Raw genomic sequence first — 57,291 nt, 5'->3', positions numbered from 1 at the left:
CATCATCGTGACTACAAAGGTCTACATTTGGAAACAATACGCCTAGTGATATCTCCCAATGTTGTTTTTGATAAGAATGATCTTGCCTTCAAGGATGCTTTGCGATGCTCCTCTGTTGATACCATTGATAACAATTCCTCACCATCACCAGTTGGGCCTCTTATAGTTATTTTTCCATGTTTTAATCAGCAACATACTGCCATATGTTTACATATAGATACACTGCCAATGTCACCCTCCATTGCTGCCTCATTCGACTTGTCTACAACACCTCCATCATCATTTAGTTCTCCAATGGACACGCTTCCTCCTATAGTTTTTGTACATCCCATTACAAACATGATCTCAGTCAGGTATTGCGAAACCCAATCCTAATTAATGAGTATTTTATTAGAACAAACCAAACCTTCTTCCTACACTAACTGCATGGGTATTTTAGAGATTTTTATGTCTCTGTCTAGAGGATTCTAACAGAAGGGGTCTATTTACAAGTTACGATTACATCAAAAAATTCAGGAGAGATCATTGCAATTACCAATTTTGATAGGTTTCAGCAACAATCATATACTTGAGGGGAAGTTTCAGCAATTTACCCTAATTAATTTGATCCATGGGCATTAATCTTGAAGGTTATGCTTGGTTTGAAGGAAAAGGTGAGGAAAATAAAGGAAAGGTAGAGAAACCCATACAACGTTTGTAAAGGTTATGTTTCCCTACCTTTCCTTTCCTTCCCCTACTTTTTCCTTCTAACCAAATACAGCCTACGAGTCAATAAAACGGGTAGTGTCTAGGTAACGCAGGACGTGGGACATGGGTTGAATTGTCTAATCCCTGCATCAGTATTTGGATAATTATCACTACATGGTTTGACTCTAAACACTATGACTATAGGTTTCAAATTAAATGATCAAATACTATTATATCGATGGGATTTAGATATCTAGAACTGTTCAGATATTATATATAATTAATAAAATAAGTTGAGAAATGACTGCTAATAGATTGTCTTTGACATAGCTCCTGCCATTGAGGAAAATGCTATAAGAAGACAGTTTCCTAGCTATTTCTTTGATTGAGACACACCACTTCTTTCATTGGCCAAGTTAGTGTTGGAAATGGGGTCATTATAATTTTGGAGGAGAAGTTCTAAGGTGCGTTTGAAGACACTGCCTTTAGAACGTTATTTGTCCCCACTCAGTTTCACTGAGTTTGCTGTTTGGTTACAGACAAATCCATTCCTAGGATACAACAGAGCCTTGGGCAAGAATCTACAACCAGCAAAGTTGAAGAATCTCCGAAGAAACTTTCTGTGAGACTGTAGTAGACTGGACTGGGAGAGAGAGAGAAAGTGAATTTCGAAATTGTGTATTTTTGGAGTCTGATTCATGCTCATTAAATAGTTTATGAAGAGGTATGAAGAAAAGGTAGGTACTGGTTCAGAGAAGGCACCTTGAACAGTGACTGTTAACTTTGAATTGTGCCTCTTGATCACACCCGATCGAATCGTGACTGTTGATCTCATCAACGATAATCAATGGTCAACATAGCACCAAAACCAAAGCCGCCCTTCGCGAGCCATGCTGGTATGCGCGAAGTGCGCCTCTAAAGCGCTTCATTGCGCCGCACACACGCGTGCGTGCGCGTTGCACGGTATCAAACCCCCATACTCTCCTCTACTATTCAGTTCCTATTAAAATACTGAAAACAAAACTTATAATTTTCCAATGTGTGACAAATTCAAAACTAGATTTTGTAAGAGAAAAACTAATTTTTCAATAAAGTGTTCAGGTGTTCTCATGTTGTTAAACAAAATTATGCTATTGATACAAGATCAGTTGCCATCAATAGTAGGTGGATTTTATTTGTCTTAATTTGAATCAAAGGCTCTCATTGTTTGAGTGTGAAATTTCATTTGCATGGGAGTGCAAACAGCTAGGCATGGACCAGATCGATGTGAAATCCACTGATGATACCCACATCAATATTGATGTTTCCTCCTAATATCAATTAATTACCGGACACCATCAATTTAAGTCTCAAGCTTTTAAGTGTGAAACACTGTGAATTCTTTTTCTATTAAATACACCTCTTGCATTACAAGGACGTATGATAAATCCTTATTCTTCCTGCGCTATTACCGTGGCAACAACAAGCTCAAGCTCAAGCTCAGCGATCCTTTGTCATCGCCAGCAACAAGGCCACCACCGTCGTCACTGCTGTATCCATAGGCAAGCTCTGATAACAAACTCACCATCCCAGACTGTGGCTCATCGCTCGTCAGCACCACCACAACCTCCTTCATTGTGAGCCTTCTATGGGGCTCTGGATGGCAACACGCCAACCCAAGCTTCAGCACAACTTCCATGTCCCCAACTTCATACTCTCCGGTCATTCTGGCATCAGCCGCTTCACAAAGCTTGCCTTCTAAGTGAAGCTTCCTCACCCAATCTACCAACAGAGGTTGCTCAACCGAATCCGACCATGTCTCGATCGGCTTCCTCCCGCACACCACCTCCAGCACCATCACCCCGAAGCTGTAGACATCGCTGGCCGTTGTCGCCCCAACTTTCACCAACTCCGGCGCCATGTACCCGACCGTGCCCACCAGCCGTGTCGTAATCGGCGCTCTCCCGTGCTGGTACAGCTTTGCAAGGCCAAAATCTCCGAGCCGACCTCGCATTTCAGAGTCCAGCAAAACGTTGCTTGGCTTGATGTCTCGGTGGAGCACCAATTGGTCCCATCCATGGTGCAAGTAACTCAAGCCCTCTGCTATGTCCACCAGCACTCTTCTTCGTCCCTCCCAGCCCAAGAGCGCCTTTGGTTGGTCGAAGATCCAGTGGTTGAGGCTGCCGTTTGGCATGTAATCGTAGACCAGCATCAGCTCTCTGTCTTTCCTGCACCACCCTCTCATGTGCACCAAGCTCTTGTGTTGCAGCCTGCCCATGCTTGAGATCTCTGCCATGAATTCTCTCATCCCCTGCTTCGAGTCATGGCTCACGCACTTCACTGCGATCTCCAATTTGTTGGAAAGAGTCCCTTTGTAAACTCTGCCGAACCCACCAGACCCCAGAAGCTCACCTTTGGAGAATCCATTTGTGGCTTTGTAGAGATCTTCGTACGAGTACCGGTGAGGCCAGTACTCGAACTCCCATTCCTCGTTCTCATCCTGTTCCTGATCATGTTCCACTCTCTTCATCCTGTGCCGAAACCAGAACAACCCACATGAACATAGGATTGCCGAGACAACTGCAGTAGCTGTAACCCCGACCCTAAATCTTAAGGTCATAGATGCCGGTGCCGGTGCCGATGCCGGCGGCGGTGAGAAACTGGTCGGGAGGTCCGTTATGTTTATATCCCTGGCCACCCCGGTGTCGCTCAGACTCCAAGCTAAAATCCTCTGAGCCTCTACCCAAGTGACCGTTGAAGAAGAGAACCCGGCAAGCATGTTGCTGGATAAGTAGTTAGCGATTTTTGGGTCACGGAAAGTGATCAAAGGTTTGGATGGTCGGGATATGCTCGCCGGTGCAATTGTGACGTTGATTTGAAACCCAGCTCCGTCGAATTCGACCCAAGCGCGTATGTTTTGGCCGCTACGCATATCGATGGGAACGAAGCCTCCGGCGGTGTCATAGTAGCCAGCAGTTTCAGTTTTGACAGACTCGATGTTATTGAAGTTGATACCGACGTGATTCCCATCTGGGTCATTGAATTCTGGGTTCTGGCCCGTATCGAACTCAATGACCAAGAGGGGGAAAGGAGATTGAACATTGGCATTCGAAAATAGTCCAAAGAATTGCCCCGGGAGAGCGCCGGCAGGGAAGGTAGAGTTGGAGAGAACAAAGGCAAGGCCAAAGCTTGGGGATGAATTGCTAGAAGGGAGGATATTGAAGACAAATGAGGTCGAAAAGGATGAGATGCTCGTAGTTCCGGTCACCATGGGAATATTGGTTCGGGGTAAAAGGCTCGCCCGAAGGAGAATTTAACGGAATCATCAGTAAATCGGATGACCCCGGATTCGGCTCGAGCATCGCCAGCGTATAAGAGATCATAGTTGGTGAAGGAATTGAAGAGGAAATCAATAGCTAAAGCAGAAGGGGAAGTGATGGTGACGATGATGATGATGAGGGAGAGAACGAGGACGATCGAGGACAACATTGGGTAACATGTGGCTGGTTCCCGTTCAGCTGAGGGTCTTCGGAAACAACCCAGAAACTAAAAATTGATTAAGAATGAACAAATTGACTGAAGAATAATAGCTCCGATTTTCCTTCTGCGTATAAGGTCAAGCTGAAAATTCAAAACAACTAGCAGTCAACTTTAACCAACTATAGAATAAAATATCGCATGGGGTTCGGATTTCCTGCTCACAACCACTTCACATTCACAGTTTGTGGAATTCAAATCAGATTTTAGAGCCATGGAAGATGTTATATATATTTATTAATAACAACATGAGGACTTTGACATTGAGGAAATGGTTTCTACTTTCTAGTCCTGGGCATGATCAGATGGGCAGTGGATTCTTCTCTTCTGGTGGAAAATATGAGAGATGATCCAATGAAGTATTTTGGTGCTTGCATTTGTTTCCTGTTTTAAAGGAATTTGGGTTAACCACGACGAGTTTTGCAAAAATCTTAATTGCTCTCCGGCCAGATTTCGATGCCAATGTTGAAATTCCAAATCGGAGATTTTCCTCTCTAAATAAATTTTTAATTATATATATTAAAAAGATTCATTTATTAAAACACCCCTATAATTTGCATAATTTGCAACTGATTTACTTAATCGACCTTTATTAAACCTTTATATTTATGTCTACATATGGCTGTTTTTAGAAAGTATATATACATATGCTGACCATAAAAACAGAGTGGAAAAATTCTATGCTTTTATATTCGAAATTACCCCCTAAAACAATATTATACCAAGCTTTTAGGAAGAAACACTGTTTGATTTTCAAATTTATGAAAAAAAAATGTCTGCCTTCATTACAATGACGAAGAGCGAACAATGGCATCCATCAACAGTGGTATGTATTCCTTATTCTAATAGACAATAAATTTTACCGAATAGAATTTCAACCATGTTTGTACCAAGGACAAGAATGATATTTTCATTTTTGTTTTTCGTAGATTAAATTTGTTAAGGGATGTTAAAGTCAAAACTGTTGTTTTCTACTTCCATCTAATGCAAGGTCGACTAAGTAAATTGATTACAAATAATAAGGGGTATTTCAGTAAAATGCAAGTTAAATGATAGATTTTAATAAATCCATGAAACTACAAAATGGTATTTAGTAAATGGCCCTATATAAAAATACATAAATACAGAACATATATATATATATATATATATAATAAATGCATATATTTTTACTATATAGTTGGACTCGGATGGATCAAATCCACATCTGATCCAATTACTATACAAAATACCCTTTATTTGTGTTTAAAGAGACACACAAAGGATAGTATTAGCATATTATAACTTAGGTGTCGTTTGGCAAGTCTTTTTAGAAAGATCTTCCTGTAGCAACCCAGATGGCCAAAAAGACATATTGAGCTTGGGGGGTCTTCTCTTTAAAGACAAAAAACCCTTTGGTAAGTGGATTGGTCTGCCGAGCTTTTAAAAATGTGTTTAGAGGCTATCTATCATGCAAAATACCAGAAAGTTTTATTTAAAGCTTCTTGAAATTCGGTGTTTTCAGGTATTTCTGTACATGTCTTCTCATCTTTCCTAAGTTTTGGTTACCAAATGGAAAATGACTGATTTTCAATCTTTCAATCTTTCAAGCTTATCGAAACCCAAAAGACCACATGAAAAGAATTGCAAAAAACTGCCTTAATTGCTAACTATAGGAGCCTTTTGCAGAATTTTCATAATTACATTATCTCCTTCATTCCCCGTGCAAGCAATAAAATTTCCTTCACTTGATTTGAATGTTGTGTTCTTACTAAAGAATCATTATTCAAGTTTATACAAGTTAGAAGTATGTTTTATTTATATGGTCCAATATAAGAGACATTTTCAATTCATTTTATTATAATATATAATACTTTGGTAATTTTTAGTTTAATATATCGGATTTGATTTTAATCCGATTTCAAAAAAAATCAAAATTAGGTTGTAGCCCTGAAAAATAGTTAAAAAAAAGTACCATTCATTGGAGTCTAGACTCAAATGTGGTCAATATCAATCTAACACACTCAATTGATTAAACCCTATTGAACTGTGAAGTGGGTTTACTTATTCCAATCCAATTAAGACTTTAACTGATTATCGATACAATTGAAAACACCAAGGGTCTAAATGCAAAAAAGATTCTAGAGGAGTCTTGCATTAATGAGACTGGTTTGTGTCACATTTAAAATAATTGAGTTATTCTATTATTAGGGGAGAACTAGTATGGCTTAGTTAAATTTAGTGTATATATTTGTGTAAGGAAAAACCGAAGAAAAGAACACAATAAATTGAGATTCAAAGCAAGAGAGGCAGTAAAAAAATACAACAAACCTAGAGTTCAAATAACATTTAGATAACAAGTATAAAATACAATAGCGAAGCAATTAGAACATTTGAACTGTTATAGTCAAGGCATAAGATTGAATATCAGTAATACTCGGAAAAGAAGCAATAATCTGGATATTCAGAAATGAATAGTCTAAGACAATCACGAGAAAAGGGAAAGGATTAACAAATGAAGACGAGAAATAAAATCTGTTCCTAATATGCACAATATTATAAGGCAGGATCAAGTTTGAAACCGTGCATATGAAGTGTAGCTAAGCCAAGAATAATTTTTTTTTTTTTTTATTCTTGATGTTATTGGCGTGTCCAAATCAGAAGCATCTTAGACAACGGGGCTGCAAATCAACAACAAAACAGCATTCTAAGACCGCCTAACTATCCGCATACAACCCAATTAAAATGATATTAACAATGGCAACAAGTGGTAGCACATTTAGAATAAATGAAACAAATGAATAAGTATTAAATAGAATAGTTTAGATCTTTCCTGATTATCAATGATGAGTTGTTGTTCATGCCAACGACAAGCTTCTTCTCTGGCATGCATTGCTAATGGATGCGAATGGTTGATGGTAGGCTACAGAAGCGTTGTTGTGAAGATGTTAATAGTGGTTGCTGCAGTTGCTTGCCCCAGTGAAACAAGAAAAAAAAGTGGATTGCTACTGCAAGGATGTTAATCACTTGGTGCCGATCTAAAATTGAAAATGATAATATGGGATCTAAAAGGAATTTTGTGTTGCTCTGTTGAATGAAATAGTATTGGAGACGTTCCAAACTTCTTTTTTTAGGGCTGATTTTAGGGCTGATTTTAAGAGGGTTGTCAAGAGACGTTAGGGAGAGGAAAGGGGAAGATGAGAGAGATTTTGGGAGCAAGAATGGTAAGCATGTGAAAAATTAAAATAAGAAAGAAAAAAAAAAAAAAACAAAGAAGATACGGTGATGAAGAGAGGGAGAGTGAAAGGGATGAAATAGGGGAGAGGAGAGGAGGGAGTGGAGTAGAGAAAGGGAAAGAAGAGGGAGGGGGGGGGGAAAGGAAAGGAAAGGAAAACATAAAAATAAATGAGGGATGGGGTCCATAGGAAAAAATAAAAAAGAATTAAAATGATTTTATATTTACAGTTGCCCCTCTTTGTCACTTGTTGTGTGCAATGAGTGGCAAAGAACTAGGTTGAATGAAATGAGGTTTCAGGTTTTGGTGAGTGAATGTAACCAGAGAGATTTCCCCGTGCAAAAGCACATGGCAGCCAAGAAGAGAGAGTGGTAGAGACAAGGAAGGTAGGGTATGTAAAGGATGAAGAAATGAAGAGAATTTAAGTTAGGTAAAGAAAGAGGAAGAGGAGCAATAACATACAACCATCCTTATATGCTTCACATTGATGTAGCAAGGAAATAGAGGAGAGTAGCTAGAAATCAATTTCACTCTAAAAACTTGCAAGTGGAAAACATGAAAAGTAAAGAAAAACAAAGGAAAGACAAGTAAAGGAAATATTTATTATTATTATTTGTTAAAATAGAAGTTAGAGAGTTGCAATCCAAAACAAAATGCAACAAATTTGAAGAAGAACAAAGAGTTGAATAGAGATGTTGAAGATTCATCAAAAGCACATCTGTTTTAGTATGTATAAGTGAATAAAAGAAAGTGGTTTTGAAGGTGCCAAGTTAAAAGCAGTAAATGTTAAAAGGAATAAATGGAAAAAAAGTGTAAATGAAAGGAGATGGGGTTCGAGGGAAAGAAGGTTAATGAGTTCAAAAAAGTGAGAGAATTAGGGGTAGTAGTAGTAGAATGTTGTATAATAAGTAAATGATATGAAGGATGAGGGGCCTGATCTAACCAACATTTCCTGCAAACAAGTAAGATTAAGCACAATGATAACACGAATCATGGATAAAATTTCTTCAAATATTTAATGTTAATTAGGGAAGGTAAGGGTGTACCATCAACATGAGCTAAGCGATAGACAGAGGTAGAGTATGTAGTAATTATAACAAATGGTCCTTCCCAATTAGGATGGAACTTACCATGGTAATGAAAACATTGTTTGAGTACCAAATCACCAACATTAAAGCTACGACTACACACATGCTTATTATAACAATGAGAAATGCATTTTTGATATGCATGCATGTGATCAATAGCATGCAACCGGTGTTCTTCTAAGGGATGTAAGTGGTGCAAGTGTGATTGACGAAGTGTATCATATGGGATTGTGTCATGCAAAGAAATGCATAAGGATTGTAATTCTAACTCCATGGATAAAATGGCTTCAGTGCCAAAGACAAGTGAATAAGGTGTGGCGCTTGTTGGTGTTCTAAAAGAGGTGCGGTATGCTAGGAGAGCTGGAAATAATTTAGTTGACCAATCCTTTCCTAATACAAAGACTACTTTTATTGTTTTATTTGATATTTCAGCTTGCCCATTGGATTGAGGATTATAGATTGTTGAAAAATGGTGCTTGATGTAGTAGGCATTGCATAGTTTATCTACATCTTGATTGTGAAATGGTTTTCCATTATCGGTGACAATGGATTCGGGTATGCCGTAACGACACAAGAGGTGTTGGTAAATGAAGCGGACTATGGATTTTGTGTCTTGAGATTTTAGAGGGGTGGATTTTACCCATTTAGTAAAGTAATCTGTAGCGATGGCGATGAATTTGTTACCATTAGAGGGTTCAAAAGGTCCGACAATATCAAGAGCCCAAGAACAAAATGGTCAAGGAATGGTGATGTAATGTAAAGATTCGGCTGGTGCATGGATGAGTGGAGAGTGATACTGACAAGGATGACAATGTTTTATATAATCATGACAGTCTTTGACCCTGGTGGGCCAGTAGAAACCCGCCCTAAGGATATTTTTAGCTAAAGTATGACTGTTAACGTGGCCACCACAAGGGCCATAATGGGCATCTTCTATGGCTTTAGTGGTTTTGGGTGGTAACAGAAAACGACAAAGGGTGTCATCAAAGGATCATCTATATAAGGTGTTGATGAGTATATAAGGTGTTGATGAGGGCAGATTTGGCCCTCCATGGAATTGTGACACATGGCACCTCATGCCAACTAAGCAGTTCGCCGTAGGCAGCTTGTCACAGGCAGCTCATCATAGGCAGCCCGCCACAGATAGCTCGCCATAGGCAGCCCGCCATAGGCAGCTTGCCACAGACAGCTTGCCATAGGCAGCTCGCCACAGGCAGCTTGCCACAGGCAGCTCGCCACAGGCAGTTCGCCATAGGCAGCTCGCCACAGGCAGCTCGCCATAAGTAGCTTGCCACAGGCAGCTCGCCACAGGCAGTTCGCCACAGGCAGCTCGTCACTTGTAGAGAAGCTCGGTATAGAAGTAGTTTGGCGTATCGCAGGAAGATCTCCTGCTTGACGACCTAGCCTAGACACCGACCCGCCGACTAACATCGGCGCTGACCTGACGACCTGGCCCAAACACTAACCCACCGACTAACACAGGCGCCGACCTGACAACCTGGCCCAGACACTGACCCGCCGACTGATGCAGGCGCCGCCCTAACAACTTGGCCCAGGCGCCGAGCTAGTAGCCTGACACAAGCGCCAGCCTGACGAACTCGAGGAGTTCATCACCGTACCCCAGTTCTGACGGGATGTGACGAGTCTTACCGTTTGGAGGCTTTTCACCCACCTAACTCGCGAGGACTCCGGTATATAAAGACCTCACCCCCCAAAGGGGAAGGGGAGGGGAAAAAAGGTGGAGGTAATCCCTGCTCTCTAGCTCTCTCGTTTCTCCAATATTATCTTCAAAGCTCTCTACAATCAGAGTGCTAACTTAAGCGTCGGAGAGCCCCCGCCGGGAAAATACCCCCAGGTCCTCTGATTCAGTTCTCGCAGGTCCCTCAACTTCCACCGCCTATAGAGAGGAGGAAAAGATTAAGTTCCCGCAGGTCCCTCAGCTCCCACTGCCTACAAAGGAAAGAAGACCACCTCATGCAGAGGGCAATCGGGTTGCCCTACACCAGGGAGCCCCACCATTCTCTAAATCACAGGCTGCCTAGTAGGGAGTTTGCCACCAAGTGGCTCTCCGCTAGGGAGCTCGCCACCAGGCAGTTCGCCACCAAGGAGCTCACCACCCGGCAGTTCGCCACCAGGCAATTTGCCCTAGGCAGTTCTCCACCAGGCAGTTCTCCACCAGGCAGTTCGCCACCAAGTAGCTCATCACCAAGGCACGTCACCACCGGGTCAAATAACGAGGTACTTAGCCAAAAAAAAATTACATCACAAAACATTGGTACGTGGCCATAAATGGTTACATCAATTGGCGCCATCTGTGGGAACACGCTACAAAAAGCTAAGTTCTCATCTTACCAAAGCTAAGTCCTCATTTTTTAGAAATTGAAGCTATCGCTTTATAATTTACATTTTTTATGAACTTAAAGACTATGCATGGAGCTAACGGACTAAGTAGCTCTACCAACCTTACTTTCAATTCAAATAATGCCTCATCAGTCCTCTCCGCAAGGTCCCCCCTACAAAGATGAGCTCTTCGTGGCTTCCGTCGGAGTTGGCGGCCAACAGACTACATAGGCGCTCTTATCAGTCAAGCCTTCCAAGGCTCCCGTGTGAGCTGGCAACCTAAAGTTAGTAGTGCTACCCTCGAAGGTCGAGCTCCTAGTAGCTTCTTGTAGGAGTGGGTGACCGGCATTACGAAGCTGATGCAGCATAATCATAGCTCAACACCTCACAGGAAAAGCCTACAGGCCACATTACTACTTAAGACCCGGTCGCCTCTCCGGCACGGGAAAAGTCAAAAAAGAGTAGACTACGAGTCACTCCAAAAGCATACGGGTCACATTACTACTTAAGACCCGGTCGCCTCTCCAGCACGAGCAAAGTAAAAAAACAGTAGACTGCGAGTCACTCCCAAAGCCTACGGGCCACATTACTACTTAAGACCTGGTCGCCTCTCTGGCATGGGCAAAGTAAAAAAAGAGTAGACTACGAGTCACTCCCAAAGCCTACGGGCCACATTACTACTTAAGACCCGGTCGCCTCTCCGGCACAGGCAAAGTCAAAAAAGAGTTGACTACGAGTCACTCCCAAAGCCTACGGGCCACATTACTACTTAAGACCCGGTCGCCTCTCCAGCATGGGCAAAGTCAAAAAAGAGTAGACTATGAGTCACTCCCAAAGCCTACGGGCCACATTACTACTTAAGACCCGGTCGCCTCTCCGGCACGCGCAAAGTCAAAAAAGAGTAGACTACAAGTCACTCCCAAAGCCTATGAGCCACATTACTATTTAAGACTCGGTCGCCTCTCCGGCACAGGCAAAGTCAAAAAATAGTAGACTTCGAGTCACTCCCAAAGCCTACGGGCCACATTACCGCTTAAGACCCAATCGCCTCTCCAGCACGGGCAAAAGTCAAAGAAGAGTAGACTACGAGTCACTTCCAAAGCCTACGGGCCACACTAGGAATTGGATCAGCACTTACTAGCTCGTCGACTTACGAGCCAAAAGAAATTTACTCCCTTCGCTGAGTTACTCTCAGCTCGGAAGTGGGGGGCAATTGATGAGGGTAGATTTGGCCCGCCAGTAGAATTGTGACACATGGCACCTCATGCAAACTAAGCAGTTCGCCACAGGCAGCTCGCCATAGGTAGCTCACCACAGATAGCTCGCCATAGGCAGCCCGCCGCCTATAGAAAGGAGGAAAAGATGGAGCTCCCACAGGTCCCTTAGCTCCCGCCGCCTACAAAAAGGAGGAAAAGATAGAGTTCTCGTAGGTCCCTCAGCTCCCACTGCCTACAAAGGAAAGAAGACCACCTCATGCAAAGGGCAGTCGGGTTGCGCTGCACCAGGGAGCCCCACCATTCTCTAAATCACAGGCCGCCTAGTAGGGAGTTCGCCACCAGGTAACTCTCCGCCAGGGAGCTCGCCACCAGGCAGTTCACCACCAAGTAGCTCGCCACCCGGCAGTTCGCCACTAGGCAGTTTGCCCCCAGGCAGTTCTCCACCAGGCAGTTCTCCACCAGGCAGTTCGCCCCCGGGCAGTTCTCCACCAGGCAGTTCGCCACCAAGTAGCTCATCACCAAGGCACATCACCACTGGGTCAAATAACGAGGTACTTAGCCAAAAAAATTTTACATCACAAAACATTGGTACGTGGCCAGAAACGGTTACATCAGGTGCCACCTAATATGGCACAGTGTTGGGCACGTCGTCTAGTTAAGGATTTGGCAACAAAGGTGTTAGGTAGGGTACCATGTCGAAGGTATTGATAAATATCATAAAACCAAGGGTGAGAGTCCTTGTTAGGTGTATGGGAATATGGAAAAGGGTTGTTGTCAACTAATAAAACTTCTAATGGGGAGTGGTCAAGGGATCAAAGTTGTTCGGTAATAAAATTAAAGTGGAAAAATCAAGGAAAAATAAGAAAATCGAGTCCAAAGTTCCGCTTTGAGACAGAGGTAAACATACATGCAATCAAAGAAAGAGACAAAGCAGATCATCTTGTAAGAAGTTTAAAAAAAAAAGTATTGCATAAGAAAACCCAAAGAAAAAACAAAAGGGAAGAATTAAAATGGAGATAAACACTAGACCGTTTTGGAGAATCTTAAAGAAGAAGACCAACCACAAAAAAAAAAAAAAAAAAAAAGCAGAAAATGAAAAAAAAAAGGAACATACTGCACACGCTCGAATAAAGCCCACATTAGAAGAAACCTTTGAATAGCGAAAACCCAAAAGAATAAAAACCATGGTTTTCAAACCACCTTTGATCGAGACAGACAGACATTTCCGGGAACCATCCAGGCAACTGGTTCCGTTTTACCCCCAATCCTGGTTCCTGGCCAATCGTTGAATCGATCAACAACCCATCAACCCATTCAATGGTTTTTGGCCGTTTTTTATTTATTTTTTAATTGGGAACTATCTAGGCAACCGATTCCGTTTTATCCCAATCCTAGTCCCTGGCCAAAAACTGTTGAATCGGTCAACGACCCATTGACCCGGGTAGTCAAACCATTGACTCATTGCAACGTTCAATGGTTTTTGGCCATTTTTTTATTTTTTTGTCAGAACGAGTTGTTCGTTCAAACCACACGATCGAACTGTCGACCCGAAAACCGGTGACCAGAATGGTTCCAATTTTTTGTCGTATTAGTTACACGCTCGAATGACATAACACGCATGATACTGCTTAATGAACCTCACACACTCAATTTTTTGCCTATAATTTTTGTTGTCAGAACAAGCTGTCCGTTCGAACCAGACAGTTGAACCACCATTTTTTTTTAATTGGGAACCGTCCAAGTAACAGTTCCATTTTACCCCAATCCCAGTCCCTAGCCAAAAACCATTAAATCAGTCAACGACCCATTGACCTAAGCAATCGAACCGTCGACCCGTTCAATGGTTTTGGCCTTTTTTTTTATTTTTGTTGTCAAAACGGGCCATCCGTTCGAACTGCATGATTGAACCATCGACCCAGAATGGTTCCGTTTTTGGGTTGAATGAGTAACTCTTGAATGACAAATAACACGTATGATACTACTTAATGGACCTCACACACTCAATTTTTTGCCTGTAATTTTTGTTGTTAGAACGGGCCATCCGTTTGAACTGGATGATCAAACCATCAACCCGAAAACCGATGGCCATAACGGTTTCGTAAATTTTTGCTTGTAATTTTTTTGTTAGAACATGCCATCCATTCAAACCAAACAGTCGAACCATCATTGACATGTTCCATGTTTTTTTTCCGTTTTTATTTTTTTAAAAATTTTATTGTCAGAACAGGTAGTTCGTTCAAACCGGACGGTCGAACCGTTGACCCAAAAACCAGTGGCCAAAATGGTTCCATTTTCGAGTCGTATGAGTCACACACTCGGATGACATAACACGTATGATACTGCTTAATGGACCTTACACACTCAATTTTTTGCCTGTAATTTTTGTTGTTAGAACGGGCCGTCCATTCAAACTAGACGGTCAAACTGTCGTTGACATGTTCCTTGGTTTTTGATCTTTTTTTTTAATTTTTGTTGTTAGAACGCACCATTAGTTCGAACCGAACGGTCAAACCATCGACCTGAAAACCGGTGGCCAAAATGGTTTCGTTTTCGAGTCGTATGAGTCACACACTCGAATGACATAACACATATGATATTGCTTAATGGACCTTACACACTCAATTTTTTGCTTGTAATTTTTGTTGTTAGAACTGGCCATCCGTTCAAACCGGATAGTCAAACATCGACCCAAAAATCAATGGCCAAAATGGCTCCATATTTTTTTGCTTGTAATTTTTGTTTTCAGAATGGATTTTCCATTCGAATCAAACAGTCAAACCAAAAACCAGGTGGAAAATACGATATATAAAATTTCTTATATTTATTTATTATAATTTGAGAATTTTCAATAAAGAATCTTATATATAGAGAGAGATCCCCCTTCCCTTTAATAGTATATAAGATGGTATTCCATATCCTAAGTCCGACATGTATTTCACGGATCCTGCGAGTTCGAATCTCCTACCCACAAGAACCCTACCCATGCCTCACTATAATTGTACAACATTGAGAACACCACCCGTATGTGCATATCACCGTTCACGGGGAGATGTACCCAGCTGTAGTGTAAGTGTGGGTAGAGATCTGAATTGCTTTTCTGCAACTTTGGTTACCCTTTCCTATCTATCGAATTAGCAGTCATTTTTTTTCATTAATTTCTGTTATTACTTATTTATTGAATTTAAAAAATAAAATATGAAAAATTAAAGGAACCATGTTTACCGTTTCATAATTCCCGTGCGTGGAAATTGAGATACATATTGGATGCTGACGTGCAGCACTGTCAATGAAGTGCATCCCAGCCTACACCGAAGTGAGTACAGGAAATCCGACCTCAGTTCATGAATCGTGAATAGAAAGAAAGTGCAAGCAGAGTAGGAAGAGTGAATACCTAGTGAAAAAATTATCTGGTCGTCTACAACCAAAGGCAGAAGGAAATTTAAAGGCAAAAGAGGGTCTAAAGGGGCCCAAGGATTAGAGAAAACGTCTGGCCATACGCTTCAGAGTGACAATCATCCACCCAGATAGGGTTGGGGGGAACTTGGCTCCCTTTTTATTGGACTGATGGAGTGCCTAAAGCTTGCTCAAAGATGGGGGCTTTCAGCTTGTGGAAATTGATAGCTCACTGCTTCCCTCAGTGTTCAGTATAATCATGTAAACCGCACACTTTGGCAAAGCAAGCATTCTGTATTTCTGAGTCTTGTAGCTCCCTTTTTATGTTACTAAATCAGGACATTTGATTCTATCAAAAGTAAATAAATAAATAAATCAGGACATTTGTTCCATGCAAGATGAATGAATTTAACTTTTAGGCAAATTTGGGAGTGGTTGTTATTTGAAAAATAAGTATTTATTGAGTAAGTGCTAAGTGTTATGAAAAAGTACTTGTTTCAAATAGTGGCAGTATAGGTATTTTCAAATTGACACTAGGGTTCAAAAAATCGTTACATAATATGCCCGTATCAGCCAATTTCAGAGGTAGTCGGGACATAAACCAGTCCCGCTGAACCAATATTTTATCTGTGTGATCTCAGCCCAAAATAAGTGCTTATTCAAATGAGCACTTATTTTTAATCACTCATGCTTGTTAGTGCCTTGTCTCTCGAGGCTCAACCTCTTTTTAGTGTTACAAATTAAAAATACAAAAATGCAAGATTTAACATAACCTGGTCAATTGAACCATAAAGGATAATTCAGTGTACAGGCTTGCAACCACAGAACCATGATCATGATGTGCCACTCACTAATAATGAAGAAATAAAAGAAAATAAAAACTAATAATTGAACCTTTTGGCAACAGTAGGTAGGTTAGGTGGTTACAATCTTGACTAGTCAACCTGGGCCAACTTTAGGAATATCATAGTGCTCACTCATATTTGCCAGATACTGGTTGAAGTCCTGAATCCGATCGCGATGTGATTTGTTAGCATTCTTCGCCAGCCTTCGGACATCTATTCTCTCCCTCTGATCAATGTACCGCCTTTCAGCAGGCGTGAGAAGGTCGTCATGAGTACCAGCATTTCCTTCCCCACCCAATTTGTCGGTCTCATTTATATCCTCCTCGGTTTGATCAGTTGACACTCCTGTGCTTCCACCTTAAATCCACAAAGAAAGATCAAAGAAAATCAGAGAAGGCAGACTGAAAGTGTTGCCCAGAAAGGAAGCTATACTCAATGCATCTCATTGACAACGTATTATCCAATGGTGGTCCATTTGCAAATTAAGACTGTAGCACCTTTACAACAAATTAAGAAAGACAGCTACTATGGCCTTGATCACGCAGGAAACCAGATTGAGTTGAAACCAATGACGCAAATCAAACTTACTATTTTTCACCAAAAATAAATAAACTAAATTTCCTATTTTCACAGTCAATGTGAAGCAGGATGAATTGATTTTCACAGTGATGATGAAAAGGACATTTTCTCTTCTCTATAAAGAAAAATAGTTTCACAATTCTGATTAGGGCATAACAAAAAAACCTGTTGAAAGCTCGTTTCCAGCAAGTTGAGATATTTGATCATAATGCTTCTTATGTTTCTTTTTCTTCTTAGTCCCACCAGCCTTCACATCCAAAGCTTTCCCCTTCAGCTTCAGCTTCCCACCAACAACATTCTCATACGCTGACATATTCTGCCAAACCATCAAATAAAATACCATGTGTTAGACAAACAGTACACAATCGCCCAAATCATTTATCACAACAGACAGAATGTTTGATGAAGAGTTGTATGGAAAGAGGAAAGAACAGAAAAAGATTAATTAAGTGTTCCATTGATGTAAAAGACCATGGATTCAGACACTTGTTTTTTTTTTATCACAAAATGTTACTCTTTTCATTGAAGATCCTCACATTCTTTTCTTCCCATGTGACTACCAATGCCGCTCTGACTGCCTTCCACATTATTGTTCCTCTTTTCTTTGGCCGTCTCAAGAGACTTGTTGTATATGTATGTGGATAGATCTATGACAAGGTGTGATACTGGAAGAACTTTGACCAATCAAAACTCTCCCATGAATTTTCATGGATACCACATGATTGGTTACCACTTTTATGATAGTGGTTGGTTCTTTGATTGGTCATAAGTTTTTTCAATTATCATGCCTTTCCAGTATAATAATTGAATCCATGCATACGAAGATGGAAACAGATGGCAGGAGTGTTCTGGATTTAACATATACAGGGGAGTATATAAACAAGATGTTTAATTGTACTACTGAAGAGCAGATGGCAGGAGTGTTCTGGATCTAACATGTATATACAGGGGAGTATATAAACAAGATGTTTAATTGTACCACTGAAGAGATTTATCAAAAATAAATAACATTGAAGAGCATTTTACAAAGCATGAACTGTTCAAAAAGCTTAGGAAAATATGATGGGGAAGAATACAGAAGTATAACTCCAAAATACATAAAGTGGCAAGTATGGACACGAGCAGTGCAGAAGGGTTTACAGCTCTTCCCTTGCTAACCCATCGGTATCAGTACTTTATACCATAAGCTTCTGCAACAAACCCTCAATGAAAAGAAATTGTACAAAGCAATAGGCTTCAAATTAGCATGCAAGAGAACACGTTGAGATCTCCAATAAAAAGGGCATGCTGAGTCTCGAACTACCATTGAATTGTACTTTGAAATCGGGGTTTATGACCTTAAAGTAAAGGTTAACGACAAAGATTAGGCATGCATTACCATTGGGGAAGAATGATGAACTGGCTTACATACAAAATTATATTGGAATTTTGAATGGGGAGAGACAAGGAAGGGACAAACACGTCATGGAGTTCAAAGAAGCAAAATCAGCAACCTCAATTAGCTCGAGGAGCAGCCTTAGATATTTTTGGGAGTAGGGGTTTTAATAGTATAATACAAAGAAAAAAAATAATGATCAGGCCTAGGGAGTACAGTCATTCAAATGTTCATAAGGGGCAGATCAAAGAAAGAAAATAAAACTTTCAGATGATAAGGATAAGAGAATAGTCTCCTTCAAGCAAACAAAGAAGAGGCCACTTTAAGGACTGAGGGGGAGGCCAGTCAAAGCATATCGGATTGGGTTGAGTGGCTTCATGTGTCAACAATTCAGATGTGGATGATCACTTAATACCCCCATGCTCTAGAGATAGGAAAGGCCAGCAAGCACCATTAAGAAGCAAAGTTAGATAAGGAAAACAGTGCATTTGGAACATTGGAAACATTCAGAAGAGACCAAACACAACTTGTCTACAACCTCAAGGTCTTAACCTAATGAGCCACTCGAGGGGTTATGGCCTCAATAAATGCTTCCTTAGTTCTTTCCTTTTCCCTGAAAATTCTAGAGTTTCTTTCCTCCCAAACTGTCCAAACAATTGCTGACCTTGTGCATTTCCACCATAGTTGTCTAATCAACACATTTCTTCTTCTTCTTTCCTTTCTTCTTTTTCTTCTCATAAATATGTTGATTTTCTAGACTTAAACATGAAGTTTATAATTTTCTTATGAAAACTATGGATGGTTATTAAAGGAAGCTGGTTATGGACCCTAGGGAACTACCCTAGGATATGTGATTTTTACTTAAAAAATTCTATCGCCTAGGCAATGCCTAGGCAACAAGGCGACAAGCCCCCCCCCCTCGTCGCCTAGCCTCGCACCTTGAAAACTTTGATTTCCACATCAGTCTACCTCTTTTAGTAGCACACCTGCAAACAGCCCTTCCAAGCTAACAGGAGAGAGCCACCTGCAACCAAAAAGTGAGGCAAACTCTACACCCAGATAAAACAAATAAAAGGATGGAGATTAAAAGATGAAAAGCAATCTCACCATTAACCTTGCACAAGCTGCACCAGTTGGGGGACAAATACCAGTTTGGCCTTTTTCTTTGAAGCTTATCATAAGTATTAAGGCAACCATGAAACACTACCCAACAAAAGGCATTCACTCTAGGGGGGAATGGGAGGACACCAAATTTCTTTCACAGGGTAAACAGGGAAGGGGAGGGAGAAAAAGCAACAAGGAAATTGAAAAAGGATTTACAAGTGAAAGCCCCAGTCAAGTTAAGAGTCCAGACCCTACTATCCACACCACCATCCCCAAGAACCATAGAGTTCAACAAGGAGAGAATATCAGAAACAAGAGGACCTTCAGACTCTCTAAGATTCCTAATAAAACCCAAATTCCAGTTTAGATCAGGTGATGGGGACGAACAAAGGAAGTCAGCCACCAGCCTGACTTTAAAAATGGAAATAACATAAAGAGAAGGAAAGACCCTCCTATAAAGGGGTTTCCCCAACCCAGATATCCTCCCAGAACCTAATCTTTTGACCCAAGACCAAATCATACCTAATGTGATTGAGGAAGGCGGGAAGACAGTCATGGATGGCTTTCCAAGGAGAAGCCAAGGAAGCTCTATGAAGACAACCAGCATCCCATCCATTGTTTGTTTGACAGCCCATGAATGCTTGCTATCACTTTGACAGCCCACTAAGATACAATTATACAACCAACCTTCCACAATAGAGCCCTAGATTTTTTTTTTCTTTTCAAAGAATAATGGTAGAGAGCTCTCTTTTAATGTTTTCTTCCTTTTATGGTTCTCTCTCCAACTCAGTCAACCCGAATAAATGATTTACTTCCTATAATCACTTCAGTGAAAAAAGCTTTTCCTTGTTTGATTTGTTCAACAATACAACATTCTATAAATGTCATCTTTTGATCATATGAGCATCTGCTTTTAGAATTTGCAACTTCTTCACCATGGAAAACTACCCCATATGCATTCAACAAGGCAGGTCAGGTCCAGGTTAGGGTTAGACTCCTATAATCACTTCAGTGAAAAAATCTTTTCCTTGTTTGATTTGTTCAACAATACAACAGTCTATAAATGCCATCTTTTGATCATATGAGCATCTGCTTTTAGAATTTGCAACTTCTTCACCATGGAAAACTACCCCATATGCATTCAACAAGGCAGGTCAGGTCCAGGTTAGGGTTAGACTCCTATAATCACTTCAGTGAAAAAAGTTTTTCCTTGTTTGATTTGTTCAACAATACAACGGTCTATAAATTCCATCTTTTGATCATATGAGCATCTGCTTTTAGAATTTGCAACTTCTTCACAATGGAAAACTCCCCCTTATGCATTCAACAAGGCAGGTCAGGTCCAGGTTTGGGTAAGACTCAAATCTTCCAAAATTTGGATGAGTTGCCCATTAGACCATATAAATTTTGGTTCATTCTGCAATGCATCAATGAGGCTCTTTTTCTTGAAATAAATTCCCTAAACCTTCTCTTAGCCCCAAAAGTTCTATTTTCAATTTCACAAAACAATAGAAATCTCTATAGAAATCCAAAAATACTAATTAAAGAACAAAGACAAATTAAAAGATAGGCTTAATTATGGATACCAAAAAAGAAAAACTGCAGCCACTTGTTAAATTTTTTAGTCTCCCTTCTAGATCGATCACATAAGGTGATAGTCTGAGCAATGCTATTCTAGTAGCCCACCTTGTTTTAGAGGAAATACTATAACATGAAGGAATAAGTGCATAATCTTCACAAGAAAAGGTAGGTCAATGACAGATGTATGTTCCCACAATGCACCAAGCATTAGCTCCTATTGAAGCTTCTATTTTTCCACTTGACAGGTTTTTGCATAATACCCTCAAGACATCCAAAAATATCCATAGCACCCAAAACTCCTTCATTTTGAAATTATCCACATCATATTAATAATCCAATCCCAAATAGTTTGATTAAGGTTTGAGTGAGTTTATCCGAGTCTAGTGAAATACAAACTCTAATAGGAACATCAGCTAGGTGCATTCTGGGAGCATACCTCTGTTATTGATCCAAATCTAATAGAAGATTATGCCCTTCCTCAAAAGGAAGCATGCGTTCCTAAATCAAGATAATAGGTCTACTTGAACAACAACAACAGCTCATTCAAACTCAATTTTTGTAATCAATCCAATCATGGCAACTAATGAAAAATTAACAAGAGTTTACAATCTCCTCAATCTATGGTTTTTCCAATTAATAACTACCTTCTGACCAACTATTTCTTGTGAAAGACACTTTCAAAGATTCTAGTTGTTAGAAAGCAAATATATCTAGATAATGAAAAGAAACATGTATTAGTCATTGCACATCTTCCCCCACGAAGTGACCTAAACCTGAAGCTAGCACATGTAATTGACAAAAATAAAAATAAAAAACTCCAGCTGTTCTTTTCTGGTAAGGAACAAAAAATTAAAAAATTTATTAAACCAAAAGTGATCCATACAACACCAGTTGGTGAAAAAATCGCGCCAAGTACAAACAAAAATACAAAAAAAAAATATGAAAAAAAAATACGAAACTAAACTACGAAGAAAACAATTAACACCCAACAAAATATTAGAACATCCACTAAAAAACAACTCAACCAATTCTCCAAAACCTTCTTGAAAGTTCTTCCACATCATCACCAACCTAAGATTTCTTTTTGCACCCATTCCAAAAAACCAAAAACTCCAATCTTCACTCCAGCCAGATAAATTTCCTAAACCTTCTCTTAGCCCCAAAATTTCTATTTTCAATTTTACAAAAATGAAACTACGATAGAAATCTCTACAGAAATCCAAAAATACTAATTAAAGAACTAAGACAAATTAAAAGATAGGCTTAATTATGGATACCAAAAAAGAAAGATTGCAGCAACTTGTTAATTTTTTTAGTCTCCCTTCTAGATCAATCACAAAAGGTGATAGTCTGAGCAATGCCATTCCAGTAGCCCACCTTGTTTTAGAGGAAATACTATAACATGAAGAAATAAGTACATAATCTTCACAAGAAAAGGTAGGTCAATGACAGACGTATGTTCCCACAATGCACCAAGCATTAGCTTCCTATTGAAGCTTCTAATTTTCCACTTGACATGTTTTTCCATAATACCCTCAAGACATCCAAAGATATCCATAGCACCCAAAGCTACTTCATTTTGAAATTATCCATGCCATATTAATAATCCAACCCCAAATAGTTTGATTAAGGTTTGAGTGAGTTTATCCGAGTCTAGTGAAATATAAAGAATACCTTTCAAAACCACGAACATCACTAGAAGACTTGTAGGTACCAAGCAAGAAATACATCGGGTGGAAAATAACAAACTCTAATAGGAACATCGGCTAGGTGCATTCTGGGAGCATACCTCTGTTATTGATACAAATCTAATAGAAGATTATGATGCCCTTCCTCAAAAGGAAGCATAATAGATCTGCTTGAACAACAACAGCTCACTCGAACTCAACTTTTGTAACCAATCCAATCATGGCAACTAATAAAAAATTAACAAGAATTTACAATCTCCTCAATCTATGGTTTTTCCGATTAATGCCTACCTTTTGACCAACTCTTTTTTGTGAAAGACACTTTTAAAGATTCTAGTTGGTATAGAAAGCAAATAATATCTAGATAATGAAAAGAAACACGTATTAGTTGTTGTGCATCTTCCCCCACAAAGTGACCTAAACCTGAAGCTAGCACATGTAAATGGCAAAACAACCCTACCTATTCTTTTTTGGTAAGGAACAAAAAACATAAAAATTTTATTAAACCAAAAGTCTTCCATACAACACCAGTTGATGAAAAAATCGCCCCAAATACAAACAAAAATACAAAAAAAAATACAAAACTAAACTACGAAGAAAACAATTAACACCCAACAAAATATTAGAACATCCACTAAAAAACAACAAAACCAATTCTCCAAAACCTTCTTGAAAGTTCTTCCACAACATCACCAACCTAAGATTTCTTTTTGCACCCATTCCAAAAAACCGAAAACTCCAATCTTCATTCCAGCCAGATAAATTTCCTAAACCTTCCCTTAGCCCCAAAATTTCTATTTTCAATTTCACAAAATGAAACTACGATAGAAATCTCTATAGAAATCCAAAAATACTAATTAAAGAACAAAGACAAATTAAAAGATAGGATTAATTATGGAAACCAAAAAATAAAGATTGCAGCCACTTGTTAATTTTTTGTCTCCCTTCTAGATCGATCATATAAGGTGATAGTCTGAGCAATGTTGTTCTAGTAGCCCACCTTGTTTTAGAAGAATTACTATAACATGAAGGAATAAGTACATAATCTTCATAAGAAAAGGAAGGTCAATGACAGACATATGTTCCCAAAATGCACCAAGCATTAAGCTCCTATTGAAGCTTCTATTTTTCCACTTGACATGTTTTTGCATGACACCCTCAAGACATCCAAAGATATCCATAGCACCCAAAGCTCCTTCATTTTGAAATTATCCATGCCATATTAATAATCCAACGCCAAATAGTTTGATTAAGGTTTGAGTGAGTTTATCCTAGTCTAGTGAAATATAAAGAATACCTTTCAAAACCACGAACATCACTAGAAGACTTGTAGGTACCAAGCAAGAAAAACATCAAGTGGAAAATAACAAACTCTAATAGGAACATCAGCTAGGTGAATTCTGGGAGCATACCTCTGTTATTGATCCAAATCTAATAGAAGATTATGCCCTTCCTCAAAAGGAAGCATGCTTTCCTAAAACAAGATAATAGGTCTTCTTGAACAACAACTCATTCAAACTCAACTTTTGTAACCAATCCAATCATGGAAACTAATGAAAAATTAACAAGAGTTTTACAATCACCTCAACCTATAGTTTTTCCAATTAATGCCTAGCTTTTGACTAAGGGCCTGTTTGCCGTGTCTTTTTTGGAAGATCTTTTGGTAGCTTTGACAAGCAAAAGACGCATTGAGCTTTTGCATAAAGATCTGAGCAGCCCGAAGCACGTTTGGCAAACGCGAGTCTTTCCGTGCGTCTTCCCAGGTCTTTCTGCGCGAGAATAAAATGCGAAAGACGCGAGAAACTTCATTTGGAGCTTCCTGAAATCAACCCAAAATGGGTTTTTCGCGTCTTTTCGGTGTTCCGTCTGTTGGAGGCTAGATCTTCTGCGCGCCAAACAAACATAGACCAAAAATCGATCTTCCCGGCTTATAAACAACCGAAAGACAGCGTGGAAAGACGCGCCAAACAGGCCCAACTCTTTCTTGTGAAAGACACTTTTAAAGATTCTAGTTGCTAGAAAGCAAATATATCTACATAATGAAAAGAAACATGTATTAGTTGTTGTGCATCTTCCCCCACAAAGTGACCTAAACCTAAAGCTAGCACATGTAATTGGCAAAAAAAACCCTAGCTATTCTTTTTTGGCAAGGAACAAAAAAATAAAAAATTTATTAAACCAAAAGTGCTCCATACAACACCAGGATGAAAAAACCCAAATACAAACAAAAAATACAAAAAAAAATACAAAACTAAACTACGAAGAAAACAATTAACACCCAACAAAATATTAGAACATCCACGAAAAAACAACTCAACCAATTCTCCAAAACCTTCTTGAAAGTTCTTCCACATCATCACCAACCTAAGATTTCTTTTTGCACCCAGTCCAAAAAACCGAAAACTCCAATCTTCATTCCAGCCAGATAAATTTCCTAAACCTTGTCTTAGCCCCAAAATTTCTATTTTCAATTTCACAAAATGAAACTACAATAGAAATCTCTATAGAAATCCAAAAATACTAATTAAAGAACAAAGACAAATTAAAAGATAGGCTTAATTATGGAAACCAATAAAGAAAGATTGCAACCACTTGTTAACTTTTTTAGTCTCCCTTCTAGATCGATCATATAAGGTGATAGTCTGAGCAATGTTGTTCTAGTAGCCCACCTTGTTTTAGAAGAATTACTATAACATGAAGGAATAAGTACATAATCTTCATAAGAAAAGGTAGGTCAATGACAGACATATGTTCCCAAAATGCACCAAGCATTAGCTCCTATTGAAGCTTCTATTTTTCCACTTGACATGTTTTTGCATGACACCCTCAAGACATCCAAAGATATCCATAGCACCCAAAGCTCCTTCAGTTTGAAATTATCCATGCCATATTAAAAATCCAACGCCAAATAGTTTGATTAAGGTTTGAGTGAGTTTATCCTAGTCTAGTGAAATATAAAGAATACCTTTCAAAACCACGAACATCACTAGAAGACTTGTAGGTACCAAGCAAGAAAAACATCAAGTGGAAAATAACAAACTCTAATAGGAACATCAGCTAGGTGAATTCTGGGAGCATACCTCTGTTATTGATCCAAATCTAATAGAAGATTATGCCCTTCCTCAAAAGGAAGCATGCTTTCCTAAAACAAGATAATAGGTCTGCTTGAACAACAACTCATTCAAACTCAACTTTTGTAACCAATCCAATCATGGAAACTAATGAAAAAATAACAAGAGTTTTACAATCACCTCAATCTATAGTTTTTCCAATTAATGCCTAGCTTTTGACTAAGGGTCCGTTTGCCGTGTCTTTTTTGGAAGATCTTCTGGTAGCTTTGACAAGCAAAAGACACATTGAGCTTTTGCATAAAGATCTGAGCAGACCAAAGCACGTTTGGCAGACGCGAGTCTTTCCGTGCGTCTTCCCAGGTCTTTCTGCGCGAGAATAAAATGCGAAAGACGCGAGAAACTTCATTTGGAGCTTCCTGAAATCAGCCCAAAATGGGTTTTTCATGTCTTTTCGGTGTTCCGTCTTTTGGAGGCAAAATCTTCCACGTGCCAAACAAAAATAGACCAAAAATCGATCTTCCCGACTTATAAACAACCGAAAGATAGCACAGAAAGACGCGCCAAACGGGCCCAACTCTTTCTTGTGAAAGACACTTTTAAAGATTCTTGTTGCTACAAAAAGCAAATATATCTAGATAATGAAAAAAAACATGTATTAGTTGGGGTGCATCTTCCGCCACAAAGTGACCTAAACATGAAGCTAGCACATGTAATTGGCAAAAAAACCCTAGCTATACTTTTTTGGCAAGGAACAAAAACATAAAAATTTTATTAAACCAAAAGTGCTCCATACAACACCAGTTGATGAAAAAATCGCCCCAAATACAAACAAAAATACAAAAAAAAAAATACAAAACTAAACTACGAAGAAAACAATTAACACCCAACAAAATATTAGAACATCCACTAAAAAAACAACTCAACCAATTCTCCAAAACCTTCTTGAAAGTTCTTCCACATCATCACCACCTAAGATTTCTTTTTGCACCCATTCCAAAAAACCGAAAACTCCAATCTTCATTCCAGCCAGATAAATTTCCTAAACCTTCTCTTAGCCCCAAAATTTCTATTTTCAATTTCACAAAATGAAACTACGATAGAAATCTCTATAGAAATCCAAAAATACTAATTAAAGAACAAAGACAAATTAAAAGATAGGCTTAATTATGGAAACCAATAAAGAAAGATTGCAACCACTTGTTAATTTTTTTAGTCTCCCTTCTAGATCGATCATATAAGGTGATAGTCTGAGCAATGTTGTTCTAGTAGCCCACCTTGTTTTAGAAGAATTACTATAACATGAAGGAATAAGTACATAATCTTCATAAGAAAAGGTAGGTCAATAACAGACATATGTTCCCAAAATGCACCAAGCATTAGCTCCTATTGAAGCTTCTATTTTTCCACTTGACATGTTTTTGCATGACACCCTCAAGACATCCAAAGATATCCATAGCACCCAAAGCTCCTTCATTTTGAAATTATCCATGCCATATTAATAATCCAACGCCAAATAGTTTGATTAAGGTTTGAGTGAGTTTATCCTAGTCTAGTGAAATATAAAGAATACCTTTCAAAACCACGAACATCACTAGAAGACTTGTAGGTACCAAGCAAGAAAAACATCAAGTGGAAAATAACAAACTCTAATAGGAACATCAGCTAGGTGAATTCTGGGAGCATACCTCTGTTATTGATCCAAATCTAATAGAAGATTATGCCCTTCCTACACTAGAAGACTTGTAGGTACCAAGCAAGAAAAACATCAAGTGGAAAATAACAAACTCTAATAGGAACATCAGCTAGGTGAATTCTGGGAGCATACCTCTGTTATTGATCCAAATCTAATAGAAGATTATGCCCTTCCTCAAAAGGAAGCATGCTTTCCTAAAACAAGATAATAGGTCTGCTTGAACAACAACTCATTCAAACTCAACTTTTGTAACCAATCCAATCATGGAAACTAATGAAAAATTAACAAGAGTTTTACAATCACCTCAATCTATAGTTTTTCCAATTAATGCCTAGCTTTTGACTAAGGGCCCGTTTGCCGTGTCTTTTTTGGAAGATCTTCTGGTAGCTTTGACAAGCAAAAGACGCATTGAGCTTTTGCATAAAGATCTGAGCAGCCCGAAGCACGTTTGGCAGACGCGAGTCTTTCCGTGCATCTTCCCAGGTCTTTCTGCGCGAGAATAAAATGTGAAAGACGCGAGAAACTTCATTTGGAGCTTCCTGAAATCAGCCCAAAATGGGTTTTTCATGTCTTTTCGGTGTTCCATCTTTTGGAGGCTAAATCTTCCACGTGCCAAACAAAAATAGACCAAAAATCGATCTTCCCGGCTTATAAACATCCGAAAGATAGCACGGAAAGACGCGCCAAATGGGCCCAACTCTTTCTTGTGAAAGACACTTTTAAAGATTCTTGTTGCTACAAAAAGAAAATATATCTAGATAATGAAAAGAAACATGTATTAGTTGGTGTGCATCTTCCCCCACAAAGTGACCTAAACCTGAAGCTAGCACATGTAATAGGCAAAAAAACCCTAGCTATACTTTTTTGGCAAGGAACAAAAACATAAAAATTTTATTAAACCAAAAGTGCTCCATACAACACCAGTTGGTGAAAAAATCGCCCCAAATACAAACAAAAATACAAAAAAAATACAAAACTAAACTACGAAGAAAACAATTAACACCCAACAAAATATTAGAACATCGACGAAAAAACAACTCAACCAATTCTCCAAAACCTTCTTGAAAGTTCTTCCACATCATCACCACCTAAGATTTCTTTTTGCACCCATTCCAAAAAACCGAAAACTCCAATCTTCATTCGAGCCAGATAAATTTCCTAAACCTTCTCTTAGCCCCAAAATTTCTATTTTCAATTTCACAAAATGAAACTACGATAGAAATCTCTATAGAAATCCAAAAATACTATATAAAGAACAAAGACAAATTAAAAGATAGGCTTAATTATGGAAACCAAAAAATAAAGATTGAAGCCACTTGTTACTTGTTGCTAGAAAGCAAATATATCTACATAATGAAAAGATACATGTATTAGTTGTTGTGCATCTTCCCCCCACGAAGTGACCTAAACTTGAAGCTAGCACATGTAATTAGCAAAAAAAAATCCTAGCTATTCTTTTTTTGGTAAGGAACAAAAAAATAAAAATTTTATTAAACCAAAAGTGCTCCATACAACACCAGATGATGAAAAAATTGCCCCAAATACAAACAAAAAAATACGAAACTAAACCACAAAGAAAACAATTAACACCTAACAAAATATTAGAACATCCACTGAAAAAACTCAACCAATTCTCCAAAGCCTTCTTGAAAGTTCTTCCACATCATCACCAACCTAAGATTTCTTTTTGCACCCATTCCCAGAAACCGAAAACTTCAATCTTCATTCCAACCAGAACACCCCTATTCCCCTTTTTAGAATCACCTTTCCTTTCTCCTGCATAATCTCAAAATTCATTGTCTTGTCACACTTACTCTTCTCCAACTGCAAAACTGTTTTCCTTGCAAACTCTTCCCCACACAAGAAAAAATAATATTTTACCAACTCGAACCTCTTCCTCTACCACTTCTTCCACATCAATTTTCTTTTCACCAGATCTCACTTGATCAATAATCTATTCATCTTCATTATCCCGTGTCTCTGATCCTTCATCCTCTAGATATGACTTTTTCCTTCCTATTCTAGAATTGCAACCTCAAATTACATTTCACCAGAATAACTATCCCTTGTCTCCAACAAATCTTTTTCCTTCATCCTCATTATCCCGTGTCTCTGATCCATCATCCTCTAGATATGACTTTTTCCTTCCTATCCTAGAATTGCAACCTCAAATTACATTTCACTAGAATAACTATCCCCCGTCTCCAACAAATCTTGTTCCTCCTTAGAATCGAACTCTTCCACCCGTCCTTTACTTACATTCACCTTCTTCCTCCCATATATTCTCTTAAACATACTACAAGGCCCTGCACCACATAGCCCAACCCAATGATTTAAATGGCGCACCTAGGCGCACAGGCGAGGCAAATTTCGGGGTATGCATCCCACCTAGGTCCTAGGCGCAGCCCTTTCAAAAGGCGCACGCCTGGTGATGCGCCTTGCGCCTCAGCACAGGAGTGCGCCTTGTAAAATTTTTCGCTTTTTTGCTTTTTCTAAACATAGCGACATATTTTCAACCTAAGATTTGGTAATGTTGTTCATTCATTCATCCTAATAAAATGTCTCTTAAAAAGCCATTAAAACTATAAAAACATTATTTTGTGTGAAAGCTAAGAATTTAAGACCTAACATGGACTTGTTTGGGCTTGCCTTGAGGGGCATGGCACAAAGGCGACTCGTAGAATCAAGAATGTAATATGTTTTATATTACATTAGCTACTTGAAGTAATGCAATTGAGTGAAAAAAGAGATTAGAGGTTTTACATGCTTGAAAATGTTTTATATGTTTGATTTTATTTTTTAATTCTCATTTGAATATGCTTTACATCTTATGTTTATGTATTATAATTTTAGATAATAGGTTTTTTAAAACATTTATTTTAAAATTTAAGTTTATATTTATTTTTATTAATATTATGTTTAATATTTTTTTAATTTTCTGACTTTTTATTTTTTAGATTTTTTTGTATTTTTGCGCCTTGCTTCAAAAAGGCGTGCGCCTGTTTTATATGTTTGATTTTATTTTTTAATTCTCATTTGAATATGCTTTACATCTTATGTTTATGTATTATAATTTTAGATAATAGGTTTTTTAAAACATTTATTTTAAAATTTAAGTTTATATTTTTTTATTAATATTATGTTTAATATTTTTTTTTCTGGCTTTTTTTTAATTTTCTGACTTTTTATTTTTTAGATTTTTTTGTATTTTTGCGCCTTGCTTCAAAAAGGCGTGCGCCTTGCCTTGCGTCTGAGGCGCAAATTGACCCCTACGCCTTTTTTGTGCCTTGCACTTTTAAAACACTAGCCCAACCAAGAAAAAACTATGGTAACATGAACCAATCAACCTGAATTTCCTCCTTCTGGTTTTTTTCGTATTCTAAAGAACTCTACATTTACCATCATCCTCTTTTATCCTTGCGCCTCAGGCGCAAACTCTTTTATCCTTGCGCCTCAGGCGCAAATTGACCCCTAAGCTTTTTTTGCGCCTTGCACTTTTAAAACACTAGCCCAACCAAGAAAAAACTATGGTAACATGAACCAATCAACCTGAATTTCCTCCTTTTGGTTTTTTTCGTATTCTAAAGAACTCTACATTTACCATCATCCTCTTTTATCCTTGCGCCTCAGGCGCAAACTCTTTTATCCTTGCGCCTCAGGCGCAAATTGACCCCTATGCTTTTTTTGCGCCTTGCACTTTTAAAACACTAGCCCAACCAAGAAAAAACTATGGTAACATGAACCAATCAACCTGAATTTCCTCCTTTTGGTTTTTTTCGTATTCTAAAGAACTCTACATTTACCATCATCCTCTTTTATCCTTGCGCCTCAGGCGCAAACTCTTTTATCCTTGCGCCTCAGGCGCAAATTGACCCCTATGCTTTTTTTGCGCCTTGCACTTTTAAAACACTAGCCCAACCAAGAAAAAACTATGGTAACATGAACCAATCAACCTGAATTTCCTCCTTTTGGTTTTTTTCGTATTCTAAAGAACTCTACATTCACCATCATCCTCTTTTATCCTTCCCTCGTCACTTCCTTTAGGCCCTATCCACAAATCCCTACCCAATCTCACTTCTAAGACTTCAAAAACTTTAAACGTTCCACTATTATTTCTTGAAATAAAAACACCCCTAGCCCCAATCCAGATTTTTGTTCTTACCATCTCTCCTTATACATATCCTTCTCAAAAAGATCACTAGCCCTTTCCATTGAAGCCATTTCTAAATCTTCAATTGCATCAACTCTTCTTTCCTCATGATCATCAGTATCTCTATGCGCTATATTGAAACACTCAACTTCTTCGTTTTCAGTTTGGACCTAGAGGATTGAAATTCAAGAAGATAAGGGGCCATAGTAGCATGTTAAAGATATTAAGAAGGGGAATGATGTTTGTCATCTCATAGTTCATGCCCTTCAAAGGGTTGCATTCAAAATATACTAAAGGTAAGCCCAGTGCACAAGGCTCCTGCCAATGCAGGGTGTAGGGAGGGACAGATGTATGCAGCCTTACCCCAGCACATACAGGGAGGCTGTTTCCAAGATTTGAACCATTGGTCACTCAGGTCACGATGCAACCCAACTGTTGCGCCAAGGCCCACTGAGGTGGCAAGGTCAAAATATACTACAAAGAAAAAATAACTAAGCCTCAGAAACCATCAAAGAACATTAAAAACTACCATAGAAATCTTTATAGAACTCTGAATTACTGAAAAACTAAAACAATTCAAAGTCAAATGCAATGGAAAAAGCTGCTACACCATAAAGCTATAGCCACACACCCCACCCCAATGTATTTGGTTTACCTACCTATGCCATCACCCCCCCACACACACACACAATGTGAGGTAGGCTTTACACTTTTACAGTGCAGAAGCTATACCATAAGATTCCAATTAAAAACAAAGGTATAGAATTAGAAACACAAACGGAAGAAAGAGATTGCATTCATTGATTAATTTTGCAATCACCCTACTAGAACAACCATATAAGGTGAGAACTTGAGCAATGAATTCTTCTTGTTATTTTAATGGCCCACCATATTGCCTTTTTAAAGGACATGCTTTATTATGAAGGAAAAGTATAAAATCTTCATGAGAAAAGTGGATTGGTAATAGACATATGTTCCCAAAACGCACCAAGCATTAATTCCTATTAAAGCTTCTCTATTTTCACTTGACATGTTTCTTGCTTAATACTTTCTTAAGCCATATAAAGATATTCATAGCTACAGAAATCTCCTTAGTTCTTCCACTAAGTTTGGAAAAATCTCTTTTTACCAAATAGTCTATAAAAAAGGATTCATTGGATAGGCTTAGATGCATTCAACAAACTAGTTTCCCATTCACAAACATAATCACCTCAGACTCATGGTCATATACTCTCAACTTTTAGTACATCAAAAGATTGTCCCATTATAGGTATGAATTCAAAAGGCCTACCCCAAAAATCAAAGCTTCTTTAATGGACCATAAATCACAGCACTTTCCCTATCCAAAAGAAATATTTGAATGAACCATTTCATTTTAAAAAGCCTCCAACAACCATGTATAGAAACTTCCTTCAGCACTTCTTTGGCCAAAGATAAAAAAATAGGTACCTAAACTTAGAAGTCCATAGCCCTTTTTTTTTTTTTTGTGACAAGTTCCATAAAGAATATTTTTCAAAAATGATATCAACATAAGGCTTAAATTTACTAAGGAAGAAATACATCAAGTGGAAAATAACAAGCTTTAACAGGAACAACAGCTAGATGCATTCTGGGAGCATCATCAAGTGGAAAATAACAAGCTTTAACAGGAACAACAGCTAGATGCATTCTGGGAGCATAGCTCTGTTACCAATCCAAATCTAATAGAAGATTACAAGCTTTTCCATCAAAAAAATAAATAACACATATTCACCTAAAATAAGACAATAGATCTAGCCAAACAAGCTATTTCCCTCAACTAGCAACATACACTTGAGGCTATTACATTTAGGCCCCATTCATTTGGAGCTACCTGGGAAAGTGCTACCCAAGTAAGTACATTTACCTATGTTCTTTTGTAGAGAAATGTTAGTTGGGTAAGCTGGGGCATTTTAGTCCCACATAATTTGGCCACTTTCCCCCCTCCATGGGTAAAACTTTCCTGTGTAAGTTGCCAAAAAACTTACCTGAGGGAAAGATGGCTTACCTAGGACCCACCAAAAAGCAAACACGGGAAAGTTGGTCAACTTTCCCCTCCAAACTTACCACCAAACTAATGGGGCCTTGGAATGTAACTGGCTCAATGATCTCTAATTATACTCCTATACTTGGTAGTATTCTAAATAAAATGATGGTTAATGGTCCATGGAGATTTTTCTCCAACCCTCAAATTTTTTTATTGATATTGCAACGCAATTTCAATAAAGATAAAGAAATAAGAATATACAACAGGAAGAAAAACTATACAACACATTACATGGATCACACTATCCCCCATCCAATTTTACAATGTAGCCCAAAAAAGAGGAGATCTTTCTAATCCTTGCTTTTCTAGGTTATCCTCTAAATTGTTAGCCAACCTTTGAACCCAATTAATCTTCAGCTGCATTTCTTTTGTGCACCACTTAAATTTTTTTCTCATTTTTGTAAGTCTATAGAGCTTCTTCATGCTTCACATACTACAGCCATTAACTCTGGCCAAAAGGAGTCCCCTAAAGGTGCGCCTAAGCATGCCCTTTAAATCACTGCCTGTTTGGCATCCTTTACCAATTGAATAGCAGAATGGGTACAACAATGTGAAGAAAGGTGGTTAAAACCCAAACCTAAAACTGATTGGGCCAATTCTGACCAATGCATCTTAGCTAAGACCATGAAATGGATAGTAAGAACTTTAAGAAAAATAGAAAAAATAAGGATACAGACTCAAAATGTTTTAACACGCGGATTACGCCACTAAAAGGAGTTGTTAGTTTGGCCAAAGCTGGACAGAGAACTTGAATAGAGATGAAGAATTGGCAACTTGACAGAAAGAAGAACAATTAAACATTATCAGGTAAAAAATGGATACATCAAGAATACGTGAAACCATTGATCCAAGTAGAAAATCCTATCAAAAGAGCATAACTTACTTGAACTCAAATGGTAGAAGTATGACAACCAATATTTTAAATCCATAAACCAGCCAAAATGGAAAAAAATATGAGAGTTGTCTCAATGTGAAGTGCTCCTAAAATATCTCAAAGCTTAGAGACAGGAACGTGCAAGAAACATGCAACGTGTATGGCTGGCGATTGTCAACTCCAACGACTGCTAACACCAGTGTCAAGTCTAAGAAACATGTGATGGTTAGTAGCAATAGGATCAAAAACCTTTGAATTTGATTCAACACTCCACAAACACGATGGTGTTCTGGCCTTGACCGCGAAAGGTAGAGGTGCTTTGTCAAAAATCTCATTGTCAGTAGAAGAGGCGAAGTGGTCAGTAGATTTCCTTCAAGAGCCGATCAAAGATCAAAAGATTGTGGCAAAGGAACGAAAACACGCCCACAAAGGAAAGGTGCTTCTCATTCAAATAAATAAAAACAGATGGGGTAGGTTCATCCGCTTAAGCTGTTGGAAGCTTGCTAAGAAGCTTAGAATCATTTGCATCCCCGAAGAAGCAAGGAAATTAGGTTGGAAATCTTTCATTGATGTATTAAACTCATTTCTCCCGAGTCCTAGTTTGCCAACCTCTAAAGTTCCCCTACAAGGGGATTTCCCATCCTTATCGGCTACGAGCAGAGTCGTTAAGGCTAGCGGCTCTACCCACATCTCCATAGTGAATAAACCAAGACCCTTCGGCAAATGAAAAAAGGCCTTTGTGTGCTCCAAAACTGACGACCTAACTTGGAACGAAGTGGAGCTAGGAATTTCAACAAATCTTCATTCCCCATAACTCTTACGTCTCCACCCCTTCTCCCGAAACAGAGTTGTGGGTTTTGCCTCGTCTAAAGGTGAAAGACCGAGGAGTTCACTCCATCCCCCGTTCGATACCAATCCTTGATAGAAATGCCTGGTTCTTTGCCATGATCGAAGTAGAGAAGAAAATAGGATCATCTTCTCCATCCACCTAGTCAACTCGGAGTACCAATTCACGAACTTGAGATTCCTTTGTAGCTGCAGTTGAGCCTGTGACCAATGCAAGAAACTTTCGTGTTAAGGATGAAAAAAAGGTGGCGACTGTTGCAAAGGCATGTAAAGCAAGGAAGAAGAAAAATCATTCCTTGCCAGGAAAATATAAAGGAAGAGGAGAGTAACTTTTTTCCAAGAGCCTTAAAAGGAAAAACTTTCAAAAATTGAATAAATCCGTGGCTCTTGTCTCAAAGCTCGTGCCAGAGCTTATTGTTTTGGACCCAAATGCTGCGAAGTCCCAATGGATACCCAAACCCGACCAGGTCAGGAAACCCGTCAAACCTTCGGGCTGTCACTCACCCCCATACCAAGGAGAAGGCCACTCCAAGCTAAGCCCCCCATTGACACCAACTTTCAGCAAAGAAAACATCCTTGCAACTCCCCCAAGTCCAAATGATTGCAAAAAGGGAATCCGCCGACTCCCAACTCCATCGCAGATCTCAACCCCAAGCTCCTCCAGAGAAGAATCTGAGTCGGATGAAGACCTAAGCACTTATAGGACAGAATCAGAAATGGATACTCAGGAGATAGCTCTCAACAGATCCAAAGTTCTCTTTGCAGAAAGAGAAGCGTGGGGAAGTGTAGAAATGCTGGAAGACGTCCATTTGGTAGATCCAGATTATGGAATTCTTTCCGCCAACAAAAGCTTTGAGGCTAGACGACGGAGAAACTTACCACAAAACCAGTTCGCAAATCTCTTGAACTCAACTCCCATTTCAAATCCAGAACTTTCTTTTTGTTTTTATCATTATCATGATTCACCTTCTCATTGCCACCCCTATTGTCCTAGTGTTCCAGGTTCAGGTGGCCAACTGTCCCAAGCAATGGCTTTCCCAAACAAAGGTGATTTCGTGGAGGTTTCAAGTTCAACCTCTATGTCCAAGGAACTGGTTAGCCAACCTAGGAGGGAACAGAATATTGATGTAGTCACAGAGATGGCCAAAAAATTAGGCCTCTAACAATGTGAATCCGGCAAGATTTCTAGTAAAGAATGGAACAGCACAAGAGGTAAGGGAGTTGACCACGAGACATCATGAACAAAGAAAATTTTGAAAAAGGGACCGAGAAGGGAATTAAAGAGGCTACAATGGGATATGGCTGATCAAAATTTGGAATATGCAAGAGAAGGGAGCAAAAGAACAAGTAAGGGTAACACCAATAGAGTTTAAGATGAAGATCCTGAGCTGGGATGTAAGGGGGTGAAATAAAGAGAAGCTTAGTAAAAGATACTTTCCGAAGAGAGAATCCTTACATTATTCTAATACAAGAAACCAAAAAAGAAGAGGTGGACAGGAAGTTAATCAGAGCAGTCTGGGGTTTAAAAGGCAAAAAATGGGCTGCACTCCCAGCCATAGGCACTTCAGGAGGAATCCTTATCATGTGGAGAGAAGACGTGGTTTCAGGAGTGGAAGTTGATAGAGGTGAATTCTCTCTTTCAGAGCTTTTCACAAACAAGCCAAATGCTTTCACCTGGATTCTAACAACAGTTTATGGCCCTAACGATAGAGTAGGTTTTGGGAAGGGCTGGATTCATTGCATGAACATGATGAGATTAAATGGGTTGTGGGAGGAGACTTCAAGGCTACAAGATTCAGTCAGGAACGTTCGAATGGGAAGAGGGTAAATAGAAGCATGAGGGAGTTCTCCAACTTTATATCCAGACACAAGCTGCATGAGCTCCCCCTAAGGAATGGTAACTTTACCTAGTCGAACATGTAGGAGAATGCCTTAAGTTGTAGGCTTGACAGATTCTTAATTACTTCAGATTGGGAAGCCCATTACCCCCTGACCTTTCAGGAGATCCAGCTCCCGATGTACTTCGAATCACTGGCCTATCACCTCGAGTACAGATTTGATGATTAGAGGAAAAACCCCTTTTAGGCTGGAAAAATTCTGCACGGAACACTGAATTCTGCAAACAGGTTGCCTCATGGTGGGAGGAATGCAAGACAAAAGGTTGGCCAGGGTACAGATTTTTGGAAAAATTAAAATTTGTAAAAAGGAAGCTAAAAGAATGGGCCAAAGAGGAATTTAAAGCCTTCAAGGAAGAGAAATCAGCAATCTTATCTGAATTGGATGATTTATACCAAAAGGAGCAGATTGGTCATCTAGATGAGAATGAAAGAAGGAGAAGATTTGAGCTAAGAAAATAATGGGAAAAGGTAGTAAGGAGAGAAGAAGTTTACTAGAGACAAAGATCTAGGGTCAGATGGTTAAAGGAGGGGGACAATAACTCTAGGTTCTTCCACATATATGCATCTGGGAGGCTGAAAAGAAATCTTATAACAAAATTAAAAATCAGGCAACGGGAAGTGGAGGACCCTGAGGAAATTTTTGAAGCTTTCTTATACTTCTTTAAAGATCTTTACTCAAAGAAGGAAAACTCTCCTTAAGCCTTTGGGAAGGGCTCAAACTATCGAAGGAGAACAGTTTGTGGTTAAAAAAAGAGTTTCAAGAACAAGAAGTGAAGGATGTTGTCTTTAGCATGGATGGAGATGGAGCCCCGGGCCCTGATGGTTTCCCAATTTTTTTTATCAGATTTGTTGGAACATAATCAGTTCAGATTTGATACAGGTGTTTAATGATTTTTATCATTCAGCCATTGTCAACAAAGGAAATAACTCTAATTTCATATGCTTGATTCCCAAGAGAAAGGTTACTTTAGAAGCAAAAGACTTTAGACCTATCATCTTGATTGGGAGTGTATACAAAATTTTAGCAAAGGTTCTCGCTGAAGGATTAAAGAAAGTTTTAGGTGAAATCATTTCCCCAAATAAATTTGCATTCGTCAAAGGGTGACAAATCATTGACAACATCCTAATAGCAAATGAATGCGTTGAAGAGAGAAAGTCGAATGGCAAACCAGGTGTGATTGTGAAACTCGACTTGGAAAAAGCATACAACAAAGTAGGCTGGGAGTGTCTCATGGAAATAATGAGATTAATGGGATTTGGAAACAAGTGGATTCAATGGGTCAAGGGATGTATAAGCTCCACCTGGTTCTCAGTTCTAACTAATGGGCAACCAAAAGGATATTTTAACCCTAGTAGACAAGGCTGCCCCCTCTCCCCATTGCTTTTTACTTTAGTCAGATAAATCTTTAGCCAACTGGTGAATAAGGCTATCTCTCTAGGACTATTGAGAGGTTTTGAAGTCGAACGGGAAGCCAACCCAGATATCTCATCTCCAGTTTGCCGACGATACTATCTTTTTTCTAGAGGCTAATGAAGAATTTGTATCAAATCTGAAAAGGGTCATCACCTGTTTTGAATGGATTTTTGGACTGCAAGTAAACTTCTCAAAGAACAGTATTGTTGGCCTAAATCTAGCTGGTGCTCACTCCTTGAACACTTTCACAGAGATCTTGGGATGTAAAGCAGAAAACCTCCCCTTCTTCTACCTGGGGATGCCTCTTGAAGAAAATCCGAGAAATCAAAGTTTTTGGGAACCAATTCTAGAAAAATGTGAGAAGCTAGCCACATGGAAAAGGAACTACCTGTCCAAAGGGGGGAGGGCTCACTCTAGTTAGAGCATCATTGGCAAACCTTCCCACCTACTACCACTCTATCTTCCGCATGCCCAACAAGATAGCAATTCAGGTAGAAAAACTTCAAAGAAACTTCATTTGGGAAGGAGGTGGGGAAAGGGGCTCTCACCTTGTGAAGTGGTCTCAGGCTAGCAAACCAAAGGAGGGTGGTGGATTGGGAGTAGGCCACTTGAAAGAAAGAAACACAGCTCTTCTCAGTAAATGGTTGTGGCGATTCCCTCTAGAACCAAGTGCACTTTAGACTGCTATAATTACTAGCAAATACGGGAAGCACGCCAACGGTTGGGATAGCAAGCTCCACTTGAATCAGGTCAAAGACACCCACCCTTGGAAAGGTATAATCTCAAACTACATTTTTTTCATCTCCTTCATCAGATATAAGGTGGGAAAGGGCGATACAATTAAGTTTTGGACTGACCTATGGTGGGTTAATTCTACCTTACCCAACTCCTTACCTCACCTATTCAGCCTTACCTTAAACCAAGAAGCTTCCATATCCCAAGTTTTACCACCCTCCCCCCCTTACTTCAATTGTAATCTAAATCTTAGGAGACCTCCAAGGGACCTGGAACCTAGTGAAATCACTAGCTTCTTGCACACCCTGAGAGAGGTATACCTCTCCCAAAATTCCCCTGATCTTTGTGTTTGGACCCTTCACCCATCAGGTAAGTTTTCAACCAAATCTTGCTTCAAGGCTTTAGTTAGGGAAGAACAAACTACTGATCAGTACCCCTACAAGAGGATTTGGTGTGCTAATATCCCTTCCAGGGTAATTTTTTTTGTATGGGAAGCCAGCTTAAAGAAAATCAACACTTACAACCTCCTTCAGAAAAAGAACCATGAAATATCTATCCCCCCATGTTTGTTGTTTCTGCCTTAAAGTTGGGGAATCTACCAATCACATCCAGCTTCACTGTGAGGAATCTAGAAAATTTTGTAACTTTTTTCTATCACTATTTGAATATAACTGGGTGTTCCCAAAAATTGTGGTTGAATGCTTAGGGCAATGGTCTAGAAGAGGATTAGGCAAAAGAGGGAAAACTTTATGGCAATCTGCTGCACATGCTATTTTCTGGAGCATTTGAGAAGAGAGAAACAACCGGGTGTTTACCAACAAAACAAAAAACTTTGAGGAGCTGATTTCTCTAATTTATTACAGATGCTTCTTGTGGACTTCCAACTCAATTTACTTCAGAGGAGTTATATTTGATGACCTTCAAAGAAACGCCATAAATTTTCTTCACTCTAATCATATACAGCTCATCAATTGTCGTAGTTTCAGATCTGAAGTGGAAGGGGAGACGACCTTGTATTTTGATGGGAGTGCTTTTGGAAACCCAGGTGCAGCGGGTATTGGAGGGGTAATTCAAAATAGAAATGGCATTATCAGCTGGGCTTTTAGTGGGCCGATTGGGATAGCCTCCTCAACAAAGGCCGAAGTCATGGCAGCTCTAACCGGCATCAGGATTGCAAAAGACATGGGCTTACTAAACCTTACCATTAAAGGAGATTCAGCCAACGCCACTAATTGGCTTTCTAATCCTGACAGTGGGCCTTGGGCCTTAGCTCACTACCTGGCTGAAGCGAGAGACATCCTCTCTTTTTTAAATGCTCATGTAGTCTGGATTCCGAGGGAGCTAAATTCTGAAGCTCACAGTCTAGCTAAATCTGGCGCCCACAGGGATTACCTTTTTAGTGATAGCCTTCTGCCTATGTAACTTTCTGAGTGCTTAATTGTTGTGTACACTCATGTACCTCTTCTTTATTTCGAATAAAGTTAACCATTTTATCAAAAATAAATAAACCAGCCAACCATAGCACCTGGGCCTTGGGCCTTAGCTCACTACCTGGCTGAAGCGAGAGACATCCTCTCTTTTTGCCTTGGGCCTTAGCTCACTACCTGGCTGAAGCGAGAGACATCCTCTCTTTTTTAAATGCTCATGTAGTCTAGATTCCGAGGGAGCTAAATTCTGAAGCTCACAGTCTAGCTAAATCTGGCACCCACAGGGATTACCTTTTTAGTGATAGCCTTCTGCCTATGTAACTTTCTGAGTGCTTAATTGTTGTGTACACTCATGTACCTCTTCTTTATTTCGAATAAAGTTAACCATTTTATCAAAAATAAATAAACCAGCCAACCATAGCACCTGGGTAACAAGTTTTGCCCCTTCACCCCCATTCTGCCACATTCCTCACTTTTATCAGTAACAACAACCAAAGAGAGATTTATTAATGTAGAATGAAACCAGTATAACAGTATAACCCCTATGGCCAAAGAAAGAGAAAGGGACCACAGTTCAAAGCTCAACCCATAAAAAACAAAAAATAGAGCATAAATAAAGTGGTTACCAGCCTAACCAAGGTGCAAAAATTGATGGTTTGATGAATTGTTGTTATCTAGATATCTTGCTCTTCTCTACAAAGTTACAGTCATGATAGGACCCATGAAATCAGTACCCATTTTATCAAATCCCAATATGGCTCAGACACATTCAAAAACACAGCACAAAAGTTTAGTAACAGAGATTGAAAAATTAGAAGAGATTGAAAAATAAATAAATTATCTATCCTACATCAAGAAATTATAAACAAAATCCAACCCCTTTCATCTCACAAGTAAACATTACAACATAGCAAACGGTTAAGTAGAGAAAATGACTAAGAACGAAGAACAAAAAAATGTGAGGGGCGAGAGAGAACAAAGAAAAAAAATAAACATACACATACCCAAGAGATCGACCACTGGCTAAGGAGGCATTCTGGTAAGGTTTTTTAGGAAGATCTTACAAAAGCCCAAGACTTCAAAAGACTGATGAGCTTTTGCAGGTAGATCTTCAAAGACCAAAGATTGTTTTGTTGCAATTTTTTTAAATATCTTCTCAAAAGCTAGAAACACCAGAAGAATGTTTAGCAAGCACGCTTGTGGGTCCCTCTTACATACATGTGAAATGTCATGTGTAGAACCCCTACTAACACATTCAAACATACAAATAATATCTCCCTAGGGAGGAAGGGGGAGAAGGATTAAGGTGATTAATTTGGCCCTGCTTTGTAAATGGATCTGGAGATTTGCCAATGAAAGGGGAGCCTGGTGGAGAAGCCTGATAGCTTCTAAATTCGGGGTTGAATGGGGAAACTGGAGAACAAGAGCCCCCCTCCTAACTGGGGCTACTCTTTATGCAAAAGCATCATGAAGTTCTTCCCCTTGTTTGATGGGGGAATCAGTCTCAAAGTTGGTAAAGGGGATAGAGTTAAATTCTGGAAAGATCATTGGTGTCTAGACCATACCTTGGCTGAAGAGTTTCCACTCATCTATCAATGTGCCACCAACTAGAATGCTTCGGTGGCTGATTTATACACAGTTTTGGGCAATGAGGTGACTTGGGTTCCCCAGTTCAGAAGAGGTCTTTTTGATTGAGAAGTTCAAGAAGCTACGGAGGTTGTTGGAAACTTTACAGGTTCAAAACATTGACTATAATCAGGATGATCAATGGAATTGGGTCTGATCCAAAGAGGGTAATTTCTCAGTAAAATCTATGGTCAATAGACTCAGTAGTAAAGTGGCAGTGGGGGACTTTCCTGCTGAGAAGGTTTGGACAATGGCCTTAAATAAATGTCTGTCCGGAACTAATCTTGAAAGAAATGTCTATCCAGAACTAACCTTGAAAGAAGAGACTTGTGGATCCCAAATAAGCCTTGTGCCCTTTGTGATGATCATCATGAGTCTATGGATCATCTATGCATTCATTGCCTGTTTGCCGCCCAGGTATGGTACCACTTCTTGAAGGCTGTGGGGATATGTTGGGTCATGCCAAAATCTACTAAGGATTTGCTCTGTAGCTGGAAGATCAGTAATTTGAAGAAAAGAGGGAAACTGGTCTGGACCTCCATCCCAGCAGCAGTGATTTGGGCTATTTCGTCTGAGAGAAACAACAGAAATTTTAAACAAAGAGTGAGGACCTAAGGAAATTTGTCAGATGGCTGTTGGTGAACTGATATCCTTGATTTCAGTCACCCCAGAGAATTCAAACATATAAATGTAGCTCAATTACTGAGAAATCAGTCAATTTGGTGCCTGTAATGGGTGGTTCTCAGGCTTGCCTTGTTGTTGGCAGGTTCTGTTTTGTACTCTTAAAAGTTTAATCTAATAAATTTACCTTACCTTTTCAAAAAAAAAGTATTTGTGGTTCCCACTTACACATTTACACCTACACAAAATATTAAAGTGGGCCCCACCCATGCATTTCCCTATCTACACATTGACATATGTGATTATCACCTATCAGCCCCACTCATGCATTCACCTATACAAAAAAACAATGTAAGCCCTGCATAGTTCATCACATAACAAGTCATACTTCATTCTACACTTCTAATACTCCAACACATCATTTAAATAATAATTAAGGATGGAAGGCCCATTAACATTAAGCCATCTTGCAACACCAATGATCTATGCAACACCATATTACATTCCCTGAGAATAATCTCTAATCCAACATGGAAGGCCCATTAACATTAAGCCATCTTGCAACACCAATGATCTATGCAACACCATGTTACATTCCCTGAGAATAATCTCTAATCCAACTTATATTTGGAGCTTGAAGAAACTGTACAGTAGAACATTCGGAAACTTCAGCCTTCTGGAAGCCTTTTTTTATCAACAACAAAGGAAATATCTCATTAATTAGATAAAAAAAACAGATTACAACAAGAAGTTGTGAAAATAAAAACCAGCTTTAGAAGCTGACCCAAACCAAGATTACATTTGAGCCCAAAACATGTGTTTTATGAACCCCTTGTTTGGCAAAGCTATCTGCCAAACTGTTGGTAGTTATCCTTTGACAGCCATTTAAATCTCCTGAATTAATTCCTCAAATGTCATGTCACCCCCTTCCCCATATGCAGCCATTTTACCACAGTTTTTGAGTCTCCCTCAATATCAGTCTACTAATACGCCATTCTTTTGCCTTCTCAACCCCATCACCTTGCTCCACAGGACTGGATCTGGAAGCCTTGTATCCAAATTGCAATAGTTCTCTAATCCTATTAATGGAGTTATTTTACCACAGTTTTTGAGTCTCCCTCAATATCAGTCTACTACTACCCCTTTCTTTTGCCTTCTCAACCCCATCACCTTGCTCCACAGGACTGGATCTGGAAGCCTTGTATCCAAATTGCAAAATTTCTCTAATACTATTGATGGAGTTCACCTTAATTGCAGTTGAATATTTATTTCTATTGCAACAAGCCTTGCACTTTGTTTAATTAGGAGTCCTTGTCTTCGCTTCAGCATGGATGGATACGTCCTAATATTTACTATTTAGCTTTATATTGCCTCTATGCATCTAATCACTTTATCTCCTGTTATGGTCCAGTTTAAATATATTAGGTGAGGTAATGGCATACTTCCACAAGTCTATATCTTGCCCTTGGGGCTATGAAGGAATTTCCCCTTACCTCTGGTTGTATTAAAACCCTTCCTACATGGATCAGGTATTGCATTCTGGATGCAAACAGGAGAGACAGATGGCTTGTTTGAGATTGAAAATCTTTAATCTGTCTTGAGACAAGATATGAAATTATTTGATACAGAAGACAGGGATTCAAACATCAAATTTCGTATCTCAACTGATGCTATACTCGTGCAGGATGCCATAGGTGATAAGGTACACAACTGAATGTGTTATAGGACAACTGGTGCCTGGTGGAAGACCAAATTATCTGGAGTCTGAATAAGACCACTGAAATTGTGTTTCCTTTTTCCTTTTAATCTAAATGCAGACAGGCCATGCTTTGCAGTACCTTGCTCAGTTCTGTGTTGGCATTATTATAGGATTTACAACAGTATGGCAACTTTCACTTGTCATCTTCACTGTTGTTCCATTGATGGTTATTTCTGGTGGAGAGTATGGCCGGTATGCAATAATCATGTCAACCTGGTCAAGAAAAGGTGAGGCAGCTTATGCTGAAGATGGGAAGGTTGCAGAAGAGGTAAACTCATTACCTTTGTCTCAGCTCAAGTTTACATTCCCTAATGTGGTATTGTATAGATATTGCCTTCAAAGTTTAAAAGCTTGATTGCATGGTGACACTACCTTCACTCAAGTATTGAGTTGACCTAGCCTGGTGAACAGAACTCTTCGGTATATAAACCATTTCTAGGATATTGCCTAATTCCCTTTTAGTCTATATTGGAGGGTTATTATAAGAATACAAATCCTGTTGCATATGGTTGAGAAGATTATTTTAGCATATATGAAAGCCAAATAGCATCAACTAAGTTCCAATTAGTGGCCCATGAAGTTGACTAAACTTTTTAATCTTCCAATCTTGTTTCACATGCATTGAACTGATATAGGTTTTTTTATCAATAACTCTGAAAATTTCCATTAATTAAGAAGCTTTAATATACAACAAGAAATTACAAAGAAATCAGCATAGAAGCTGACCCAAGACAACTGATATAGTTTTCCTTTCCATGGATCAGATTATTTCACAGGTTCGTGCAGTGTATTCTTTTGTGGGGGAAGAAAAGCAACTGAAGAATATTCCAAGTCACTCACAAGAGCTGTCAATTTAGGGAAAAGGAGTGGAATTGTGAAAGAAGTGGGTATTGGATCCATACATGGCCTCTCGTTTTATTCTTGGGCAGTATTTCTCTGGTATGCTGGCATCCTTGTCAGGCATAGGGATACTGATGGTGGCAAACCTTCAGAGGACCACTCTTGATACCTAAGACATTGAAACTTCTAGGTTTTTCAGTTTAGCAAACCTTCTATTTCTCTGAGAATCACTCTTGCATGACCAAATCAGAGGACCACAGTTAATTATTTGATATCCCACCGTTCACCTAAACTGGATTTACCAGGCTACAAAAACCAGGAAGCAAATTATTCTCTGCCTCTATTGTTCTCCATTGAAGTGCATAAATCAGAGATTCAAGATTATAATTGAAGACTGAGCAACCCGTCTATAGACAAAGGGGAAATGTGCATTCCATTTAAATGAAAAATAAATAATTAGGGATCTATGCATAGAATAATTGATTATGATTTAAAAAATCATAATGGTAATGCTTACTTGATGAAAACTACACAAGTAGTCAATTTTCTCATATTTCAGAATGGTTGAGCATTCCCAAACCATTAAACACCAAATTTAACCATTGCTGTAATGGAACTACCTTTCATAATGTTAATGCTTACTTGATAAAAACTACACAAGTAGTCAATTTTCTCATATTTCAGCATGGTTGAGCATTCCCAAACCAAACACCAGATTTAACCATTGCTGTAATGGAACTACCTTTCATTATTGGTTTCACCTGCATTATTTGCTTATATCTATTATTGATCCCATTCTCAATCCACCTCCGAATTTCATCAGAAAATCCAGCATCACCTGCTGAACTCAGTGTATCACAAACTAATCTATATGTATATTCTCTAGGAATTGACCCACCTTCAACTAGCTCAACAAGAAAATCCCGTGCCTCCAAAACTCTTCCCGCTTCACATAATGCATGTATGATAGGGGTGTAAGAGCTTGTAGTGGGTATCCCATGGTTCATCAATTTCATCCTGTTTAAAATCTCAATGGCCTTGTCAATCTCATTTGTTTTGCCATAATACCTAATAAATGAATTGTAGGTAACCCAGTTAGGGATACATCCTCTCTGAATCATATCATCAAAAAGTTCTAATGCCCTGTCAATCCTATAGGTCTTGCAACAGCAATCAATTAAACAATTATAAGTAACAACATCAGGAACAAAACCTTTAAGCAACATTATCCGAAACAAGTGGTTTGCCTCCCACAACCTCCTCCTAGTGGCCTTGCGGCACCCAGTCAGCATGCTATGCTTACAATAAGAGCTAATCAAAATAGTGTATGTAAATATATCAGGAGGGCATCTAAAACCAGGCAATTCCATTTGTTCCAATAAAAATTTTGCCTGCTTAAAATTCCCAACTTTACAAAGAGCACATATGACTGTATTATAGGCATAAACATCAGGTTTACAATGCAGCTGCTTCATCCGATAAAATGCTGCCAATGCTTCATTGGCTAAGCCCTCCTCTCCAAGAACTTTTATCAAACAGGTGATAGTAGCAGTTGTCACAAGTTGTCCATTACCTTTTCCAGCCATTTCTTTAAGAAAATTCCACAGCATTTTCAGCCTATTCCCTTTTGCCAATACACAGGCCATCTCCCTACAAGTACTCTCATTATGGATAAATTCAAATTGGGATTCAACCCAATAATAGAATTGTAACGCCTTTTCTAATCCTAAGTTGACCTTCTCAGGATCTCTGTATGCAGCAGGGCCAAAAAAACGCAAACCATCCCGAAGATTATCAGATTCTAATCGTAGATTTCTCTGTCTAAGAGGTGTCCGGTGCCTAAAACCTTTTTGGCGTCCAACTGATCTAGCAGATTGGAAAAAGAATCTGGGAATGGATCTCAAAACCTCACAGACAGTCTCAAAAGTCCATGGATTGAAATTGAGCCTAGTAATTGAGGCGACAGTTTGAGCATCAAAAGGCCTGTCTTGAAGCATAACAACCATCACCTGACTCACAAGGGAAGTACGAGGAAGATTGAGAGATTTTAACCACGGAATTGAAGGGGAAGAAGCATAACGACGTCTTTGAATAGGGAATATGAGAGGTTGTCGCCGTGGGAGGAGTAACAGTAGTAGATAATCAACAGTTCTTGATATTCTCAGAAAGGAGGAAGGCACCAGCATTTCACTGTCACAGATTTTGGTTAGTCCCCACTGTGAAAAAGAAAGAGAGTTTTTGGAAGGGTAAGCAAATACAGTTGAGATCAAGTTACAGCGAACTATTTGGGCGGATTCGGAAATTGATGCATTGGTCGTGGAGAAATTTGTGAAACATTAACAAATGTTAAACCCTAACCCTAAGGAACTATTTGGGCGTGGAAATATACATTTAAAAGCCTAATGCATCAATGGAGTCTGAAAAACAAAATGAGAAATGGGGGTTGATTATACCTGAACACGGTAAAGAACGGCGTGTATCGATGAAAAAGGAGAACACGGTGAAAAGCCTGAACTGAGCGGCGAGTCTCGATCAGTACTTGTGAAAAGAAGAATAAGAAGTAAAGACGAGTTAAGGAAGAAATATACTCAAGCTTTTTGTGCCGTTGAACAGAGGGAGATTACGTGTACCGTTGAGCAGAGAGAGAGAGAACGAAGATCGACGAAAGAATGAGAGGGGCGATGTTCATGGGAGACATCTCATGCCTATATAGTATATAGTATTATGTAAGGGAGATGTTCCAAATTCACGGAGGTAGTGTGCAGGTGGACGTGGACAGAGTTCTCATAGACAGGAAATACAGAATCTTGTTATATATTTGTGGCCTTGTGGGATAAACTATCACTCTACCCCTTTATCTCGCGTGTGATTTGATCACGCGGGTTCGTTTTATTAAGAAGATTTGCTCTTCACACATGGGGCCTCACACGCACATCCTATCATGCATTGAAAGCATCTCCCATATTTATTGATTATTAACTTATTATTCACATGGTCCAATGCATGGTGGATGTGCCTGTGAGGGGCAGATGCCGTTACTTTTATGAAGGCTCCGTTTGGTAAGAGTACAAGTACAAATATTTATTGGTCATTATTCACGGGAAATGTTTCAATGCATGGTGGATGTGCCTACGAGGCATCCATTTGTGAGGAGCAGATCCCGTCACTTTTATTAAGGCTCCATTTGATAAGAGTACACGTACAAATATTTATTAGTCAGAGAGGACCCGTGGGATGCACGGACTTGATTATGATTAGGATGGAGTTTTATGACATTTCCAATTAAGTAGTGTATATCTCAGTTCAATTCAAGTATTACTTTTTGGGTTATGTCTAATTTATCTAATCACAAATTAAGTTGCCCTTAGTGAGAGTGGTCATTTTCCTATTCTCTGGATTTTTGTATTATTTTTTTATCTTAATGCTAATTTTAATTACTTTTTTGAGAAATAATTTTTATTGGTTTATTGTTATCTATTGTGTTATTTTTAGTTAGAATTATAAAAAGCATATAAATAATAATTTTATAAACTACTTTTGCATTTTGACCTTAACAATGGCCTCTCCTATAGTTTTGAAAAAAAAAAAAGAAGTGTGAATACCTCCTTTCACTTGGCATTTCAATAACAAAGACACTTAAGTTACCAAAATACCATTTATCATTGTTGATGAATTATCATACATAATTTAAAATTTAAACTTTACCCTTCACCAATTTATTTTGCCAAACAACTTCCAAAGAAGGTATTTGCACCTTCCTTCAAAAACAATGGGGGAGGATTTTGTTAAGGTCAAAACATTGGGGAGTTTCATAGGATTGTTAGAAAATCCAACTAGGTTTTTATAATTTTTCTTATTTTTAAATGGAATTTAATTGATTTCAAAATAATTAAACTATATTTAAGATTAATATTTTATATTAATTTTTGAAATTATTAAAATTAAATTTATTTAAGTATATTAATTTTTATTTTTTAATAGTACTTAAGTTGATTTTAAATTAGTAAAAATTAATTATAAAACTGATAATTGTTAGATAATATTATATTAGTTTCAGATTAATTTTAAATTGATATTAGTTTTTAATTTGTCTTATTATTTTTATTATATTAATTAAAAATAAGTAATAATTATTTTATTTTCTTAAGTAACTTACTAAATTATTTTTATTATGAATAATTAACTTCTATTGTTTTTAAATGGAATATAAATAGATTATAACTTTAAATGGAAATAGATTGTTTAGTGTAATAATATATCATTGAATATCTTAATTTCAATATAACTAATCTTTACTAATAATTACAATTTAATGTATATATATCTAATATATATAAAAAATTCTAGTTAAATTGAAATGAATTATGTGAAATTTAATAGAGTAATAGAGGTGAAAGAGAGTTAGTGAGATTAGTTATTGAATGAGAGAGATAATGGCATAATTAATGAGGAGGTTGATGGTGCGCAATCCGGCCGGTCCTAGCTGTCAACGATCTTGTCTCTGACTGGAGCAACGGGTAGCCTGAAACAGAGAAAATAAGGGAACTCCAGGAGGAACCCAGTGAGATAACTTCGAAGCTCAAGTTAGTATTCTCTCAAAGGCAAGATAAAGACCAGATAGTGCAAAGTTCACATACCTTGTTGTTGAGGGTAGGGGGCCTTTTATAACCACTTCACACACTCACTCCGAGGCCTCTGTCAGGTCGGGTATGATTAATTCTGTGTTTCTGCCAGTTCGGGTGTCATCCTTTCTGCTGGGACGGAACCGCCACTGCTCCTTGTCGGAGCCGTCTCTGTAACTGGAGATGGCGATGTCAGGTGACCATTTGAAGTGCGGCTGTCAAGCGTCAGATCCCAAGTCAGTCAGGTGCGCCGCCCCTAGGTACGAACTTCCTCGGTGTTAGGCATAGTACGGTTTGTTTTAGTTTGGCGTCCTGGAGGCGAAGTGCTGGAGTGGTGAGCGAGGTGAAGTCTTGAGTTCGGAGGTATGTCCCGAACTGTCATAGGGCATGTCAGTTCGGTGAGGTGTATCCCGAACTGCTATAAGGTAGGCCAGTTCGGTGAGGTGTGTCCCGAACTGCTATAAGGCAGGCCAGTTCGGGTTTGGCTCAGGGCCTAAGGGAGAGTTCGGGTTCCCAGTAGTGAGTTCAGACTGCTGGTAGGTAGTTCGGACCGCTGGTTCCTTCATGCCTTAGGCGCGCTGTTGTGCCGAGTTGTTGCCTTTGCCACGTGTTGCGTAATTACGAGGTCAGGCCAAATCTTCCTTCATCAATTGCCCCCCACTCCTCGTGCTAAGGGTCTTGCCCTGGCGTGGGGAGTTCGCGAGGTGGCAGGTGGATTTGTCCCGTACTTCGAATCTTGATAGCGCGAGGTGTATTGTCAGGGTTCTTCGGGCTTCTCAAGCACCAAAAAGGCGGGAGACGCGCCTACCTTCTTACGAATGCTAACAGATGTGGTGGTGCACGCTTATTTCGAATTTCAGAAAAGCGCACCGTTAGGAGCGTGACAATGGGTCTTTTCGATTTTGAAAATATGCACCGTTGCCGTTTCAAAAGGAGAGGAGACGTGCGTGGCATTTTGTCATTTTCAGAAAGACGTGCATCGTCATTTCGTCAGTTTCAGAAAGATGTGCGCTAGCATTTCATCAGTTCCAGAAAGACGTGCGCCAATCACGTCTCGGTCTCAGGGGACGTGCGGTTAGCGTGAATGCAGGCAGTCAGATTTGGCTCTGATCTCCACTGTTGGTTCTCGGTTACTGTGGGTATAAATAGTAGGGGACCCCATTCACTTTGTCACTTCTGCATTTTGCTTCTTGAACTCACGTCCAACTTTCAGCTCGCGTCTAGGCTTTTTAGTTCACCTTCGAGGTTTTTTTGCTTGTTCCAGTTTCTAGAGTCTTCAAACCTTTTTTCGGGTGAGTACTTTACTGGAATCCGCCTTTCTCCTTGATGTCTAGCTTGGATAGCTTAGACAGTTCTTCAAGTGGGTCTGATGTAGGTTCTACGAACCGAGTCGCATCCCCCGATGGCCTTAGTGAACTTGAGGTGGAACTTGAGGACGAGTTTGAACCCGTAGGCCGAGCCGCTTCGGGCAATTTGGCGTCTACCTCTCGTCGAGGTCGGATGCTAGATAGGTTTGGTCCTTCGGCCATGACACCCAAGGGGCTCCAATCTCTTATTATCTCTTACAATTTGCCTAGGGGGTACGCCTATTTCATTCCTTCGGGTAGCTTTCCGTGGGAACACGGTCTTGATGAGATCGTGATATTTCGGGAGCAGCTTGCTGCGGGGCTGCGATTGCCTTTCCACCCCTTTCTTGTCGAGTTCATAAACCACTTCGGCGTTACCATTGGCCAGCTTCACCCGAACTCTATTTGCAACTTGGTGGGGACAATCTCCCTTTTTTGTGACCAGGGCTTCCCTTTAGATTTGGAGATATTCTCCTCCATTTTAATGCACAAGAAACAAGCGGATTCTCTTCCCAGGAGTAGGCGGGCATATTACCTGTCTCCTCGACCGGGTTTTAAGCTTTTGCACGAACTTCCCAACAAGGTCCCGACGTGGAAGTGGGACTACTTCGGGGTGCGAAGTGCACAAGGGTGGCCTTTTCAGACCGGGTGGGGGATGACTGCCCCTGATTTCAGTGTCACTCTTGATAAAGAGACAGTGAAGGGCCTTCGGCAATGGGCACGGGTAGGGCTAAAATGCCATCAGTACCTGACGGAGGCCAAACTCATTGCGACCGGCCTGAGTTCGGGTAGGTTCCTTGCTCAGAGGTTTCTTGTTTCACTTTGTTCTTTCATTTTTTCTGATGTCGAACTCTTTTTTGCAGGTGTAATGGACTCGGAGAGGACTCATGGCGGGCACCTGTTCCAAGGCATGAAGAGGAGGAAGCGGGTCGCCAAGCGAACTTGTTCCGAGTTGCCCCAGGAGGCGGAGCCTCAAGTTCCAGACTATACGTCAGATCCGCCCGAGGGGCCCGAGGTGGCTCCTTCAATGCAGGAAGCGGCAGGGGCCCCTTATGCCGAGACAACTCACACGGGTGCCCCCGCCTACTCTAGTGCTCCCGCTTGCTCTGGGTCAGCTCATACACGAGCTGGGCCCTCAGGCTCGGGAGCTCAAGGGGAGTTCAGGAGCGTGCTGTCGCCAAATTACGCTCTTCAGAAGAGTAGGGAGGCCACTTTCCCCGAGGAGATCACGGCGTGGATCGATCTTCCCTTGAACTAGATCGCCTGTCATGCCGCAACTCATGCTATGGTGGTGAGTCAAATTTCTTGCCAGTCCTTTGTTTTTATCCTTCTTGTTGTCGTTCTCTTAATCACTAGTTCCTTTTGGTAGGTGAACTCTTCTATTCACGCCTTAGCGGCCCAGGTGGAGAGGAGCTCGAGGCAGGCGCAAGCTGCCGAAGAGGCCCTTCATGCTGCCAAGGCGACTACCTGAGTTGCTGAGGCGGCTGCTCATGCTGTTGAGGAGGTTACTCGTGCTGCTATGGCCAGGCAGGCGAGGTCTCAGAGGGATGCCGAGGCCATGGGGTGGTTGTGAAGCATATGGCAAACCTGAGGCTGGATCTGCAGCATCAAGTCGAATACCTTCAGAAGGACATAAGGGAGAAAATGCAGATCTTTTCCCAAGGCATCGAAGATGCCAAGAAGAAGGCCGTTGATGACTACATCGCCTCGCCGCGCTTTGACGACCTGATGGTGGATTCTTACAGAAGGGGATTCAAACTGAGTCAGTGGATGATCTAGAACACGTACCCCGAGCTCGATATTAGTGCCATATTTACTTCGCGTATAACTCAGGAGATGACCAACGCTGCTGATGGCGAGCCGGATTCCGAGGGCGAGGCAGGACCTTCGGGTGTTGTTGAAGTGCCATCTGATGAGGAAGAAGTAACTCCAGGCTTGTGAATTTTTTTTTTCAAATGTACTCTTACTTATCTTGCAATGGAATGGACTTTTCTTTTGGTTAAGTGTTGGTTGTTCTTTCTCCCGAACTGGCATATTTGCCGAACTGACAATATGCCCGACCTGTTTCTTGCCCGGGTTATTGCACTCGCGTGACCTGTTTCGGAGTTTGATACTTTGTCTTCGTTTCGCCTGAGTCATTTGGCTCTTTTCTTTGCTTGCCAATGCTGAGGTTCCTCCGTTAGCTCGGCATCCTGGCCCTTGGGCTATTGTAGCGATTTCGTTCACTTCGCTTGGCGGACTATAGGTAGTATCACCTTAAGTTAGCGATGTTCCACGCTCGGGGTACTTGTTTGCCCTATAAGGTTTCGAGCTCGTATGCCCCCTTGAGCGCTCTTTTTACTCTGTAGGGCCCTTCCCAATTTGGTCCAAGTTTGCCCATGCCAGGTTCAGGCACCATAATCTTACGGAGAACCAGGTCGCCGACTCGAAAGCTTCGCTTCTTTACTCTGGCGTTGTAGTACCGAGCTACTTGCTGCTGGTAGGCCACTGCCCGGATGTGCGCGAGGTCTCTTACCTCATCCAGTAGGTCGAGGTTGATACACAACTTGTCTCCGTTTGTCTGATCATCATATGCTTCTAGTCGTAGTGTAGGTATTTCGATTTCTGCTGGGATTACTGCTTCAATGCCGTAGGTGAAGTTAAAGGAGGTCTCTCCCGTGGCAGTTTTTACTGTAGACCGGTGAGCCCATAAAACACTTGGTAGCTCATCCACCCACAACCCTTTAGCTCGGTCTAGTCATGCTTTCAATCCGTGCAAGATGGCTCTGTTCATTACTTCCATCTGACCATTTGCCTACGGGTGTGCGACCGATGTGAAATTCTGACGAATTCCCATATTCTGACACCATTCTTGGAACTTGATATCCTTGAACTATTTTCCGTTGTCGGAGATCAGTACCTGAGGTATCCTGAAGCGACATACTATGCTTTTCCAAAAGAAGTTCTGTATGTTTCGGGCTGTAACTATTGCTAGAGGTTCATCTTCGATCCATTTTGTGAAGTAATCTACTGCCACCACTAGGAACTTTCTCCCACCTGTTGCTGGCGGGAATGGCCCTAGGAGGTCGATGCCCTATTGCATAAAGAGCCATGGGCTGGTGAGGTATTTGAAGTCGGAAGCAGACTGATGGTGGATGTTGGCATGCTTCTAACACTTGTCGCATTTTCTAACAAGCTTGACAACTTCTGTCTTCATTGTTGGCCAATAGTATCCTTGTCGAAGTGCCTTTTGGGCGAGGGCTCTACCCCCCAGGCGTCCGCCGCACAAACTTTCATGAGTGTCGTGGAGTACGAGCTCGGCTTCGGTAGGTCACAGGCAACGCAAGTAGGGGAGCGTGTAGGACCGTCGGTATAACCATTCGTCTATCATCACGTATTTGGCTGCTTGGCGTTGCACCCTCTTGGCTGCATTACGGTCCGCAGAGAGGGTTCTATCAAGCAAGAAGCTCACGAGTGGGTCGATCCAGCTTGGCTCTGCTTCAAGGACGGGAGCGACCTCCTCTGCCCCACCGAGAATGCTAGGCCGAGGTAAGTCCTCTATGTACACTGTTCTCATGGTGTTCTGACTCGTGTTGGCTAACCGGGATAGGGCATCGGCCTCCGTGTTCTCTGACCTCGGGATTTGCCTGATGAAGTGTGATTGGAAGTTGAGCAGAGATGCTTTTACTTTCGCCAAGTATGCGATCATTAAGAGCTCGCGTGCTTCGTACTCGCCTGTAACCTGGTTGACCATGAGCTGGGAATCACTACAATTGACTATGTGCTTTGCTCTTACCTTTTGCGCTAGGTTCAGCCCGGCTATTAGTGCCTCGTACTTTGCTTCGTTGTTGGATGCCGCAAACTCAAAGTGTAGTGCGTATTCCAATTTTGTGCCACCCGGTCCACATAGGACTATTCCAGCCCCGCTGCCCTACTGGTTCGAGGAGCCATCTACGTGAAGGATTCAGGGCTCCTCATCCCAGTTCGTGCTTGGCCTAAGCAGGAGAGATGCCACACTGGCTACTACTTCACGGGATTCATACTCTATTGGCTTGGGAGCTCCAGGTTCATCCGAACTGGGGATTTCGGGCTCAACCGGCCCAGGGGCTTCGAGGCTGAATGTGCACTCGGTGATAAAATGTGCTAAGGCTTGGGCCTTAATGGCAGTCCGTGGCTTGTACTAGAGGTCGTACTCACTGAGCTCGATGGCCCACTTCGTCAACCGACCGAAAAGCTCGGGCTTGAGTAAGTCTCAGAGGTTTGTCAGGCAAGACGACGATGGTGTGAGCCTGGAAACATGGGCGGAGTTTCCAAGCTGCAATCACCAGCGCATACGCTAGCTTTTCTATCTGCGGGTATCTCATCTCTACTCCCTGCAGAATTTTACTAACATAATAGATGGGCCGCTGGACCCCATTTACTTCCTTTATTAGTACCGAACTGACCACCTCGTCGCTCGCCGAGAGGTACAGTTCTAAGACTTCACCCTCCTTGGGCCTGGCTAAGGTTGGTACAGTGGTGAGGTAGGTTTTCAGCTCGTCGAACGCAAGCTGGCAATCTCGGGTCCATTCGAACCCTTTGCCTTTGATTGTCTTAAAGAAACGCAGGCAGCGGTCTGCCGATTTGGACATGAAGCGTCTGAGGGCGGCTATGCAGCTGTTTAGCCTCTGGACCTCTTTTACTTTTCGGGGTGGTCTCATATCTAAGATGGCCTTTATTTTGTCCGGGTTGGCCTCAATACCTCACCGACTGACAATGTACCCTAAAAACTTACCCGAGGTGACACCGAAGACACATTTGTTTGGGTTCAGTCTCATGCTATATTGACGCAGAATTTGGAAGACAGAATCTAAGTCTTTTATTAATTCCTGCGAGAACTGTGTTTTGACGACCATGTCGTCTACATAACACACTATTTTTGTGCCAATTAAGGGCCGAAAAAGCTTATTTACAAGTCTTTGGAAGGTCACCCCAGCATTCTTTAGTCCGAAGGGCATGACCTTGTAACAGTATAGGCCGAACTCGGTTATGAAGTTGGTTTTTTCCTCATCGGACTGGTCCATCTTGATTTGGTTATAGCCTGAGTAGGCATCCAAGAAGCTTACCAGCTCATGTCCCGAGGTCACATCCACTAGGCAGTCAATTCGGGGCAAGGGGAAGCAGTCTTTTGGGCAAGCGCGGTTCAGGTCGGTGTAGTCGATGCACATGCGCCGCTTACTTCACCAGCACCGGGTTGGCTACCCAGCTCGGGTAATGAACTTCCCTTATGAAGTCCGCTACGATGAGCTTTTCAACCTCTTCGTCGACCGCCCTCCAGCGCTCCGGGGCTAAGTTGCATTTCTTCTGTCTAATGGGTCTGACTACAGGGTCAGTGTTAAGTTTGTGAGTTATAAGGCTTGGGCCAATACCGGGCATATCCGCCACGGACCATGCAAAAATATCTAAATTTTGAAGTAAGAAACTCACCAGTTCAGTTCGTAGAGGCTCTTTGATGGAAGCACCGATCTGTAGCATTCGAGCTGGATCTATAGTTGAGGTCGGGATCGCGACTGTTTCCTCTATGGGCGAAGCTCGTTCCTCGCCCTGCTCCGTAGGTCGCTCCAGTTCGAGATCGTCGGCTACCTTGGTTTTTCCCTTCAGGGCGGCAACATAACACTTGCGGGACTCAAGCTGGTCGCCCCGCACTACCCCCACACCG

At 40.2% G+C, this 57,291-nt stretch overlaps 2 protein-coding genes and 1 pseudogene across 7 annotated transcripts; all 3 read right to left on the bottom strand.

Moving 5' to 3' along the window:
* Nucleotides 1–2,003: 2,003 nt before the first annotated feature.
* Nucleotides 2,004–5,910, bottom strand: LOC148844090 (L-type lectin-domain containing receptor kinase S.1 pseudogene; annotated as a pseudogene).
* A 10,307-nt stretch (nt 5,911–16,217) lies between these two features.
* Nucleotides 16,218–48,584, bottom strand: LOC148844088 (7-dehydrocholesterol reductase-like protein). Of its 6 annotated transcripts, none has more exons than XM_088956774.1 (5): nt 48,235–48,432; nt 48,100–48,160; nt 42,739–42,997; nt 17,045–17,195; nt 16,218–16,657 (listed from the first exon to the last, which is right to left on the bottom strand). In XM_088956774.1, the coding sequence occupies exons 3-5, from the start codon at nt 42,811–42,813 to the stop codon at nt 16,395–16,397; spliced, it is 489 nt and encodes a 162-aa protein (XP_088812900.1). In that variant the 5' UTR covers nt 42,814–42,997; nt 48,100–48,160; nt 48,235–48,432; the 3' UTR covers nt 16,218–16,394. The 6 variants fall into 6 exon arrangements, with proteins under 6 accessions (XP_088812900.1, XP_088812902.1, XP_088812901.1 ...); XM_088956776.1 differs by lacking the exon at nt 42,739–42,997 and adding an exon at nt 17,967–18,069; XM_088956775.1 differs by having other exon boundaries at nt 48,100–48,155; nt 48,235–48,417.
* On the bottom strand, nt 46,060–48,059 carry LOC148844089 (pentatricopeptide repeat-containing protein At1g77405-like). The gene has a single exon (XM_088956773.1). The coding sequence runs from the start codon at nt 47,830–47,832 to the stop codon at nt 46,327–46,329; it is 1,506 nt and encodes a 501-aa protein (XP_088812899.1). The 5' UTR covers nt 47,833–48,059; the 3' UTR covers nt 46,060–46,326.
* Nucleotides 48,585–57,291: the final 8,707 nt, after the last annotated feature.

Source organism: Nelumbo lutea, chromosome 8 (genome assembly GCF_056320005.1).
Source record: "Nelumbo lutea isolate HS-2025 chromosome 8, American lotus-T2T, whole genome shotgun sequence".
Taxonomy (NCBI): domain Eukaryota; kingdom Viridiplantae; phylum Streptophyta; class Magnoliopsida; order Proteales; family Nelumbonaceae; genus Nelumbo; species Nelumbo lutea.
This window is presented reverse-complemented; position numbering and strand designations above follow the sequence as displayed.

Excerpts from the sequence above, each read along its gene's own strand:
- LOC148844088 (XM_088956774.1), bottom strand. The coding sequence starts at position 42,813 with ATGATCCATAGACTCATGATGATCATCACAAAGGGCACAAGGCTTATT. Across the intron at positions 17,196-42,738 it reads CACAAGTCTCTTCTTTCAAG|AATATGTCAGCGTATGAGAA; the intron begins GTTAGTTCTGGA and ends ATGGTTTGGCAG. Across the intron at positions 16,658-17,044 it reads TGGAAACGAGCTTTCAACAG|GTGGAAGCACAGGAGTGTCA; the intron begins GTTTTTTTGTTA and ends TGTGGATTTAAG.
- LOC148844089 (XM_088956773.1), bottom strand. The coding sequence starts at position 47,832 with ATGCTGGTGCCTTCCTCCTTTCTGAGAATATCAAGAACTGTTGATTAT.